Source organism: Prenolepis imparis, unplaced genomic scaffold (assembly GCF_030444845.1).
Source record: "Prenolepis imparis isolate NDT839.2.m4 unplaced genomic scaffold, iyPreImpa1.0 SCAF_6, whole genome shotgun sequence".
In the NCBI taxonomy this organism is placed as follows: domain Eukaryota; kingdom Metazoa; phylum Arthropoda; class Insecta; order Hymenoptera; family Formicidae; genus Prenolepis; species Prenolepis imparis.
The window spans coordinates 17671573-17743661 of NW_028141164.1; the positions used below are offsets into that span (position 1 = coordinate 17671573).

Here is a 72089-nt window from a genome sequence, read left to right on the forward strand (position 1 = left end):
TTATATAAATAATAAATAATAACATACAATCAATAATATACAAGAATCACATTGTTCACAAGTGTATATAATAATTATATAATAATTTCAAATTGCTTACCTGAATCCATTAAGCATTTTAGCTTTGTTAAATTGAAAGCTGATGCTTTCTCTTTATGAGTTTTTGTGGCACAATGTTTTTTAAGGTCATGTTTCTGTGCTCTTAAAGCAACCCGACATAATTTACAATACGCTTCTCCATGGCCAAATAAATCCTTTGATGTTCGACAAAGCCATCCTATCAATACATATTGTATTTAATATATGATGTAAATAAATCAAAGGTAATTATTTAGAATATGGGCCTCACCTCAATAATCAATAAAATTATGCTTATTCGACGTGTTTTTGCACAAAAAAGAAGAATCTGGCAGAAAAAAGTGGTAGTCTACCTCGCGAAGCGAAATATTAATTGTTAAAGTTGACAGGTTTCTATAGGTTAAGAAACCTGTCAACTTTAACAATTAATATTTCGCTTCGCGAGGTAGACTACCACTTTTTTCTGCCAGATTCTTCTTTTTTGTGCAAAAACACGTCGAATAAGCATAATTTTATTGATTGTGACGCCCGTATTCTAAATAATTACCGAATAATATAATTATTAAAAATAATTTTTTTTCATAACGAAATATTTGTAAATTTTATTTACCTTTAAAAATGTTTTCTTCTTCCCATTCTTGACGATAACGTTTCTCATATTTTGCATATTTACCCATTGCACTTGTTTATAATACTTATAATTAAAAATATTTCCTTTTTTCGCACTATGGCCGGTATTCATATATTTAAGAACGAGTCGGTTCTTATATTTAAGACTGTCTTAAGTACAATCTTAAGATGTGATTAACCAATCACAGAGCTGTATTTGCATCTTAAGACATTACTTAAGACGGTCTTAAAATAAGAACGGACTATGAATACCGGCCTATGACTCTGATGACTGAATATGGACGGATAAACGGATAAACTAAGATAAACGGGAAGTGTATGTTATAGGTTCTTGTTCTTTAGCGCATGTTTTCATTGCCCAATGGCCTTCTACAATTAGGCCCGTTCTACTGTTCGAAAATTGATTTTGTTGGGGAAAAAAGATAAAGTTGGTATAGTAATTTTCAATACTGCCAACTTTATCTTTTTTCCCAACACCAACAAAATCAATTTTCGAATACACCCAATATGTCGTTTGTCGAAACGCAGCTGATGGTCCAATGAGAGAATTTCTTTTTCGAAAACGAGATCTCATTGGACCATCACCTGCGTAGTAGAGTAGCCCAATGACTCTCGTAGATATAAGTAAAATAGCCCAATCGACTATCAGTCGCCACAAGTTAAAATTCAGTCGCCAAGTCCGTACGTAAATAGCCCATTTGGCGACATGTAGCCTAATCTGGCCACCCTGTCTTGATGCGCTAGAGTACGATGCTTCTTGTTGCACACATGATAAGAATGATTTAAATTACAATTTTGTGCTTGAGGCCCCTTATTCATACAATTGAAACAAAGTTTATTACTTACTAAAAAGCCTCGACGCTCCGAGATTGAAAGTGCGCGAAACTTTTTACATTGATAAATAAAATGTGCTTTTTTACAATAATTACATAGAATTTTAGTCGCGACTGCTTGACAAGATTTTACTCTCTGGAAGACTTCTCGCTTTTATTAGATTTATTCTTTTCTTTCGATTTATTGTGGGGCCACGATAATTCAACGGCCTCGAGAGCTCTAATGCGTGTTGAGAAAAATTCGTTCAATTGTTTGAAAGTCGTCATATCAGTTTGCCCGCCGAGTTTTAATTCCCATTCGCGAATCGTTACTTTGTCAAGTTTCGAGATTATTATAAAAACGTATAAATCCTCCCATTCCTCAATGCGTCTCTCAAGATTCATCAAAGCCACTCGAGCTTGTTTTGTCGCATAGTAACTTTAAATCTTTGGCGCAATTTGCAGTTACGCTCAGGATGTGCATAAAGTCATGTAAATATGAATTCACGATTGCGCGTTTATTATCTTAGCGATCTCTTAAAAATTTCCACGCTTTATCATAGTTTGCTTCCAATACAATTATGTTTTTTACAATAAGAGCTGCGTCGCCATCTAAATTCTCGCGTAAATATTGCAGTTTTAAGACTTATAGTACATTACTATTCTATTAACTAACGAAGAAAAGAGATCGCGAAAATGCTCCAAGTCACGAAAATAACCCGAGAATTTCGGAAGTTTAATTTCCTGTAATTTTATTGGTAAATGACAACTTGAGCTGAAGTGTATAATATCCGTGTACTGTTGTGTCAAGCCTTGCTTATTGGTTGTCAACTTTGCTAGATGTTTGTGTAGACGATCGCTGGCTGCTTCGAAGGCGTCAAGAGTCGCAGTGAATGGATCGGCAGTGAAGTATTCATCCTCTTTGTCTCCTTCAGTCGCCAGGAATATTATCTTCTGGTGTTGTTATTGATATTTCAGCCAATTGCCTTGAAGAGCCTCCAATCGAGATTTCGTCCATGGTATAAATACAAGGGTATGCTCTTGCGCACGCTACCAATCAGAATTGTCAAAGTGTGACGTCACAGATAAGCGGTAAATTTAAAACTGCTGTTTCCAAATAGCTTATGTTAGCAGCATTCTCGTCAGATATATTATTTTGATTTCAAGTTTGCAGGGAAAAATTTGTTGTGAAGTAATAGTTTATGAATTAATAAATATAAATAAATAACATTAAAAACTCAATAAATATAGAAAAGTATAAAAAACGAATATATAAAAATGTTAATATCAATCGTAAAATTTTTTGGAAACGAAAAATATTTTATACTGTTCCCATCAAGCAATTTTGTCTTTCGATAATAATTGCCACAACCTTTCACACACAGAACAGGACATTGTAATATTCACAATCTTTCACAATCACGTTTCTCCGGATATAAACAGCACCGGGGGGCCGCCATGTTTAATTATAGTGCAATCAGAGTTACCCGAGTGTGACGTCACACTTTGACTGCGCAGTGGGTGAACACGGAATGAGCATACCCTTGTACTTATACCATGATTTCGTCACGGCCGCAATCTGATTCATCTTTCCCAATTTATCAAAATTGATAATAGTTCGTTGAATCAAGCCTTGTTGCGTTTTTTAGCCGATTACCAACTCCTTGAAGGACACCATTTTTTTTGTTATCTCGAGCTCACTGAGAAGGTTTCTGGATTTCGATCTCAATTTAGCTGTCGTTTTTCATGCGATCGCTCGCTGTAAGCGCAACTCCTCGTCACAATTATTGACCGTTTCACTTGACACTTGCACGATTAAAGTCTTGCCCAAATCTTCTCTCAATCTCTGCTCTTATCATCCGGGTTGAAGGACCAGTTTTCTTGTGTTTAAGAATGGAATATATGTAGTTGTTCTTTATACGCTGGGTTGATCGCAGAAAAGAAATTATGTACAAGGATGAAAGAGTTCAATTTAATATATATTTGACTTAGTAATTCACAAAGCTTTTATATATGATTCGCTGATTGTTCTGATAAACGGCTGTTTTTCTTGATGGCGATTTCAAGACTGAACAGACGCGCCGTTAGGCGTTTGTTTGAGTGTTAAGTAGTTACGTCCTCCCTCTGACTCTTCCTTACCTCAGTCCGGACGTAACACCTTTTTTATTATTACGATTCTACATAGGTTTGCAACTTTCATCGTGAAGGGAAGTCTATAATTATATATGATTCTACATGGGTTTGCAACTTTAATTTTTTATTGGTACAAGTTTCTACTTTCACATGACGCAATTTTTTGATATCATTATTTTTGTAGTATGATTTTACATAGGTTTGCACTACGTACATGGATTTGCAATGGATTATAATAACACTATTTTATAAAATATGACAGTTTTTCAGAACTGGCGCATGCACTTGGCCCTTTTTTAAACTTTTTTTAAAAGTAATTTTTTGAGATTAATCTGACGTTCGAGCGCGAGCGTGCACCCATTGCTCGTCGGTGACGCGCTCGGTCTTAAAACGGACTATCTTAAAAACTAAAAGCCTGCCCATCTTGATCTTGGACTCGTTTTAAAGGGGAAAATTTCTACTTTTTTAAAAGATTTATTTGAAGAAAATCGAAGATGTCTAAATTTGAGAAAAAAGTAATTTTTATTTTGTTTTTTAAAAATCTTATAAATAAATTTTTACTTTTTTAAAGAACTGATTTGACAAGATTAAAGTACGTAAAAAGATCTTTCAATACCACATCTTATTTTTTTAAATCGGAGTAGTCTACTGAAATTTATCAGCGTTTGTGAAGTTGGATGCGACGGCCCAAATAATAAAAATTCAAGCCTCTGTTAATAAAGAGCCCGTTGGGCGTGGGCTAAAAGATTTGAGCGACAATTTTACTTTTGATAGAACTACAATTTCTACAAATTTTAGCGTGATTGGAAAACTTTGAAAATTTTGAGGTGATTACTTCACAAATAATGCCCCATATACTTTTATATGTCCTTTAACCGAGTTAGTAGCCAGTTTTTTTCTTTCTTCTTATGACCATTATTCATTTCTTCTAAGTCCACAGTCATATTCGTTTATAGCAGAATTAGAAATAATCCTACGAATAATGAATAAGAAATAAAGATGTTTTTTGAAAAAAAATTCTTTAATTGAACTGATAATAAGATATTTTTTGTTCGGATAAAAACTTATTCGATACGTAACAGTAGATACGATCTCTAAATCGATATATTTTTTTTATTATACAGTCAAACCTCACTAATTCGGAATTGAAGGGAAGAGAAAAATTCTTCGAATTTTAAAGGTTTTTACTTATAGAGTTTTTCGAATTATTGAGGTGTATAAGAATAAAGTTGGAATTATAGAGGTTTAGCTATTTCGTTTATTTAGCTACAACATAAAATTAATCTATGAAAATGATTGCAAATGTACATTAAATTTAAGGTCGATTGATTTCACAACTCCGCTATTAAATTTAAAGATACTTTTTACAGTGTATATAATGTCAGATAAGTTCAAACAAACATTTAACATGCAAAACATTAACAATTTGCTTCGAATTACCAGAAGCTGTGTTTCTGAGGATTCGAGAATTACAAAGGCTTTGTTTTCGAAAATTCGAATTACAGAGGTCAAACGGCGCTCCAAAAATTTCGAGTTAATCTTGTATTTTTTTCGAATTACAAAGGTTTTCTTAAAAGAAACGAACATTGTTTCGATTTGTAGAGGTTTTCGAATTAGCGAGGTTCGAATTAACGAGATTTGATTATATTTATTTATTTCATATAAACAAAAACTTATTCAAATGTCACGAGTACATATATGTACGACCGAATGTGTCTGTAAAATGAATGTTCTATTCGAGAAGTGTCTCTATTGAAAAGTGCAAAAATAAATAAATGATTTTAATTTAATCTTTGAAGTTAAAAATGTGCAACTTTATGTAACCAAAAAGAACAACAAAGACAAATGACAAAGAAGATATAATAGCAATATATTACATCGTATATACAAATTTGTAAGTAATGCAATTGCGTCGTAAAAAAAATGCGACTTATCTTTTTCTTTAATCAGATTTTTCAAGACTTATAGATTAATCTCAGTAATTAAGACTCTAATTTAATCATTACAAATAATTTACACTAATAATTACTAGTAATTAAGAGATGTATGTAGATAAACATAATTTTTTCAAATGTACACATCGTATATACAAATGCATGTAAGTACATTTGTGTTGAAAAATCTTTATTAAAATATTTGGATATATAAGATTTCAAAGATATCGGTGATATCTCGTCATCTTGTCCGCATGTTTTCCTTTTCTATATAATGCTATAAATGGAATTTTGTGCCATTGAACAAAAAGTATCTTAAATTAATTTAAACGATAAATTAAAATGAAAAATCTATGTTGTTTTCTAAATGTATATCTGTGATATAATTTCTAGGAACATATTAGATTTTTTTTCACAAATGTGCAAACATGCGCAAGATTTCATAAATAATGTATGACATTAATAAGACTACTGCATCCTGCATATGCGCAAAGCTTATCATTTTGCAATGATTAATTAAAACAACTTTTTTTTGCTTCTCATGCTCGCAATAATCGACTGATTACTTACACTATATACGCACATTACTCTATCAAATGAACATTTAGTTGTCGGTGCAAATATAAATTTGATCTTTTTTGACATAAAGAGAATGTAAGATTTCTTTGTTCCATTTTCACGTCGTAATGCTAAAAAATAAAATAAAGTAAAAATTCATATTAGTTAAGCTGTGAGAATTGATAATACGAGTAGATAAATCAATTGATATTATTGACTCATAGTGAGATAAAGAGCAAATTCTTAATGATAGCAATGTGTGGTCAGCTTCAATCGCGCTTATAATTCTGAAATTTAAAAATTCTGAAATTCGATGAACTTGACATTTTACCTAAGGTATACGACTCCAATTAAACTTCAGGATATGCTATTACATATATATATATATATATATATGTGTGTGTGTGTGTGTGTGTATATATATATGTATATATTACCATACTATATATGTATATATTACCATACTATGTATATATTACTATACTTTTGCTAGAAAAATTCGTATAAAGATATATTTGACATATAATGTCAAATTTTTTTATATACTTGGCGTGTTTTTTTCTTTTGCGAAGATTTTGTTGTGATATATATTGTTGCTTTTATCGTATTTTAAATGTAAAATTAAAAATATAAGTTGTAATAAAATTTAACTTTCTACATATGCAAGATAATTGTCGAAAAAAATGTAATAGACTGTACTTTCATGTAATATATTTTTTATTATATATATTGTTAATTTTTTAAATTTATTTATTAAATATAAATAATATGAAATAAATAGGCTATTAGAGCCGTACGCGGATGTTGGTGCGTTGATTCCAACGAAATTAATTTTTCGTTGAAAATCGATACTTGTGCGCGGGGCACGAATTTTTCTTGGTACACTGCCAAGACTTATTCGAAATAATCTCAATTTGAGATTTTTTTAATTCCGCTGATCCCCTCTGACCCCCCTAAAGAGATGTAGGCGAGAAAAATATCGGTCCGAAAGTTGCCGAATCGGGAAACGAATTTATTTATTTATTAATTTTAATTATAAGTTATTATAATTATAAATTTCTTTTTCTTTGTAATAATTCTTTTTTTCCTTTTTGGTTAATATTTTTCTTATTTATTTTCTTCTATATTAATCAGACAAAATAATACCAGAACGGCGTTTCATTAGCTCTTTCATTAGAGCTCATAATGCGGGCCAAAATGATTGATTTTAGATGTACATTTATCTGCGCCTATAGATGCGTCTCTAACTTTAGAGGTACAGCTAGAGATAGATGCGAATATTCATAATATGGGCCATTAAATTTAATTCAATTTCGCGAGTTTGTGACGTACGCATGAGAACAAGTAGCAAAATAGAGGACGAATAAGAGAGGAGGAGAAAATTCGAGCTGGCATCAGATAAGCAGCAACACTGAAAGTAAAAAGTAATTTACAATTTATTTAATTTATTTGATTTTCTTTTACTTACAAAAATATTTTTTAATATTTTTATGATACTTTGATGGAAAAGTTATTAGATTTTAAATTTTGCTTGATTTTTTTATATATTTATTATATTTGCTAAACAAAATAACGAAGCTGCGTTTTCAGTTTGCGATTAAATATAATGCATAAAATTGAAGTGCAAATCAAGCCAAAGAAAAATTTTATCTCTAGTCGACTTAGAATATACAGCGTATCTGGTAATTAACTGACCAACCGTAAGGTGATGGTAGATTGGGTCAAACTGAAAAGAAAAGTCCTGTATCATTTTGCTAAATTCGCAATAGTTATGCGTTATTAATTTAAAAATTTGAGCAAATGAGCACGTGGCAAGTAATAGGCCAGGATCGGTAAGTCTGTATAAGATGGCTTATCTCTTTAACATACATTACGTAACATTACTCGCCGCTCGCTGAATAACTCCACCTCTCGTTCAGATAATACTTCTGATAATAAGAGACGTAAACAAGTAAATCATCTTATATACCTACCAATCCCTATTACTTGCCACGTGCTCATTTGCTCAGATATTTTAATTAATAACACAATAATTATTGCAAATTTAGCAAAATGGTATAGGACATTTGTTTTCAATTTGGCCCAATTACCATCACCTTTCGGTCAGTTGAATACCACCCTGTATGTTGAACATTTAATAATTTGTTTATCTGATGATATGTTGATGTTAAAATTCGAATAGTATTAAATTGATAAACAAATATGTAAATCATATGCGCAAATGTATATTTGTATTTTTAATTCTTATGTGTTCACAATAATTGTAGGTAATTGTTTTGCAAAAATGTCGGCAAACAAAACCTCTCTTTTGCGAATTTAACATTTATATATCATTGTGTACATACCCAGTCAGAAATGTATAGTTGACTCGATGTCGAATCAACGTTGAAAATCTGATGTCGAAGTATAGTCAAAATTTTGATCGATTCGACGTCAATGTCGTACCAAATATCAACCAATTTTCAATTATTATTTCAACGTCGTTTCAACGTCGAAGCATAGTCGAAATTCGATTGTATATATATATATACAAAATAGTATACTTTATTATTTATTATTTTTAAGGTAAAAATACTAAAAAACAAAAAGTGCAAATCTTATTTTTCTTTCATTTATTATTATACAAAGTTGAATATAATTTAAACTACATTGCATTATAAAATATATACTTATTAACAATGCGTTATATTTTTAAACTATTTCAAATTTTAACATATTATAAGAATAAAACGTTTAGTATACCGTTTAACAAAAAATCACAAATAAGAACAGAACAGCTGCGTGTTTTACTAAATTTTACACGTATATAATTATAAGTACTGAAAACTTATAAATTTGACAACGAAGTAATATTGCACACACAAATTCCGATGCTTGTAAATAAAAAAAATGTATAAAATAAGTCTTATACTATATTAATATAGCGACAAAATAAAATTCCATATGTGTGTTTTTCAAATCGAAAGTATGAATAATTTTTCGCAATTGCATAAAATTAGAAAAAAAATAAAACTGAAATTGATTTAACGTTATGCATAAAAAATAGATATTTTTGTCGCAGACATTTTGTTGTTTTAAATAAAGAGTAGAGCATAGTTCAGCGATAAATATGCTATAAAAATCGTCAAATGACAATAGAAAAATCGTCAAATTTCAAAACAAAAGAAACAAAAATAATCTTATTTTTTTATTATTCTTTTCCCCATACTGCCGTCATCTTGGCGACGCCAAGGAGCTTGCTTTAGCCACAGTGAAGTAGCTGCATCAATCTCTGGGATTTCTGTTTCTGGCCTTTTGTCTAAAATGGCACCTAAAAATGCAATAATTTTTATATTTTATTAAATTTTTTTAATTATTTTATTATATTAAATTTTTATTTAATTTTTGATTAATTTATATTTATATTATTGCTCTTATTTGAAATGATTCTTAGTGTTGGAAATAAATATAAGTTTACTTACCTTGAACAACTTCATACAGCATCAGCTTTTCGAAACATTTTTTGGATAAATGTTTACCACCTTTTAAAGTAAAGTCTGCTGCCAATGTGTTTGAAATAAGTTTCTTTAGTACTTTATATGTAGCTTCCTTAATATTGTTTTTAGGACCAATAATTTGACTCATGTAACAAATCTGAAAAAAATCAAAATTTGAGCGAAGAAAATTAAATATTAAATAAATATTAAAAACAAATATATATATATATATATATATATAATAAAAGGGATAAATATTTGTTTACAGTTGCACCAGCATTATCATCTTTCGATAAATATTTTTCAAATTTTTCTAATTCTTCCTCTGTTGTCAATGGGAGTGCTGGAAGATCTGCTGGCCTTATTATTCTTTTCTCATGTGGTATAATAGAAGAAAGCGATTTAATCTGCATAAATTCATAATAATCATATCTAATTTGCTACTAATTTCTTGATTTAACGAATACATCTTTTTTTCAAAAGCTTTCATATCAAAGGTCGCTTCAGACACATTTAATACACTACCTGTAAGAAAATCAAAACGTAATATTATTTGATGCTTTAAAAAAAATTAAAAAGTACAAAGTCATATATGTTACTTGATCTACAAGATGAACTCGTTGTAGGAGCAGCTGTCACATGAGAAGTAACTGGACTCTTTTGACGTAATTCTGGTGGAGAATTGCACATTGAAGATGATGATGATTTTTCATCAGATGTATTTGCTTCATAAATACAGTAATCTTTTGATGTACCTGGTGTCTCTATATTTATCGATCTTGCACTTGTACTTGGAGATACATCTTTATTTGATGACATATCCTGAACTTTCATTGAAAAATCGTCCTCTCGTGGAATATTAGGATCAATATTTTCTTCTGTAGCATCATCAGAATCCATCTTTACATATGAAAACATTTCAAGATTTAAATTTATATTAATAAAATTATGACTTACATCACGTTGCATGTGCGACATATAGAAATACTTACATTATCTTCTATCAAACATTTCTGTTTTTGTCTTGCAGTCTCTATGATTTTCGATTTGTTATTCATAACTGAAGTTACCTTCCTTGCTTGACATATTTTTGTAAGTAGGAGATCCTTTTTAGATTTATGATTTTTAGAAAATGTCAACATTGCGTCATTTTTTTTCTAATTGTTTATTATTTTTCTGTAATCTTTCAAATTTTTTTGTTTTGCTATCTGTGGTAATATTGTTTTGGTATTGTTTTACTTTATTATTTTCTGATCGAAACATGATAAGTGGCGGAGAAGGAGCATGTTTAAATTTAAATGTTTTTGTAGCACTATCATCTCTATCACAATCTGAATCATCAGAAGTAGAAATATTTTTTAATTTCTTCTTTTTTGTCACTTCTGTCGAGAGAGATTCATCATATGAAAACTGCCGCTTAATTTTTTTACGTTTACCACAACCAAATTCACACTCTGTTTCATAATTAGACGACATAATATATCCATTTCGTGCAGCCAAAAGTGTATCTAGGAAATACAATTAAAAAGACAATTAACTTTACAAGCAAAAAATACGCAATGAGAAACAACATAGCATAACATTTTAAAACAGTAACATTATATATCGGCTATGAAGGAAGTGCATCTACTTCTTTTTTAATTGCAGTACTCTGCTCAGATTTAGGAGGCCAAGAAATTTTTGTATTTGTCTCTTCATCTAATTGTTTTAGCCATTTAGTAAGACCAACTTCAAATAAAGAATCGTCTTCCTCGTCGCAATCAACATCTTCATTTATAAATTTCAAAACGACAAACTGAAAAAATAATAATGATTTTGATATGTAATGATTTAAAATTTTTCTAACAATAAAATATATAAAAGAATTAACTTTACATACACTTTTACAATTAGATACACAATATAGATGACATAATATATCAAAATTCTATTTGTAAAAGGACATAGTATGAAGTAAGGTAAATGCAAACATATTCATCTCTTATAGGAATGAGCCAACATTTGGCAATAATATTATTTAAAAAAAATACTAATCTTTCTTCACTTAAATCAGATACTTTGACAATGCCAAGTTCAGACGAATGCAAAGGATATGTATAAAAATCTGTAATATTTTTAAAAATATTGCCAACAAAAATTATATTGTCCTGATTGCGAATGACATTTCTCAGGACTCCAATTTTACCTTCACTTGTTTTGAAGCATGAATCTCTATTATTTACTTCAAAAATAACATTATTTACTGAAATTTTTTTAAACTGTTCATCATAAATATTTTCATTGATATCTCTATGTTCTTTTGAAAAAATAATTTTATTTATATCAGAATCTAAAAGTACGACGTTTTTCTTACTTTGTTCTAGCTCACGTTTTGCTGCTTGTTGAATGGGTTTAAAACCAGATTTGAGGTTACTTTTAATCATTTTTAATTTGTTTTCATAACGAAAGGCACTAAATGTATCTAAACAACCATGATCAATACATTCCTGTGCCAAATGGCAAAGAGAGTGAACATTATATACAACAAATAATTTTCCAAATAATGTGATAGAATGTTGGATAAAAGTTCTGAGTAGAGTATTTGCACAATCGTTAAAACTTCTATAAAGAATAGGACTTGTAAGAATATAAATTCCACAATGCAATAATAGAAAGTGCTTATAAATATTTATATCAGGATGTGAAGCAAAAACTACTATGCCATCATATAAACATAAACGACGGAATTCCGTTGCTTTGTAAAATGATAATTCATGTAAAGATCTGGGTTTTCGAGCAAAGTCCTGAGGACAAGAAGGAGCTAATAGAATCAGCCTATCAGGTATTCTGTTTACAACAGTCCAGTGTAGTTTCCATGGACTTATCCAATTCTTCCATGCTTCTAATAATCTCTTAAACACACCTTCATATACCAAATGCATAGGCTCTAATCGAAACTGAGAGACCATTTTGGTATTAAGTTGAAGAAGAGATGATACTCCTTTATGATGGCGAGGTTGCATTTGATTTTTAAAACTTTCGTCAGTTCTTAAAGGAGTATGTAAATCAATATACGTTTGCCTATAATCTAATCGTTCTCCCCATACTGTACATTTTTCACATGAAGCATATCCATTATGTCCTATACAACATTTTATTAATTCTCTAGCTGGAGCATCAAGAATATAATGTCTAATTAAAAAAATAAAAGTTTTTCCATATCGTACATAACCATTAGAAATTAGATTATCAACTTCAGTTACAAAATCTTGTAAAAACTCTTTCACATTATTTGGATCAGAATTCCCAAAATAAATAGCAATAATGAATGGATAATTTTTAGTTCCTACGAGATGTCCTAATATTGGCCAAAATTTTTTCTTTGAACTTCGAAAAAGAGGGAGTCCGTCAGTATTAATATCTATTTCGATTTTTTGTTTTACTTGCAAGTACTTTTTTAAATTAAGCCCATCCAAATAATTTTTGATTCCTCGATACCAAAATTGTCCTCCATTTTCAAAGTGAGTAATATGTATATCGTCATCAATTTTCAATAAAGTTTTATAACTTTTAGGCAGATTATTAAATACAGGTTGAAGTTTTGCAAGTAATTCATCTATTTTGGACATGGAAATAACACCACCTGATAAAGCCCATTGACGTAAAGCTAATATTGCATAATTTTCCTTTTGCTGATCATTTTCAAAAACTATATTAACATTTTCATCTCTATTTTCACTTTCATCCGTATTTTCACTTTCATATATACTTTCATCCGTATTTTCACTTTCATATATACTTTCATCTGTATTTTCACTCTCATCTATACCTTCGCTCTCATTTATATTTTCATTTTCATCTCTATTTTCACTCTCATCTATACATTCACTTTCATCTATATTTTCATCAAAACTCATGACACTAGAAAGTCTTTCGAAAGCTATAACTTCTTGAATCTCAAGTTCACTTTGAAAATGATGATTTAAATCTATTAATTCATTAAGTTGCAAATTTTCTTCTTTTTCAGAGTCTATTGAAATTGACAAATTGGTGTTGCTCGAACTATTGCACTTGAGTCTACATTTTGGTTCTAATAATTTATGAACTCTTTTTAAAATATAATCTTGTCGTTCTTTAACTTTCAACCTTTTTATAACTCTGCTTTCAGCTCTTTTCTTCCAACTACGTTTATAACGCTATATATAGACAAAAAATGAAATAATTGACATGTGATAAAAAAATGTAAAAAACTATTTTCTTTGTTTATAGAAACAATATAATAGAACTGATTATATATATCCAACTGCTACCTTTTATTATTCAAAGCAAAAATACTTTTTTACACACTTTACCTGACAAATACGTGGAAAGCAACGTACAGAATTAAAAAATTTAAATATAAAAAACTCTAAATCAAAATACACAGAAAATGTTTGTTATAGGTTACGTTGTCACAGACGCTTAATAACCGCCTATATTTTGTAACCTATTATTATTTTATATAAAAATAATAACAATCAAGTGTAAGAAAAATAGTACTTACCCGCTTAGTAACGTCAATATCCATTGTGATAATTAAAAACGCGATAATACACTTGTAACATAAAAGCAATATCCGCAACGTGCGCATTCACTCTAACGGATGATCATATATATATATATCATACATTCCCCCCGATCTACGATCGTAGCGACGCAACTTAAGGATATAACACACACATCGAAAGATTTGACCAATTGCCGAATCAAGCAATGTGAAAGGTGTGTTATAGCTTTTCTGACGCGCTGTTCAATCACGGGCCCGCAAGAATTTTTTAAGCGATTATAAATTGAATCATTTAATGTTGCAGTATATATATATATATATATATATATATATATATATATGCAAAAAGCGCTTATTAATGCTTTGACGTTGAATCAACGTTGAATCAACGCTGCACTTCATCTGATTGGATGATTGATATTGCAGTAATATTAACTTTCTTATCGACTCAACTAGCTGTCAACCATATCGACATTGAATCAACTTTGAATCAAGGTTACATTTCTGACTAGGTATGTATTTAAATAATGTTTACAAAATTTATAAAATTGTTAATTGCACAGTGGGGTAATATAATAAATAAAATTAAGTGTTTCTCTCTCAAATATATGTAACCATGCGATGTCTTTAACTTTATTTTAATTTTGCTATAATATTACTGCCAAAGATAAATAATAGCATTAAAATTTATTTTTGCGATAATTATTTCTAAATCCTCTATTTTCATTTGGTACTCTCCATATGTCACACATTAATAGAATCGATTATAGAATTTTTACTCTTTTTTTTTATATGCCGCACGCTACACACACACACGGAAAATTTTAAGAGATGATTCTTTGTCAAAAATTAAAAGAAATTTTTTATATATAAACTCTTATATCCTTCTCTGAGAAGTTACACTTCAAAAAGGGAAGTAAAAATTAGGTTTTTATTTTTTTTTTTTTGAAAACTATTGATTTTACAAAAAAATAAAAAAGTTTCTAAAGAAATCAAGCTTTCTAACGCATATTTTTAGATGATCATATTTCGGTCGGTTAAAAAGTTCTAATAAAAAATAGTGGTTGTTAGTTTCACGCCCTTATAATGAGTTGGGAAGATCAATAAAATATTAATAAATATCCTTTTTACTAGTGGAAAATACCCACCAAATTTCATTTTTCTATCTCGTCAAAAAAATTTGAGAAAAAAATTAAAAACCTTATTTTTACCTCCCCTTTTAGAGGAGTATACTCTTCAGGGAAGAGTATATGTTTATATTAAAAAACCCCCCTTATATATATATATATATATATATAAATTTAAAAAAAAATAATTTCTTAAAGTTTTTCGCACACTGAAAAAAAAGATTATTTAATTCAACTAATATTTAGTTGAATACGTTCAAATAAATCATTTATTTGAAAGTAAATAATATTGATTTGATATGACAAATATTTATTTGATATAAGAAAATCCTTTTCAAAGCAAATAAATATTTATTTGTTTCAAATAAATGATTTATTTGAACGTATTCAACTAAATATTAGTTGAATTAAATAATCTTTTTTTTCAGTGCACTTATTTAGAAACAACTTGTATATGAATGTGTATCTATTTTCTTATATTTTCATAATTGTATCATGATGTATAAGAGAACGTATAGTTATATAATTATAAATAAATTCTGAATTTTTAGATTAAAATCAAATGATATGTTTTGATGTTTTTCATGTGTATCTGTGTGTGTTATCGCGTGTGTTTATTTGCGCATGTTATGATCTTGACAGTAATGCTTTCCTTCGTCAAGGATGAAATATAAAGCGAGAGAACGGCTTCAGATCTGAAAATTGTTGAATAAAATCTCAGACAAAGGTATATCAAGAGAATAAAATTATTTTACACTTAATTCAACTAGCAGCAAAGACATAACATTCAAAAGTAACAATAATTAATAATACGTGAGAGAGAATACATTTGCTAAATAATATTACGATCAAAATTATTAAATAATAGAATTGTGCGTGTTTTTATAATAGAATTTCACGTGTTTATCTCTGTTTTTGCTATTTTATAAAAAGAATGGAATGGAATCAGAAATGGATTCAGGAAAGGCTCTTTCTCATAAGTAAGTCCAAAGATTCTTGTATAAAATTATATAATTTATATAACTGATTTATAAAATACATAATAATTTAAAATATACGTTGAGATGTTAATGTTTTTTTGTGTTATTATCTTATATATTGTCGTCAAGTAAAAGACCCCGCCATTTCCTTATGGAAATTGGGTTTCGGTGAAATTAGCTGAAACTTTGCAGAAATATTGTTCATGTGATGCTGATCAAAAGTCAACATTGGCACGACCCCCAAAAATCAATCGTTTGACCTCTACGAGCCGTTCTTCTTAATAACTGATACAGCGGTAACAGCACCATCAGGCCTATTGTGCAACTGAATATACTTGAATAAGTGCGTGTATGTGTATGTGTATGTATGTTGTATGTGTATCTGTGTCAATAATGAACATATGCACGAGTGCATTACACCATCGTTCGAAAAGACAAAAAATTCAAAATATTTTTATAAGAACAGATTAAAAGTTCTGTTGTTTAAGTTTTAGAAGTACTAGTATATGATACAGGGAATCTTTAGAAATTCAAAAGCATTTTAACAACCTAAACAAAGATAACGGCCAAAAATTCAGTCCAATTTGGCAATCCATACTCCCAGTTCCTTAAAAAACGCCATGATTGGCTAACTAAGTTCCCCACCTCTCCCCTTTCCCCCCTATCAACACACCCCACTCCCCCCGATCGTTCATTATAAAAGGAAAGACTCGACAAGGAACAGCTCAGTATCAGGTTGTTCCTCCCTGATGAAATAAGCTGAAATGTTCACGAAACATCAAAATCAAACAAAATGTCTACGCGTTCAAACACGAGATCAATGCTAAAATTTAATTTATTTATGTATCCAGATAATTGTCGAATAGATTTCAATACATTATATTTTGCATTTAACGTATTTTTCATTACATGCATTGTTAATTGCATATAATTTATTTATTTATTTATTTTAATTGTAAGTTATTATAATTATATTACTTTCTTTATGTAATACTTTTTCTTCTCGTTTTTTATTAAGTTTTCTTATTTATCTTTTATTCGTTAGGAAGTTTTCTATAAACGAAGAGCGTTTCGCATTCGCAATCAAATGTCTGCATGAAGTTATGTAGATCAAAACGAAGAAAAATATTGTCTTTTGTCCTTGTCTTTAACATGTATAATGGACTTTTAATAATTTATTTAATAGTTACTGGTACCACACACACACAGGAGCACCTAGAAGATATCCTTAATTTAGCAGATTCCAAATCAACAAAGTTGAGTTGACAGAATATGTTCGCCATGAGACATCTAAGAAGATAAATAATTCTTTTATAACACATTTTTGCATCAAATGATAATGGAAAAAGATTCATAATATGCTAGATAGTATAAAATTAAATGAAAAACAATTTTATCAAACGCAAATTTTGTATCTATAAAAGAGTGGTTTATTAAGTCGTAAAAGCGGTAACAAAAAATACAGATACATTTTTCAGCAAAATAAAAATTGTCGAAGTCTGTGACACATGTTAAATTTGTCGTTGAGCAAACTTTTAATGCGTCGATCTGTTAATAAAATACAGAATATTTGCTTATCAAAATATCTTTAAATTTAAATTTTTGTTAATATGTATATACAGGGTAAGGCACCTAAAACAGGCCACCCTAATAACTCCCACAGTTTTGGAGATAGGAAAAAATGTTTGAAGTAAAAGTTGGTATGGTTGTATTGAGGGGGAAATCTTGTGAAGGTGAACATTTTTTTCTAGGTGGAGATGTTTAGGAGATGTAAAGGTCATTTTCTAAATGGGACCACCATACTTTTTTATATAAATTGATTCCTTACAATATTCTATCAATAAAAAAAAATTATAAGGGTAGTATAGTCAAAAAATTAATACTTTACAAGATATTTTATACCTTAGTTTAACATAATTTTACATAAACTATGAAATATTTTGTCAAATATTTATTTTTCAATAATCTTACCTCAATATTTTTATGCACAAAATTACGAGAGGAATCAGTTGGTGTAAAGAAAACACATAATTATTTTTAAAAAGAAGTATGTAATTTACAACTAGCAGTTACATATATTTTATTTATAATAGTATTTGATATAGCCAAAAATGACTCCATATGTGCATTGTGTACATGGATTTCTAATACATGTTTGACCTGAGATGATTGATAGTGTGGAATTCAAAATGTCAGTAATTACTCTTCGATAGTCAGTCGGTATAATTACCGATATTTTTAATTCCAAAATGAGGGCCTTATTATTTCGTTGGAGTTCGCTATTCGCTGAAGGATTTTGAAAAAGGGATTATTTTTTTATAATGTAATCACATGTAGTTACATATTTCTCGCTATGTATGCTGGGTATCTTTTTTATAATCTATAATTATTTGTAATTATCTGTTATTATCTGTAATCATTGAAATTAAAAAAAATTTTAATGCGGAAATAAAGTTGCAGCGTAAATGTGCAAACACAAATCTATTTATATATGTAATTTAAAAAAAGTAAACTTAGTATTTTATTAACTTAATTTTTTAAATTAAACATTCAAATCTCATTAATTCAATACAGATATAACATTTATTTGCGTTGATATATTGGAGTAAATAAGATACTTATTTGTGCTTTATACGTATCGAATAATTTTTGTTTAATGGAAAGTTTATATTTTATTACGTAAAAAATCTCTATACTTCAATTCATTTATTAATTCTAAAACCTGTTGAACTCTGTTAATGAGCGTGAATATGCAAGCGGATTTAGAAAAAAAATTTATGATTACAAGAAAATAGATCAAATGTATACGCAAGAAAATATGTAAATCTTTTTTCTGAATTCTTCTGCATCCTCTTCTATTATAGACCAGTTGTTCTTCTCAAATCTAGAATTCTTTTCTTATAATATCTTCCCACAGTACATTTGCTATGTAATTATATAATCAGACACAGAGTGAGAACACATAGATAAAAAACAAAGTGCATACAAAACTTGTTCTGCACAGGATGTGTGCGATTTTAATAAAAAGTTAAAGATCTCAGGCAGAAGTGATTCACTTTTAATGATTTCAGAATAGAGAGGGAGTTTATATAAGCTTATATATAAGGTTGATTGTATTGACTTGATCAGTCTTGATTCGTACTTGTCATTACATCTGCTAAAAATCTTTCTCCTTACGATTTTAAAAAGTGTCACTTTGTATAAGAAACTTTGGTTTTGAAAATGTTTGCTGCAATCTTTGCATTTGCACTTGTAACTGCATATGCAGCCGAAATTCGTAAGTAAACAAGAATATTTAACATATACAGATGTGATCAAAATTTAAAAAAATGTAGAACAATAATATTTGAAATAGAAAATTAAAATACATAAAAATTAAATCAATGTAGGATTGACAATGGCAATCTTATTTGCTCCAATAAATTAAAACATCGAAATCAATAGGTGATTTGGCTATGAGAGCGTGAGCGTGGATGTTATGGCGCAAAAAAAAATTCTTTATTATATTAAAAATACATAAAATAAATAATTAGCGGACGTTTCGGCTCCTTTTTTTGGGCCTTCTTCAGCGCAAGATCGAATAAACAATTAATGATTGCGGATCTTATAAATCATTTAAACCAAAAAAAAAACCGGATAAACAATTAAAATGAATCACGGGTAAAACAGTGTGAGATCGTAAATACGCAATCGTACCATGAAGATGGATATGATTCTTATCCTCTTCATAATTTAAGTATGATTTCCTTCAACGGATGTTCAATACATAACGAAAGCAATTAATTTGCTATGTGGTCGCATAGAAATATGTGCATCGTTAACGACGAGGAGGCAACACTATTATACATTAATATAATATGACAAGAACACAGAGAAGAAGAGAAATTCAGTCATGTGATAATCGTGACAGCGACAAGACGAATTTCTCTCCTTCTCTGTGTTCTTGTCATATTATATCAATGTATAATAGTGTTGCCTCCTCGTCGTTAACGATGCACATATTTCTATGCGACCACATAGCAAATTAATTGCTTTCGTTATGTATTGAACATCCGTTGAAGGAAATCATACTTAAATTATGAAGAGGATAAGAATCATATCCATCTTCATGGTACGATTGCGTATTTACGATCTCACACTGTTTTACCCGTGATTCATTTTAATTGTTTATCCGGTTTTTTTTGGTTTAAATGATTTATAAGATCCGCAATCATTAATTGTTTATTCGATCTTGCGCTGAAGAAGGCCCAAAATAAGGAGCCGAAACGTCCGCTAATTATTTATTTTATGTATTTTTAATATAATAAAGAATTTTTTTTTGCGCCATAACATCCACGCTCACGCTCTCATAGCCAAATCACCTATTGATTTCGATGTTTTAAAATACATAAGCTGTTTTGCTTATATTGAAGTGTTAATTAAAAAATATTATTTAAAATATTTAATTAATTTTATATGAATAAACATTTTCAATATGTATTTCTTATTAGAAATTTCAAGTAAACAATTAAAATAATTATTATAATTATTATTTGGTTATAAAATATTGGAGTACTATATATATTTTCGAACGAATTTATATTTATTCAATTTTTCTTTCATCTTCGTCTTTAAGATTTGTTCTCATTTATGTTTTTTATTAACTTACAATAATTATTTTTAAAAATTAATATTAAATAAACAAGAAAATATAAGTATATTTGGCTTTGCATAATTAAAAAAATTTTTTTAGTAAATAAGAAAATCTAAATATTATTTCAAATAAAAAAAATTATTTGTAAAAATAAATTTTCCGCTACAACTAGATAATTGTGCACGGGGCACAAATTTTTGCTTGGTACACTGCCAAAATTTCTTTAGGAATTGTATCTCAATTCGAGCTTACTTAATTCCTGTGTTTTCTTTTGACCTTCCTATAGAGATGTAGGCGAGAAAAATATCGCTCCCAAAAGTCGCTGAAATTCCCGATATAGTAAATAAATACTTTGATCATAATTGAAAAGTTTATCAGTTAAAAATTAATAATTAAATTAATCAATTAAATATTATAATTAAAATACTTTTGAGTCGCTAGTCGAAGAAAAAATATAAGGTAAGAAAATTAGTCGACCAAACTAGCCAAAAATGTATTTATTTAAAAATCACGACGTTTCGACCATGTGGTTGTGGTCCTTTTCAAGTGACAATAAATTTCGTGTAGAATATAAAGCTCACAAATCAATAATCATAAATACTGAAAGTATTGACGAATATGTTGAAACAATATGACAGATTTTCTCTTTCAATTTTGACAAATTAAGTCTTTTAATAATGGACATTTATGATTATTGATTTGTGAGCTTTATATTCTACACGAAATTTATTGTCACTTGAAAAGGACCACAACCACATGGTCGAAACGTCGTGATTTTTAAATAAATACATTTTTTGCTAGTTTGGTCGACTAATTTTCTTACCTTACAATTAAATATTATTATATATACATATATATTAACATATTCTAATATAATATAATATAATATATTTATTATATTGTTATGCCCTTGTGAGGCACAGGATAGTTAAGGGATCGTTACCGAATTAGAACTAGGAAGCTCGGGAACGTCAGGGGGAATTTCACTCCCGTTTGTGGTTTCACAATATATTTAATATAAATAGTCAGTTGTACAAAGTATATGAGCGTCTTGGGATGACGCAAATTACAATATGCTTACACAGTTGTTGCGTAGATCACTTGTTCACAATCGTGTCGTGGTTTATTATTAACGTACTTGCGCTTTACTACAGCTGGACTGGGACCTCGAGAGTTGTCTTAAGGTCCTTTTTATATCTAATAATTGGGTTACCAGTCGCAAGCGAAGGAGGTTAATGGAACGCTTGCGATTTTGGTAATTTCTTAATTAGCGCAGTGCTTACTCAGCGTTAGTCTCGTTTTTCTGATTTCGTATGCTTGTCGAAATTCTTATTGCCTCAGCGCTTTTGCAAGCATGCGTCTTACTTATTTTTGTGTAATATATACAAAATAATAATAATTATATTAAGTGATTTTAATAATTATAGTTATAGCTTTTAGGGCTATAACAATATAATATATGTATTTTATTAATATAATATAATATATATTATATTTTATATATATATTATTATTATGTGTTATTAAATAAGGTTTCAGCGGGAATTATAACAATTATTTCATTTGTTTATTAAGCAATTATAGCAACTTTAATTTATTTTATTATATAAATTGCAATATTGAATTATATAATAATATTGAATTATAACACAATGGCAATCAATGACAATGCATATGCATTGCGCAGATAGCGATGTTAATGTTTTGAAAAAATTTCTTTAATTATAATCTTGGCGCGCTTAAGGAAGACGGTAGGCAGGTAATGTTCCGGCTTTAAAAAAAGTGCTCATAAATTTATTACTCGCGTGTTTTATACATATTTTGATACTTTCATCTAAAAAAGGTCTTATAAAGAATTATTGAAATAACAATTATATATATTTCGTAAAAACTTTATAATAAACTTGATTTGCTGCATTAGCATTCGTGTATTTTAAAAACATATAGTTTTATATTCTAATATGCAAATTTTATACACATAGATAAAACAATAGAACTGTTGAAATAAATTTTATTATCAATTTAAATTATGTTTTACATGTATACTTAGAGAGTGTCTTAAATCTTTCAAATGATTTGATATTAATATCCCGCGTTTAATATAATTTGTAATAAACTAATGTTTGTAAGTATTCTTTCTTTTGCAGAAGACAAAATCGAATCTCTCAAGTTTCATCGTTTTTTATTTTCCGCGATGTTAATTGATTCTCACATTGTGTCTACTTTGTACTTGTAAACTGCTGTCATCGCAGAATAGTATGTGTTTTGACAGTTCAAAAAATTAAAAAATTATGAATGAATAATTTTATTCGTTATCTGATTCTGATATGATTCTGATATGATTCTGATTGAATCAATGGCACAATAATACGCAGCGTTTTATTCGTTTTGTGTACACATATTCTACTGTGGCGTACTTTACATTTCTCATCAAGAATAATATTTGCAAATAGGATCAGATTTCAAAGTTTTAAATTTTTCACATATAATATTCAAGTTGTATATGAGTACAAAGAAAAAATCTCATTTTAATTTATGTATAATGATTTATAAATCCATACATATATATAAACAAGTTGCAGATATTAGTTGAGCAATAGAAATCGATAAACTGCTGTGAACTGTGAGAGTTAATGGAGTGATTGGCATGCAATATATGGCACATATAATTAGCATAAATTCTACTAGTTAATGTTTATAAGTTTGTATCGCTTAAGGGGATCACTCAGCGAACGGCAAACTCTGACAAAATAGTAGCGCTCTCATTTTGGACTCAAAAATATCGGTAATTACCGACTAATTATCGAAGAGTGATTACTGATATTTTGAATTTCACATCATCAATCATCCCAGGTCAAACATGTATTAGAAATTCATGTATACATTGCACACATGAAATCACTTTTTAATACGTCCATACTATTATAGGTTTGAACATAAATATGTACTGCTGTTTTTTGCTTTACTATACCTACAACGCACACACATGCATAAATCGTAATACAAACTACACTTTTATATTAAACTTCTAATCTAGATTTAGAGGATAACAGTGTTTTTTTCGTGTACTTTAACTTCAGAAAACTTGTTCACTGTAAAAGTTACAATGTAAACTTTTTATATGAAGCACATATTATGATGCGTTGATATCTCGTCTGCAATTCAAGACGCCATATTGAGATAAAAAGAGATAAAGAAAACTGTATAATTTCGTAATTTTTTCTTGTTTTTCATGTAAAATTGGAGTTTCCTGAGATCATTGATGTATGTATTGCAATCATGGAGAAGCATTTTTAATTTTGTCAAATTAATGTGATGAAAGACTAGAAATATGAAAATAATAATTTTGTTAGTAATATAAACAGTTGAGAAATCCCCTTAAACTGTGAATTGAGACTATGTTATACAGGGTGAGTCACATAACAATTTGACAAACTTGAATAACTCGAAAATAAATAATTTTAGAAAAAAATGTTTCAAACAAAAGTTGTATGGCTTTAAAGAGGACATAAGATAGTGGTAAAAATTTGACCTTGCATAGTCGTTTGAAGGTCACGTAAAGGTTACCTTCAATTTCTTAAATGGAACCCCCTATTATTCATTGCATATTCTTGTAGCTTACCTCGAGAGCTTTCCAAAACCCTATAATAAAATGTTCTTCCGTTAAGTATTTTTCGAATTATGAGGCTTGAAAGATACAGTATTTTGACATAAAATACAAAATATTTTATGAAACATTCAGTTTTCGGTAATCTTACTTTAATACTTTTATGCACAGAATAATGAGACCAATCAATTGGTGTAAAGAAAACACCAGAGCCCTATAATTTTTTTGTATAAAACATTTCACAAAAATGCGTAGTTTTCTCAAAAAACTGCTGATACGGTCTCTCTGATACATCCTGTATATATACATATGCATATATATATATATATATATATATATATACCTATATACACTCGTCAAAAAAATTATCGCAACACGTAATTAATATCAAAATTTAGCATAAATTCAAATAAGCGTATCTCCGCGAAAAATTGTCGTATTTCAAAAAATTTTTTTTTGTTTTAAAGGGTAAAGTCTCTACTTTAAGGAACTTTCGTTCGATTTTGATTTTATTCTCTCCCCCTTTCTCCATCCCTTTAAAAGGAGGGACGTGTTTTTTTTTTCAAAAAATTGCATAGTTTGACGAACTCTACGGAGTGTACTAAATTTTTTTCGCAAATATCATCATAACTATCGTAAAATATGGACTTTTCTCTACAAATTAAAAAAAAAATTGAATACCGTACGATTTTTGTTCGCGAAGTTACAACATATCAAAGTTACCTATGCATTTTTGCCTATATATTTAATTACCGCCAATATTAGCATTACTCGATGGGCACTACGGGAAGGTTGCTGGTCGGATTTTGCCCATCGTGTGTGTGTGTGTGTGTGTGTGTGTGTGTGTGTGTGTGTGTGTGGGGGGGGGGGGGGGGGGTGGGTGGTTGGGTGGGTGTTGGGGCAGGGGTATATGTGTTCGTATTTAAAATTGTATATTTCTGCCTCGTCTTCGGATGATCTCTTGCAGGCGCTCACGCATATTAATGCAGGCTCTAATTGTGGCTTGCAGAATTTCGAACCATATTCGATGTAGGGCTGCTTCCAATTGCTGGAAATTGGTTGGTAGTCTTTCAAAATCATACAGCCATCTTCCCATAAAAGGTCATCCAAAGACGAGGCAAAAATACACAATTTTAAATACGAACATTATCCCTGCCCCAACACACACACACACACACACACACACACACACGATGGGCAAAATCCGACCAGCAACTTCCCCGTAGTGCCCATCGGATAATGCTAATGTTGGCGGTAATTGAATACATAGTCAAAAATGCATAGGTAACTTTGATATGCTGTAACTTCGCGAAAAAAAATCGTACGGTATTCATTTTTTTTTAAATTTGTAGAGAAAAATCCATATTTTACGATAGTTATGATGATATTTGCGAAAAAAATTTAGTACACTCCGTAGAATTCGTCAAACTATGCAGTTTTTGGAAAAAGAAACACGTCCCTCCTTTTAAAGGGATGGTGAAAGGGGAAGAGAATAAAATCAAAATCGAATGAAAGTTCCTTAAAGTAGAGACTTTACTCTTTAAAACAAAAAAAAATTTTTGAAATACGACATTTTTTCGCGGAGATACGCTTATTTGAATTTATGCTAAATTTTGATATTAATTACGTGTTGCGATAATTTTTTTGACGAGTATATACAGGGTGTCCGGTAACAGTCACGCCAACCGTCATGTGTAGATTCCTGGGATCATTTGGAGACGATTTTTCCTCAGCGAAAATGTCGAGGGAGGTCATTATTTTTTGCATGTTTTCAATTTTTGCCATCATGTATCTTTGTAACTAAGCCTTAAATTAAAATTCTATTAAAGTAAACTCTACCTAAAATTAACTGAAGAATGTGAATTTATTATTATTTTATTTCCACAAGGCTTAGTTTGCGAAAAACCCTTTATTTTCAATCGCTTATAACTCGAAAATTATTGGTGTCTCGACATTTTTGCTGAGGAAAAATCGTTTCCAAATGATCCCAGGAATCTGCACACGACGGTTGGCATGACTATTACCGGACACCCTGTATATACACGGTGGACCATTTTAATCAATACACGCAAATATCTCGTAAAATAAGCAAGATAGAAAAAAATGTTTTATACAAAAGTTGTAGAGTTCAGAGGGGGACACCTGATGGTGACCTTGACCCTGACCTAGAAGTCAAATTTAGAGGTCATTTTAAGGTCAACTTGATTTTCTTAAATGAAAACCCCCATTTTTGACCCCGGATTCGGAAAGAGCGGGAAATTTTGCGTTCAGAATGGTACTTAAGTTTTAAATTAAGATGACCTTTAGGGGTCATTGAGGGGTAAAATCGTATAGGACAGAAGAATCTATCAATAACTAACTTTAATCATGTTCTAGGAGGAAAACACCCCAAACAAAAGTTGTAGGGATAAAAAAAGGGACTTGATGGTGACCTAGAGCTTAACCTTGAGGTCAAGTTTAGAAGTCATTTGAAGGTCAACTCGATTTTTTAAAATGGAAACCCCCATTTTTGACCCCGGATTCGGAAAGAGCGGGAAATTTTACGTTCAGAATAGTACTTAAGTCTTGAATTAAGATGACCTTTAGGGTCATACTAGCTGATACTTTAAAATCAGAATAACCAGCATATCCTTGTTTTCTTCTGTCTTCTGTCCTATACGATTTGACCCCTAAATGAACCCTAAAGGTCATCTTAATTCAGCGCAAATCCAATCGTACAACCTCTACATGGTGAACTTTTGGTGAAGCTGATATCGGTAGTAATTTTGGAAATGATATGCAATTTTAAATTTTCTAAATTTTATGTTGAGACAAATTAAAAAATTATGTTAGAAAGTGGAGAAAAGATTTTTCTGCCATAGATTTTACTTTTTTACATTTTTTATCAAAGCAAATCAAGTTTTTTAAATATATTGTACGCATCGATCATTTTGAACATACGGATCACTATAAAAAAATTATCACAACAAGTCTATGATTTTTCGTCTTTGGGGTACCAAGAGACACAAAAATTTAAGTCCATAAAATTTTTTGGTTACCTTGCGTAATTTTTTTCAAAATTTAAACAAAAAAGAGGAAACTCGTAAATTTTTTCGTTATTTTCACCTATTTGTAAAAAAATTCACGAATTAAAAAGAAATTCGGCCACTATATCATACTATAAAGCAAAGATTTAGCTTTAAGAATCCAGTTTTAAAATTGCTGAATGATGATTTTTAACGGAGTTATGAATGATCAAAGTGAAAATGACTACTTTCTCTTCAATTCTCGATAACTTGATAAGGAAAAATCGAAATTAAAATTTTAAAAAACAATTTTGCAGGGAAAACTTCAAGCTTTAACGTGAAAAAGTCAAAAAATGTTTTCAAATTATTTTATGCATACGACACGTCTACAAAGTGAGAAGAAAATTTTCCATTTCGTTAAGTTCGTTGTATTCTGTATATAAAAAAATACCAGAATTTAAGAAAATGAAAAACAGCTGTGACCTTTTGGAAGTAAAGATTTGAAGCTTTGAAACCCTTTTTTAGAATTTAAATTGTCATGTTTTGAAACAAAGTTATAGCTATTTAAAATTTGCCTATTTTTTAGACAATTTTCTTTGATTCCTTAATTATTTTGCGGAGTGTATATTATAGGTAATATTATTAATAATAGATAAAAATATATTAATATTTTAAATAATCGATTTATATTGACTACAATTATTAAAGATTTGTTTTATTTATAAGATATATAAATAAAAAGAAATGTATAAATTTTAAAGAATGTTTCGTCTCCCCATAAATACTATATCTGTACTATTATTGTAACTATAGTTAATCAATTGTGTTGTTGAATATATTTAATAATCTTATTATAATCTTATTATTATCATATATGTATATATATATTGTTACGTCCTCGGGACGGCTTTTGCGGTTCTCGCAAAAATGTCACACTCACTCACGCACTCACTCGCGCGCGAAATGAATCCACTCTCGTAAGGAAGCAATGACCTTTAATATAACGACCCAATACGCGAAAGCGACGAGATACAATATTATTTGCATGTACAATGTAAGAAAGCTTGTTTGATCCACATGCGTCCGCTCGATGCGTCAGCCAGACCAAATCTGTCATGGAGCCGAAAAACAATGACAGGGCAGTTGTCAATAAACAACCCCCTTTACGATGAAGCTCCACGATGACACTCAAGGGATGATATTCAGGGGAAGAAAGACCAGGGACGTAAAGGGCAGTCTACAATGGCAGTAAGCAGTATAGAGTAAGCAGTAAGCAGTAAGCAGTATGAAATGGGAATTGCCCATTTCGTTACTCCCGGTCTTTACATCCACTAAAAACAGTATACAATGGCAATAACAAGACTGTAGGAATAGAGAGTATACTGTTTTTAGTGGATGTAAAGACTGGGAGTAACGAAATGGGCAATTCCCATTTCATACTGCTTACTGCTTACTGCTTACTCTATACTGCTTACTGCCATTGTAGACTAGGCTTAACACTGCCCCCCTCCGTCAAGATTGTCGCCCCGACAATCGATAACAAGGGGGATCCATTGTTAATCCAAAATTCTGTGCTCCGATGTCGACTTCATGACTCCAGCGAATATCCCTGTTCTACCCTGGGCTCTTGCCACAGGTTACCGAACAATCCGCGATTCTGGATCCCGTCGCACATCCGCACAAGTTATCTCCGTGCTCCGACGTCCAACTTAGGATTCCGACGAATTCTCGTTCTACTGTAGGCTCCCGCCGCAGGTCGTTGAACTATCCGCCAATCTAAATCCACAGTACATCTGCACCAATTGTTGATTCCAGGGCGCCGACGAGTCTTCTTGCCCTACCCTGGGCTGCTGCCGCAGGTTACCGAGCGACTCCGTCAATTTGGTCCCAATCGACTTTCAGAGTTCCTTGAAGACAAGTCCCGGTCTCCCTACGTCCTCCGGTTCAGACAAGGGGGGGGGGTATCTTCCGTGGACCCATCGTCCCTCATGGACTCCCCAAGTCCCTGTCTCGGCATTTGCCCGAAGTCCCGCGGGAAAACCACGGATCAAAAACCGCGGGCGAGACAGTCTTCTTAGAGTAGAACAAAGACAAATGAAGATTTTCTTCCTGGAAGACTAAGCTGGAAGATCAACTTTTCCGCCATTCAGGAAACTCTTTCCAAATTGAAGACTCGATTGAAAAAGCCGTTTTCTCTTTGTCCTCGGGACGGATCTTAATTTGCCAATATCCACTTTTAAGATCAAGTGTGGAAAACCAAGAATTACCTGCTAGCTCGTTTAATTTTCGATAATCAACACAGAATCTTATAGAACCGTCCTTCTTTTTAACCATGACAGCAGGGGAAACCCATGGACTCTGTGATTCCTCAATTACTCTACGTGAACTCATATCTTCCAAAATTTTATCGACTTCTTCCCTCATTTGAATCGGAATCCTACGAGGAACCTGTTTTATGGGAGGAGAATCTCGCACATTTACAATATGTTCTACAACATTACAATTCCCTGCAATAATGTTTTCAGAAAATAAATCATAAAATTCATCAAGAAAATCGACAAAACTTTCTTTTTCTACTTCAGTTAAATGTTGAGAATTCGTTTCATAGAGTTCTTTCAAGAGGATCGGAACTTTTTTAAAAGAATCTTCAATTCTAGCTATTTCTTTTTCAAATATCGGAATTCCAAAAGCCGATTCAAAGACTTTATCCAAATTAACCATTTTTAGAAAATCTATTCCCAAAAGACATTCATCATTTATGTCTGCAATAAACATTGGAATTTCTAGAGAATATTTTCCTAATTCAACTTTAATTTCTGCCCAAAACTTTACACGAATTTTTCTCCGGTGGGATATCTCAAATTAACGAACTTCTTATAAATCTTTCTTTTCTCTTTATCAACAAATTTGCTATTTATTATGGAAACATCGGAGCCCGTGTCGACCTTGAAAGAACATACTTTATTATCTACTTTTCCCCTGTAAATGAAATAATTATTATTCTTAATCCTATTAACATTTAATACAATTTCCGAGGAATTTTTCACGGAAGCCAAACTCTCCCCGGAAAGCTCGGCTAAATCGAGTTTCCCTTCTCAATAGGACATTCGTACCAGAAATGTCCGATTTTCCCACACGTCCAACATTCCCTTCGGCCGGCGCTAAATTTGCTGCCTGGCCAATTTCCTTTTCCATTGTTTTCCTTCTTATCTTTTTCATCCCGTTCGCCTTCTAATTTATTACCCTGCGCGCTCTTTTTTTCAACACCCGAAAAATTTTTATTAAAATTTAAATTTCCTCTCTTTTTCTCATAACCCTCCCCTTGAATTATTTTTATTGCTTTTGCCCTTTCAATTGCCAAACTCAAAGAGGTTATATTTTCCAATTGTAAAGTTCGTTTGACAAAACTATCATATATCGCCGAAATGAATTGCGCGCAGGCGATCTTATCTCGGATTTCGTGTGGGCACTCGGGATACGCAAGGCGAACCAATCTATCGAGTTCTGAACCTAATGTTGCCAAATCTTCCCCAAACTTTTGTTTCCGATTTGTAAATTGTACGTAATAATTTTGTGATAAGTGTCCTTCTCCAAAACGTAATTCAAGCTTTGATTTTAATTCATTAAATTCTAAATTGGACACGTCTTCTACCGTCTCTAATACCGAACGCGCTTTTCCTCTCAAACTCGAAGCAAGTGCAACAGTCTTTGTCGCATCATCCCAACTATTTGCTCGTGCAATTAAATTAAACTGCGAGAAAAATTCACGAAGTGATACTGTCCCGTCATAAGTATCAGGTTTTAATTTGAATCCTAATATCGCGCGAAAATCATTCTCTCTCTCATTTGAAAAGTGCGCACCCGAATTTTCACACGTTCTATTAATAGAAGGACTTAGCTGTAGATTTTGTGGTCGGGAATGAATCTCTTTTAAGGCTTGAAGTTCCTCGTCGTGACGACGCAGCATCGCCGCAATTTCGTCCTCTCGACGTGTTTGCTCCTGTCGCATCTCTCGCATTTCAAGAAGGAGAGCCCGAAGAGCTGTAGATTCTGTCGCTGCTGGTTCTCCTGCGTCTTCCGGTAACGAGCCCGTTTGCTCTCTCGATTCCTCGCTGTCAGTCGCTCGAGACAGAGCTTGTGAACGGGTAATCCTCGGGGAATGTAACATTTTCGATGTTCTGTTCCGCTGTGGTGAGATGTTCCTTCTATCCCGGACGAGCCCCCAAAATGTTACGTCCTCGGGACGGCTTTTGCGGTTCTCGCAAAAATGTCACACTCACTCACGCACTCACTCGCGCGCGAAATGAATCCACTCTCGTAAGGAAGCAATGACCTTTAATATAACGACCCAATAAGCGAAAGCGACGAGATACAATATTATTTGCATGTACAATGTAAGAAAGCTTGTTTGATCCACATGCGTCCGCTCGATGCGTCAGCCAGACCAAATCTGTCATGGAGCCGAAAAACAATTACAGGGCGGTTGTCAATAAACAACCCCCTTTACGATGAAGCTCCACGATGACACTCAAGGGATGATATTCAGGGGAAGAAAGACCAGGGACGTAACAATATATATATATAGTATCCTCAATAAGAATGCATGTACATTGCCGATGTATATTTACGTTCAAATCTATATGGACGTAGCATAAAGTGACTCCATGTATGCAATGTATACATGAATTTCTAATACATGTTTGACCTGAGATAATTGATAATGTGGAATTCAAAATGTCAGTAATTACCATTCGATAATCAGTCGGTAATTACCAATATTTTTAATTCCAAAATAGTGGCGCTGCTATTTTGTCGGAGTTCGCAGTTCGCTCGGGGATCCCCTTAAAAATCATCAAATTTTGGAAGTTTTAAAGCGCTCCCTTAATTGTTTTGCGTAGTGTATATACAGGGTGTTGATAAAGTATGGAAACCCTGCAAAATTTCGAAAAATATAAGTTTTACAGAAAAATGTTTCCTATAAAAATTGTAGGGTATAAGAAAATCTATTTACTGATTTTACAAGTCTGACGTTGGATGGCATTACCAAGGTCAGGGCAAGATCATCTTGAATTTTTTAAATGGAAACCCCCATTTTTTATTACATACTCTTGTAGTTTATCTCGAGAGCTTTCCAAAACACTATATATGAGTTATTTTTGGTTAAGAATTTCCTGAGATATTTTAAAATTTGTCATGATACTTTTTAATTATAAAATATAAAATATCTTAAAATAAAAGAAGATCCTCCAATCTTGACTGAGTTTCGTATTTGGATATTTTGGATATTTAAACCGTGAAACCGTGAAAACAATTGATTTAGAATAACCGTGAAAACAACTGATTTAGAGTAACTTTCTAATTATTAAAGTATTTGTTCGTTTTATTTTGAACTCAAAGTTTACGTCATGCTCGCTAGATTTTCAGTACTGGCAGTGAATACGAAACTCAGCCAAGATTGGAGAAGGATCTTCTTTTTACTTTACGAGATATTTTATATTTTATAATTAAAAAGTATCATGTGTGTGTGATAAATTTTAAAATATCTCAGGAAATTCTTAACCAAAAATAACTCATATATAGTGTTTTGGAAAGCTCTTGAGATAAGCTAAGAGTATGTAATAAAAAATGGGGGGGGGTTCTATTTAAAAAATTTAAGATGACCTTGTCCTGACCTTGGCAACGCCATCCTAGGTCAGACTTGTAAGATCAATAAATAAATTTTCCTAAGCCCTACAATTTTTAAAGGAAACATTTTTCTGTAAAACTTATATTTTTCGAAATTTTGCAGGGTTTCCATACTTTTTCGACACCCTGTATATATATGTGTGTGTGTATATATATATATATATGTGTGTGCGTGCGTGCGTGCGTGCGTGCACATATATACATACATTAGTATAGATATAAAAATAATGTACAGAATGTTTCTAAAACTATGTCAGAGATTTTAAGGGTTTATTGTAGAGGTCAAAATAAGAAAAGAAGTTCCTATAAACATCGGTCCAAAAATGCTTTCCCTCCGAGTTATAGCCCTCGGGTTTGGAGAAATTTGGGGAAAAGAATCGAAAAATGTATTATAGCTCTCGGAGACTTTCACAGATTGTTAAAATTTTGCACAGTGTAATAATTAATAGTGACATTCATTTTTATGTGGTTTTGACAATTTGATCCGATTTTGAAAAGGAAATAAAAGGGGGTGCTAATTTTTATTTTTAGATCCTTGTTTATTGGAACTTTTTTCTTATTTTAACCCTTAGAATACGCCCTTAAAATTTTTGACATAGTTTTAGAAACACCCACATATGTGTGTGTGTGTGTGTGTGTGTGTGTGTATTTAATGGCAAATTTTAACCTGTTATTCCATTAAAAATATATAATGTAATATTCGATGTTTTTCTCTCATATACATTCTCTCTTTTTCTCTTTTTCTTTTTTTCTTTTTTTTCTCTTTCTAATAGTAAATTTTTTTTCAAATATTAGAAAAATTTAACATATAAATTAATGATAAATTGCATGCGTATCATTATGTCAGAGCATGCATTATTATATTATAATAACATTCTAACAATTACATATTATTTTAAAATATTATTTGTAGTATTAAAGTTATCTGCTAACAGTTTTTTATTCAATATTATAAGTTAAGGCTCCTGGATGTTTGCCGCAACCATGTTGGATTGTGACGTCAGAGGCGAGAAAATACACGCTGAAAATTCTTGCGTGCCATTTTTAAATAAAAAGATATTTTGATGAAACAACACTACAAATCTCTTTGGCACACTTATAAAATTGTCCGAAAACTATGTTTTTCCCTTGACAGTTAATAAGCAACCGTAAAATGAGTGTGATATCGGACTTTGTCATGTGGAATGACTGCACATGCGCAAAGACCAGACGGCTTGGACTTCATATTACAGTCATTTTTACAGTTGTTGATTGATTATAAAAGGAAAAGTTTTCGGACAATTTTACAAATGTGCCAAAGAATTTTGTAGTGTTGTTTTATTGAAATATCTTTTTATTTAAAAATGGCACGCAAGAATTTTTAGCATATGCTTTCTCACCTCTGACGTTTTAAACTCTTTACAGCCTCCTACGTCAACGTGTGTGGCCGCAAGAATCCAAATCTCAATCAATGCATGATAGACAATATAGACAATTTGAAAGATAGAATTTGTAATGGACTTGAGGATTTGGGCATTCCACAGCTTGAGCCCCTCAATATTGAAAGATTAGTCATTTCGGACACTTCCAACAGCAAAATATACATAAATGATGTACAGATAACGGGACTTTGTGATTTTACCATCAAATCTTTCGAAGCAGATCTCGACAAGCTTCATTTTGCTATTAATATTTCAATGAACCGAATTTATGTGAATGGCACATATGATATCAACATACATTTACTCGTGCCCCTTGTTCATAAGGCACCTATTCATATTACTTCAGGTATCTAAAATATCGGTTTTGTATTAAATAAGATAGAAGCTCAGAGGCACTTGTTTGCGTGCGAGTGTGTGCGTGTGTAAAATATTTAATGTGTATAAAAAATTAAAAATTCAACAATATTTTAATGATAATCAAATTGTATGTCTCTTTACAGATTCCATAAGCGTTAGGCAATTTATACACGCGGAAATGGCAAATAAAGGGAGCAAAAAACATATATATGTATCGAAAGTAAAAGCAAACATCCATTTCAACGGATATGAAGCTAAATACGGTTTCAATGAAAATGATCTTGGCCAATTAGGCCAAGTTCTTGACGGTTTCATAGGCAGCAATCAAGAAGAATTTATTCAAAAATTGGAACCGTCGTTAGAGGAGGAGATCGCCAAATGGAGTATTAATATTTTTAACAATTTATTTAAAATGTTCTCTTACGATGAGCTTTTCCCGGATCGAGAATAAATCATTTAGTGCTGTAACTTGCAAAATTGCTGTGTGCACTGCGTCCAATTAAAGAGTAATCGAAACAAAATCTATTATAATATTTTGAAAAAAATCAGCAAATTTTATTTTCGCTAGATTAATGAAAAAGCATATATGGTCATATAAACATTAGTTAATAAATAATAGCGCAACAATGACTCTAAGAAATAATTAGCGAATCGAAAATTGTTCGTCTCTATATAATATTTCTTTGCATATAAAAATTTTGCACCAATATTTAATACAATAAATTTAATTCAATAAATTATTGAAAAGTAAAATGTGCAAGAAAATTGCAACGTTATATTTTATTATATGTACATACACATGCATTTGTATAGGTTATTCTTTACACAAAATAAATGCATTATTATAATAATATACTAAATAATTTATAATATTATAATATTTAAATTCAATATTAAATATTGTGTATTAAGCGACGCGGTAGCGACGTGCCGCCAAGTATATAAAATGAGACTAACGTCAGAGGTATCGCGCTGCTACCAAGTAGTTTATCCAGAATTTTTCTGTTAAATATTTTTCTGTCAAGATATTTCTAGAACTAAAACCTTAATCGAAAATCTGGATATTGTTTCAAAAGGAATACTTCTAGTTGACGGCAGCCCTTTTGCGTACTGAAAACGGTCACAACGGTGTCTTGTTATTCCATTTAACGTTTGCCGACTTTACTTTTAGGTAAAAACTTTGGAAAAAATTATTTGCCGCGGCTGAAATTTTGTATATTACATTATTTTGGTATCTATTTTCAGTGCGCAAAAGGGCTGCCATAAACTCGAAGGCCCGTATTTATAGTCATGATTCTGCTGAGAAATTCAACTAAAACCAGTCTTGAGACATGATATATAGATGAATCTTGAAAATCAATTTGATATTCGTTTGTAATTTCGACTCAGTAAAGATACTCAGAAAACATTTGTCTTGAGATGCAGCTTGAGTTATATTTATCGCATTTCAATAATCGATACTTGACAGAAGATCGTACGTGTACATATTAATAGTCTTTGAATTTCGTATCAGCTAAAATTTGAGTCAGGAAAAATTATGTATCATTCAAGTGTGGTTTGAAGATGACTTGAGGAAAGATTAATCATCAATTATTTATACATATAAAAGTACGTTTTAATTGCAAATTAATACTAAAAATGTTCATAATAAAAAAAAAATAAATCATGTAATTACAATTTTTAACAATTTATAGGTTAATTAAAATGAATTGGATTGATAATTATGATTAATATGATATTTATGATCAATATGATATATATAATAAATTGCTCGTACGTTTACCAAAACGTTATATTAGAGATGCACGAAATCTCTTTGAATGGTCTGAGAATGAATTTTTCAATCGATACAGATTTCGAAAAGAATCTATAATGCATTACATTCTTCTTCGAATTATAGAGTCTCTTTGCAAAGCATCAAGAAGAGGTCTTCCAATATCACCAGTTAAACAGCTCCTTTTATGTTTTCGATTTTGTGCTACAGCATCCTTCCAAGTTAGCTTAATTAATTTTTGAAAGAAAAATATTTCTATATCCAGATCTAAATGCTGTTTATATATTCTTACATATATATAAATTTGTATTTTTATAGATAGTATGTGGTGATTTTTAGAAGAAATTTTTAAAGCTGGCGCTTTGAATATTGTTCATAATGTATCAAGTCTTCTTGCCGATATGCGTCGGACTTTCATTACATTTCCAAATACACGTGAAGAAATCGAAAGAAATTGACATATGTACCAAGAATTGGGCAGACAAGAAGGTTGAAATAGAATACCAAGAATCTCGATGGGTCCATTGATTGTACATACATCAAATTAGTTAATATACTAGGCCAACAATTTCATGAAGCTTTCCGAAATAGAAAATTGTTTTTTTCAATAAATGTACAAGCTGTAGCTGGACCTCGAGGAGAATTTTTAGATATCGTAGCCCGATGGGCTGGTAGCACACATAATAGTCGCATATTTAATATGTCTCGTGTAAATATGAAATACATGCAAAAGGAATTAAAAGGTGCATTACTTGATGGTAATGGTTATTCCAGCCTACCATATCTTTATGCTCCCATACTGAATTCTCAGACAATTCCAGAAATACGATTTAATTGCGCTCATGTTAAAGCTCGCAATGTTTGGAAGCGTATGTTTGGAATTTGGAAAAGCAGATTTTCATACTTGAGCTGAGGAATAAGTAATAAATTGGAAACAATTTGCAACATAATAGTTGCTTGTGCAGTTTTACACAATTGCTTTCATACTTAAAGACGTTTTAATAATTAATAATAATTTGCCTCCTGAATTGCCTATACCAATAGATCCGATATCACCGCGTCTAGGAGAAGGTATGGTTGTCCGCCAAGCATTAATTAAAACACATTTTACTTACGATATTATTATTAAATATTATATATTATAATCATATATATATACATACATATATATATATATATATATATATATTGTTACGTCCCCCAGACGCCTCTTGAAATATCTCGTAAGATATCTCCTCACAAACACTCACAGTCACTCGCGCGCGAAATAAATAAGACAAGGATTACACAGAATTGAGTTTAATGGAATGAACGTCCCTTGAGAGAAAACAAAGAAGAATACAATTTAGGAATATTTTGGGATATAATCTGTAGTCGCGTAGCACGTCAATATCGTTTGACAGCCAGACTAAGACTGACATGGCGTCAGCAACAAAAGTAACGCGGGAGTTGTTGATAAACAACTCTCTTGACGACGATCTCCCGGAAACGAACACGGGATAATCCCGAGGATGAGGATGCAGATCCGAAGGGGCGCAACACTACCCCCCTCCTTTAAGATTGTCGTCCCGACAATCCAACATGGAGACTACTGAAGACCCAGGACTGACGCTGATTCCAGGGCACCGACGATTCTCCTGCTCTTCCCAAGCTGCTGCTGTGGGTGGTCGAGCGAAACGTCTGGTCCCAATCTTGCGTCTTCTTCGTCCGGACGAATCCTGCCCCCCCTGAGCTGCTGCTACAGGTTACCGGACTTCGCCCTCTTGCTCTCCATACTCGAACGGTGTCTTCGAAGAGAAGAGTTGGCCAGACTCTTCTTCACACCCGCCGAGGTGAAAATTTCTGCTCTCTTCGCTGTTGTTCTGTTGTTCTCGCTTAAGCGTCTTCCGGAGAAAATCGAAGAACGTTGAATCTTCAGACAAGGGGGGGGGTAACATCCGTGGACCCATCGTCCCTCGAGGACTCCCCAAGTTCCTGCCTCGGCATTTGCCCTTCGTCCCATGGGAAAAACCACGGATCAAAAAAAACCGTGGGCGAGACAGTCTTCTTAATTGAAGAATCAAACGACCTTTAGAATACAACGAATTGGAAATCTCCTTTTGAAAGATGTCAGCTGTTTCCGATGAGTCTCAGCCACAGGAACTTCCTTGGAGAATCCTCCCGTACTGAAGACTCAGACAAATCTGGAAGATCTTGAAGATCTTCAACTAGAAAAGAAAAACATTTTTCGCAGTAAGAATTCTAAAATGAAAATATACATACACACACACAAACTCATACACACACACACACACACACAAACTCATACACACACATCTCCCTACTCCCTAACAATTTTATTCAGGCTCTGACCTAACTAACAATTAACAACATTTCTATCTATAAATGGAGCTATTCTATCCGCGTGAACCACTTTTTTCCGATGTCTGAGTGTCTTCTGAATACAATACACCACATCGTTGAATTTCTTCACTATAAAGAAAGGTCCCTCTCAATTGCTTTGCAATTTGGGAGCTTTTCCTTTAATTCTTCGGGGGTTGTAAAACCAGACTCTCTCTCCCTCCTGAAATAGAATCTTCCTAACTCTCCTATCATACCAACTCTTTACTCGAGAAGATTTTGTATCCATCTTTCCTTTAACTTCGGAATGAATTTCATCTAATTTTTCTCTAAGAATACTGGCGAAATTCTCAATTGAAGAAGAAGATTCTCCCTCTTCTGTCTTAGGAAGGTTCCCTCGTAACAAATCCACTGGAAGTCTTAAATCTCGAGCGAAATATAATTCCGCAGGAGTCATTCCAGTAGTTTCGTGCTTCGAAGATCTGTAGGCCAGAAGAAACATGGGGATCCATCGATCCCAATCCTTTTGATTCTGTGAAATATACTTCGCTAAATAGTTTATTATAGTTTGATGTTGTCGTTCGACTTGACCATCAGACTGAGGATGTAACGGGGTAGTCCGTGTTTTCCTAATTCCAAGAAGTTCCATTAATTCGGCAAAAAGTTTGGATTCAAAATTCTTCCCTTGGTCGGTATGTACCTCTAAAGGTACTCCATGTCTTGAAATAAATTCATTGACGAAGATTTCTGCAACCGTTTTTGCTCTAATATTCTTCAGGAGAAAAGCTTCTACCCATTTGGTGAAGCAATCAATGATGACAATCACATATTTATTTTTTGAAGAAGTGATAGGAAGTGGGCCTAAAATATCCATCTGAATCCTCTCGAATGGATTTCCGACATTATATATCTGCATGGGAGATTTTCCTTTTCCTGTGGGGCCTTTTTTTGAAACGCAAACTTTGCAAGACTTGCACCAATTTTCTATGTCTTGCTTATAAGTTGCCCAATAAAAACGTTTTCGAACTTTTTCTAAGGTTTTGTTTATTCCGAAATGACCTCCGGATGGAGAGTCATGTACTTCTTCGGGAATCTCTTTCACTCGTTTCCGAGGAACAATTAACTGAAGAAAACTAGACTTCAAATTCGGGGCTTCCCACTTCTTGTAAAGGATTCCATTTTGAAGAACTAACGCATCCCAATATGCCCAATAAATTTGAGCGGAAATATCGTGAGTCACCAATTCAGAACGAGGCGGACGATGGACGTCTTCCTTCTCTTTTTCCTTGAATGATAATGGCAATATTAGGATCTTCCTCTTGATCCTTTTGCCATACTTCCAGATCCTCTCCTTGGAGTATGAGTCGGGCAACTATTTTCTCGCTTTCTGAATTGTTCCTTCCTTCGACTTTAGCACAATATTCGCAGCCAAAAGTCTCACAAAGTCGACTGGATAATCCATCGGCATTCTTGTGAGACTCCCCCTTACGGTGTTGCACTTCAAAGTCGAATTCTTGGAGTTTTTCCAACCAACGAGCCAGTTGCTCCTCAAGATCCTTAAAAGACATAAGCCATTTTGATGAAATGTGATCGGTTCGAATTAAGAATCTTCGACCTAAAAGATAATGTCGAAAAAATTTGATAGCGTCAATAATCGCTAATAACTCGCGACGAGTCACACAATAATTCCTTTCGGTTTTACTAAGGACTCGACTGAAATACGCGATGACCATCTCTTTTTCGCCTTGAATTTGAGATAACACTGCACCAATTCCGATATTGGAAGCGTCAGTATCTAAAATGAATTGACCTTTTCCTTTTGGAAAAGATAACACTGGGGAAGAAGATGACATTAATTTCAATTTCTCGAAAGCACTATTACAATCGTCGTTCCAAATAAATTTTATTTGGTTTTCTGTTAAGGCGAAAAGAGGTTTAGCTATTGAAGAAAAACCTCTAACAAACTTCCTATAGTAAGAGCAAAATCCTAAGAAACTACGCAATTGCTTTTTAGTATGTGGTATTGGCCAATCTTTTACAGCTGTTATTTTTTCTGGATCTGTGGTAACACCCTGTTTGGAAACTACGTGTCCAAGATATTTAACATTTTTTTGTAAAAGTAAACATTTCTTTGGATTGATTTTAAGATTCGCTTTTTGCAATCGTAAAAATACTTCTTCAAGGTTTTTGAACATTTGAGTAAAATCTTTCCCGAAAATAATAATGTCATCTAAATATACCAAACATTTTTTCGAAATAATTCCATGTAAAACTTTTTCCATAAGTCTTTGAAAAGTCGCGGGGGCGTTACACAATCCAAAAGGCATTATTGTAAATTGCCAAAGTCCCTTTCCGATAGAAAAGGCTGTTTTTTCTTTGTCAGAAGGACGTATTTTCAACTGCCAATAACCACTCTTCAAGTCAAGCGTAGAAAACCAAGAATTACCTGATAGTTGGTCTAATACGTCGTCGATTCGAGGGAGGGGATAGGAATCTTTTACCGTGATAGCATTTAGTCTCCGGTAGTCAATGCAAAATCTCAGGGTTCCATCTTTTTTTTTTACCATGACAGCTGGCGAAATCCAAGGACTCTGAGATTCCTCAATGATTCCTTCAGTTTTCATTTCCTCCATTATTTTATCCACTTCCTCCCTCATCTGAAAAGGAATCCTACGGGGTGCCTGTTTTATGGGGAGAGAATCTTTCACATTTATAAAATGTTCGATAACATCGCAATTCCCGGCAACAATATCGCAGGAGAATAGATCTTGAAACTTATTTAGAAAATTAATAAAAATTTCTTTTTGGGATTCTTGTAACTCAATTGAACTCTTTTCAAAAAGATCATTTAAGATAGATGGAATTTTTTTAGAAAAATCTTTAATTTTTGAACATTGATAATTCTTTAGTTCTTCATTATTCGTGAATTCATCAAAAACTTTATTAAATACATTATCCAAATTAATTATTTTAAGGAAGTCAACTCCAAGAATGCATTGATCATTGATGTCAGCAATAAATAAGGGAATTTCCAATTTCAATTTTTACTTTCACTAAAAAATCAATTAAAACTTTTCCTCCATTTGGACACTTTAAATTAATATTTTTTACTGGAATCTTTTCAAGATCTTCTCCCACAAGTTTACTATTTAATAAAGAGACGTCAGAGCCTGTATCTATTTTAAAGAGACAACTTTTTTTGTTTAATTTTCCAAAATATGAAAAATATTCTTTCTTTTGGATCCTTCTAACCCTACATTCAACAAAATCTGAAGTCGGGGAATCATCCGAAAAAGTCGAATCTTCCCCGAAAAGTTCAACCAATTTCAGTTTCCCTTCGCGTCAGGGCACTGGAATCGTAAATGTCCGGTCTTTCCGCAAGACCAACATTCTTTTGAAGAAGAATTGTTTGCTTGCGCTTTCCTTTTCGAGTCAAATTCCTTCTTTTCATCGGGGTTCATTCGCGCGTGGTTCCTCTCTCCTTTTTGATAATTTTGTCTTTCATAATTTTTGTGAAATCCCGCATTATTTTCACTATTCCCATTATTATTCCCGTAATCTTTCTTATTCCCGTTATTCGCGAATTCTTTCTTATTTCCGTAAAAATCTCTTTTATTCCCGTTATTCCCGTTATTTCCGTAATCTCTCTTTTTGTCAAAATTCTCGTCCCGAATTATTTTAATAGCTTTTCCTCTCTCAATAGCTAAATTTAGTGAAGTCACTCCTTCTAATTGGAGGGTTCTTTTTACAAAATTGTCGGATAACGCGGAAATGAATTGCGCGCATGCAATCTTATCACGGACTTCGTAAGGACATGGTAAGCAAGCCACGAAAGTCTTTCCAATTCGGTCCCGAATGAAGCGAAATCTTCCCCGTATTTTTGTTTCCTATTGATAAAGAGTGAGTAATAGTTTTGAGTCAAATTTCCGTCTCCAAAAAGTAATTCTAGTTTTGATTTTAATTCTGCGAAAGTTAATTCCTCAAAATTCTCGACGTTTTCTAGAACGGTACGCGCTTTTCCCCTAAGGTTCGCGGCGAGAGAGATTGTCTTTGTTTTGTCGTCCCATTTATTCGCGACCGCGATTAGGAGGAATTGGGAGAGGAACTCCCGCAGCGGAACTTTCCCGTCGTACGTGTCGGGCTTTAATTTCAAACCCGTTTTCGTGCGAAAGTCGGCGGTCACTTCACTCGCGTTTATCGCGTTTATCGCGGCACTCGCGTTTGTCGCGGATCTCGCAGTACTCGCGCAAGCCCCAAAATCGTTTTGCGTATCGCCGCAAGCCCTATCTCTATTATTGGAAGGACTTAGCTGATTGGGTGTTTGATGTGAAGAAACTCTTTGAATCCTTTGCTCTAGTCGACGTAGCTGGTCGTCCTTCTCTCTCAGGAGAGTCTCGAAACGAGCCTGCTGTCGATCTCGCTCTTCGCGTATCTCTCTGAGCTCCTGAAGCGCGGCTTGTAGAGGATCCGTCTCGGCGTCTTTCGCAGCCGTTCGAGATCGCGGCGCTTTCGGAGAATTCTGTGCCATCGTTGGAATTTCTTTCGGGCGATCCTTTCGGTTGATCCCGGACGAGCCCCCAAAATGTTACGTCCCCCAGACGCCTCTTGAAATATCTTGTAAGATATCTCCTCACAAACACTCACAGTCACTCGCGCGCGAAATAAATAAGACAAGGATTACACAGAATTGAGTTTAATGGAATGAACGTCCCTTGAGAGAAAACAAAGAAGAATACAATTTAGGAATATTTTGGGATATAATCTGTAATCGCGTAGCACGTCAATATCGTTTGACAGCCAGACTAAGACTGACATGGCGTCGGCAACAAAAGTAACGCGGGAGTTGTTGATAAACAACTCTCTTGACGACGATCTCCCGGAAATGAACACGGGATAATCCCGAGGATGAGGATGCAGATCCGAGGGGGCGCAACACTATATATATATATATATATATTGTGACGTTGCCGTCACGACGCGCGTCCCTCCTGCCGTAATCGCGGGGCAAGGGCAGAGCGGCCGCGCCACGCGAGAGAGAGAGCACGAGAGCCACCGATTTTCCCCGAAGAGACGGCTTGCGATATCATAAGTATAATTATTAATTCGCGTTTATTTTATTTTTTTTATCGATTGTGAGTTTTGCCGAGAGAAAGTAAAAGGTTGACATAGGAGAGGTATCGAAGCCGAAAACATTGCCGACAACCTTGGCGGAATATAAAAACAGTCCGGAGCAAAGTTGTTTATCAGATATGGGAATTCGGCAGATCCAAGGACGCGGCCGTTACAGCGCGAAACGCGCAAACCCTCGAGATCGGGCAGTAACGCACCCTGCAGGAGCGAAAAAAGGACCCCGCATCAACGAGGGCAGAAGTTACCCCGCTGCAGTTCGGCGGAGCCGAAAACCGATCTCAGCCACATCTCTGGATATTACGAAGCCCAAGAACCGGCGAAACTACTGAAAACATGGCGTAATTAGCGCCTAAAATAATTGTCATAAAGTCCCGATAAGGGCGCCGTCGCCCTAAGTACGGCCGTGCGTAAGCCGCGCGACAGCGATAAGCTACGCGACGCTGTAATTGGGTGGGCGTCCGCGCACACCCTTTCGCGCAGGATTGAGTCCCGATATCGACCCGGGGCAATAGATCCTACACTCTTGTGCTGCCTGTCTTGCGTGTCGCGTGCCCGCTCCAGAACATCAGCTGTTAACGATTACAGAGAGGATGAATACGGGCCTCCGAGAACTTTAGAGTCCTGCTTGGGAAATTAGCGAGGGACGCCGAGGGAGAGAAGTTTTATCGGTGAAGCTATCCGTGCCGTAAGAGGCGAATTACGTTTTCTGTACGTCCGAGCCTTGGCCGCTCTAACGCCGTCGCGAGTAGTTTTGGTGATTTCGGTAGTTGAGAGGTCCTTGCCCGACCTTTACAATTTAGCGTTTGCGAACGATCGGCGTTAAGCGGCGGGAGCCTTTGAGACCGTTAAGGTGAAAACCCATGGACTGATATTTTCCGCGTAACGCGTATCGCGTAACCAATCAGAACATTCAATTCCGCGTAAAGGAAACGTGGAACGGCTCTGATTGGTTACGCGGTACGGCTCTGATTGGTTACGCGGAAAATATCAGTCCATGGGTTTTCACCCTTAGGGTGCAAACCCATGCAGCAGAACGGCGTACGCAGAAAATCGCGGAAGCCTTGACTAATCACGGGCGTTCCGCGCTTTTCATTACGCGAATTTCAAGTCCCTACATCTCCATGGAGCAGAATTAGCGTAAGCGGAACGAACAACACGTCCCTTAAATGACTATTTAATATTGTTTTTATCACTCGTTTTTATTATTATTTATTTTATTATTACGTAAATGTGGAATTGAATGAGTTTCTAATTCTAAATATTTGCTAAAAATGTTAAATAAATTTTAAACGGTTTTAATCCTTTTAAAATAATGACTCGTGATTGGTTGCGCAAAGTCCGCGATGCGCTCATTAAGCTCCATGGGTACTAAGAACCCGCGTTTTCGCGTAACAAGAATGACGGAATTGTTTTGTATGTGCACACATACTGTGTTAAATTTGACAGGGTGATATAACGGCGTGGAATAAACGGCGTGGAGTCAACAGAGTTACAAAGAGATAAGTTATTAATATAAATTATTGCTAATTTTTATTGCTAACTGTTGAAAAATAAAGGAAAATTGAATCTTAATAATTGACACATGTATGTACAGAATTGCGCATTGCGCAGTTCCGCCGCGGAAGAAAGTTAAGTGTCCGCTGAAAACCACGGAAAGTCGCTGAAAATCACGGAACGCCCGTGATTGGTCGAGGCTCTTGTTCCGCGATTTTCTGCGTACGCCGTTCCGCTGTATGGGTTTGCACCCTGTCTGTTAATTTGATTACGCGGTATTATCGTCTCTCCGGGATTCGGTCGGATTTGCGTATCGCGACTGTGCATTGTCGCGTCTTTGTATAATTGCGTAGTGTGTTTGAGAGAATGTCGTCGTAGTGTGAGAATCTTGTCGCGGGACGCTCTATATCCGATCGCGGGACGCTCTATATCCGATCGCAGGGCGTTCGAAAATAGAGTTCGCGTGAAGTATCTATTGTAGCGAAAACATGTGATACTCGCGACCATCGGCGAGAGAGCGGGAACGTGAGAGAGATCGCGAGAGCGAGAGAAAGAGCGAAGTCTCAGGCACGTGCCGTCGGGAATCGATCGCGCCGTATTAGATTGCGCCGAGAAAGAATATCTTGTAACTCCTCGTTTTCGAAAACTTCCAATCTACTCTCATAGCGCGCGCTAACTCTATTAATAGTCTCGTGACTATTGTGTCTTGTATTCTGTGATCGCGAAATCGTGCGATACGGGATATTGCGTCCGTCTTGTCTCATAGCCGATTGTCGTTTTTGGCAATTAATGTAATTATCACTCTCGGATTTTTTTTTGCATTTTGTATTGTTTATTATTATTATTTTTTTTATAAGATTATTCCTGTTATTCGCTTTATATTCCGTTTTTTTAAATATTTTTTTTGTGTAATAAATTTATGTTAATTTTTTGTTAATAATCCGAGTCTTTTATTTGGAGTTTTGTCTCGTCCCGGCAACTTGTAGATCTTGAGTTCGATTCCCTTCGCGATTTTGATATCCTGCAGTCTATTAGTTTCGCGGCAACAGCACCCTGCCTCTCTACCGTTAGGAGAGCTGATCGGCCAAGATTTAGCGTCGGATTATCTCGCGAAGTGACGCGTGAAAGACCGTGTCTGGCGCCCAATATTAATTAACGTTTCGCGAATATTGCGACCTTTTCCTCCGCTGCGGTACGCGCGGAGCGCCCTACATCCGAGTTCCATACGCGCGGGTTAAAATCATTCCTTTTTGTTGACGGTCCCGCTCCGTTCTTCCGACTTTTCGCGAGTCGGAAGAAAAAGTCGTCGCAATATATATATATATATATATATATATATATATATATATATATATACATATATACAGAGTGTTTCATTTTAATTTCCCTAAGCAAATATTTGGAAAAATAACATACGAAAATTTATACTATGTAACACTGTGTAACACAGTGTCTCACTGTGTTCTGTAGTTGGAAAGCACCATATATATATATATATATATATATATGTACAGGGTGTCCCATTTTAATCTATCACTCCTTGTAACTTTGCAGGAAACGATCGTAGAAAAAAATGTTTCATATAAAAGTTTTTTTACTTCGAGGGGGACATTAGATGATGTCATTGGTTTGACCTTGAATAGTCATTTGAAGGTCACGTGAAGATCATCGATGTTTTCTTAAATGGAACCCCCTATTTTTTATTGTATATTCTTGTAACCCTTGTCGAGACGTTTTCAAAACACTACCTATGTTGGTCTTTTGCGCAAGCCGTTCCCAAAATACGAAGTTTCAAAGTTGACATATCATCGGCATTCGCATTATCCGATGTACACCGCGGGGAGGTTGTTCTGTCGAATTTGTACATCAAGCGATACGTATCATATCAACGATTTCCTGTGGCGGATAGTCTGCCATATTTCAGAATTGATGAAAAGAACTTTCTAAGCACCGAAAACAATGCTATGGCATCAAAATGAATCAATGTGATCTGCTTGGTCACACAAAAGGAATAAAATTACTCGACTAGCGAAGTTTAGAAAAGTATTCCAGAATTATTGTATTTCAAAATTGATGAAAATGAGTTACAAAGAGTAACAGTCGTAAAATTGCTTTTGCGACGTATACAAAATATTTTCGAAAAAAGTTAAAGTATTTAAAAGTTTTTAAAAGTTTTTAAAAAGTTTTCGAACACCTTTAATAAAATATTTTATCATTCTTAGGTATCCACACTGACCCGCAAGCACAATCACACACACACACACACACACACACACACACACACACACACACACACACACACACACACACACACACACACACACACACACACACACACAGTCTGCTTTTTTTTAGAGCCACTTGATGTACAAATTCGACTGAACAACCTCCCCGCTGTGTACATCGGATAATGTAAATGCCGATGATATGTCAACTTTGAAGCTTCGTATATTGGGAACGGCTTGCGCAAAAGACCCACATAGGTAGTGTTTTGAAAACGTCCGACAAGGGTTACAAGAATATACAATAAAAAATAGGGGGTTCCATTTAAGAAAACATCGATGATCGTCACGTGACCTTCAAATGACTATTCAAGGTCAAACCAATGACATCATCTTATGTCCCCCTCGAAGTCAAAAAACTTTTGTATAAAACATTTTTCTCTACGATCGTACCTGCAAAGTTACGAGGGGTGATAGATTAAAATGGGATACCCAGTATATATGTATATATGTTTTGCGTAGTATATATACAGGGTGTCCCGTAAAGACCGGATCAACTCTTCAGGGTAGACTCCTGAGATCATTTTAAGACGAAAATCCTAATACCAAAATGTCGAGGTTATAATAGTTTTTGAATTATAAGCATTTATAGTTAACGAATCAGACCGCCTAAAGTTGGCGCGCTCAGGGGTGACACAACGCAAAGCGCTAAAGGCGAAAACTGACTATCGCCCCTCTTAATTAATTTATTATTTATTGTTTTTGTTAAATTAATGTATTAAAATAATTATTTAATGTATTAATTTAATGTATGAAATGTTTTTAGTTTCTCCGAATTGTTTTAATAAAACGATTAAAATATATTTGAATGAGTTTTATTTGGATATTAGCAATAATAGCTGCTTATTTTATTAAATAATTGTAAATACATTTGCTAACTACATATCTACTTATTTGATAACTACAGTTTTGTCTGTAAGATATGAAATTAATACCAAATTTCTGAAAGAAATATCATGTGATAGCTTGCGTTTTATATCACGTAAAAGTAAAAAATGTCCACTTCCAATATAAAAAAAAAGAAAATATTATATTGAACAATGCGCGTTTATAGAAATATCAATATAAGCAATCTTATTTTTGGATAAATAACCTTTATATCAATATTAACAAGAGAGGCGATAGTCAGTTTTCGCCTTTAGCACTTAACTTGTGTCACTCCTGAGCTGGCCAACTTTAAGCGATCTGATTCGTTAACTATAAATGCTTATAATTCAAAAACTATTATAGCCTTGACATTTTGGTACTGGGATTTTCGTCTTAAAATGATCTCAGGAATCTACCCTGAAGAGTTGATCCGGTCTTTACGGGACACCCTGTATATATATATATATATATATACAGACTGGCCCACCGAAAACGTAACAGACATATTTTTTGGCATTTAACTATTTGGTCAAAAAATGCTCGGACAGGTCAACTTTGTTGTCAAAGGGGACATATTAATTGGCTATTTTCGTTCACCTAACTTCAACCCCAAAAAAGGGGTTAATTTCGCCTTAAAAATTTCACCCTAAAAATATGTCTGTTCGTTTTCGGTGGGCCACTTTATATATATATATTCACTTTGGCTGCATTTACTTTGACGCTTTCAACGCTATAAGCATCTTCTGTCTTCGTTGCACATCGAATATCAAACGAAGACAGAAGATGCTTATAGCGCTGAAAACATCCAAAGCGAACGCAGCCATTATGCGCATATCTGTGAAACGAAATCACGGATTTTTCCCTCCATTTGCCGGATGTGTGATGAGTTAATAAACGCAGGTTAGTTACCCGCCACAGACCCTAAAAAGTATTAAATAATAGTAATAGTACTTTTTATGATAATATTCAATAATTATCTAATATTCTTTGTCAGAGTCAACCGTCATAAAAAGGAAGAATTTGGGCGAGAAGGTGAAGAGGTTAGGTTAGATTAACCGGCGTACTTGTTAAAAAGATACATAAAACTTTTTTCGGATTAAAACTTTTAATATCCACGCGATGCCAAAATCAAAGAAAAAGAAGAATAAGTCAACAATGTCTTCGTTATCAGGTATTCTCTCTTTAATATTTTCAACATAATAGTTTTTCATTTATCTCCTATTTCTATATCATTTTCGTTGTTTGCCATTCTACATCAATATTATAACTATTTTTCTTGCATAAAAATTTCGCTTAATTTCTTATCTCATTATTATTCAGAATTAACAATAATAGTAGTACATTTGACAAATTGATAACTAGAGATTATATAGGAACAATTTTTGTTTGTTCCTTGTACGCAACAATGAGCTCGCGAATTTTATTTAAAGTGATGAATCATTTAAATACACAAATTTTATTAAAAATTATAAAATTTGCCCTCTATTGCAATAGAATACAACGATAATGTTTATAACGTGACAAAAACTATCATAGTTTTATTATTCGATTAATTGCATTCATAAGCATACATCAATGCAAATCAATTCTTTATTAATTAGTACTACTGTTTATACATATAAAAATAATTTTTTACATATGAAGTTCAAAACTTTCTATCTCTTGCTTAATATTAAGGAAGGAATAATTTTTTATCTTGTAATGAAAGTAAAATGTAATTGTATTGATTTACTTAGATAAATGGGGTAATGTGATGCGGAGCATGCCTTATATCTTACTTACGGATATTATGAAGGAATGCAAAAATAAGGATAAGACAGGCAATATTGAAAGTTCAGTAAATGGACAGACAGTTGAAGGTTAGTATGTAAGAAAAGCAATTTATACTAGTTAATTTGACTGATAACTTATAATGTTTAAAATTAAAATACAATGGGTGTATAATGAGTTTCTTATCTTAAAAATGAGTAACGTTTTTTTTATCTTAAAAGTGTGTATATACTCAAAACTAATCAAGTAAAGAAAATTAGTTTTAAATACACTGTAACGCCATATTATTCAAAATAATTAACAATTAGTTATGTTTATAAATGATTGATAATTATATATAAAGAATTTCTTGATATATTGTAATTGTGTTATATTACTTGTAATATTGTATGCGCTGTAATGATGCTACATTATTGATTCTTTTTAGTGTACGTATATATTATAAATGATTGCTTTGATTATTAGTTTTATACTATTATACATTAAATTACATAAAATTAGTATTATACAATATGCATTATTTTAAATAATTTAATATAATTTACATTTTTATGAAATTAATATTAAACGAGATGGAACAACAATCGTCCACAAATTTTGGGAAATCTTTATCTACATATTTGCGAGAATTGACCCAAGGATCAATACATTGATGTACATCTCTCATGTGAGATAATTATTATGTGAATAATGGTAAAATATGGATCTCGTTGCAACAATTGAGTTAATACCTGAAAATCATCTTTCATTGGAAGATTGTTTATATCTACCTGTTTTTTTCTATTGTTTTCAATTTTGCTTGGTTGATTGAATTTGGAATTGTAGAAAAATGTTATTTTTATAAATTTTTACTTATTTCTTTTACTATCTATCCTTATATTATAAATATTGTAATAAGTATTAAAAATTACAATATGTAATTATACAATAGTTGAACAAATTATTTTTATATTTAGTAAAATATAAGATAATATTTGAAGGCACTTATATCTAAAATATTTTTTTTGACAATCAACATAATATAGCTAATAAAAAGAAAAAAATATTTACAATTCATGTACATTACTTTTTTAATTTAGATTACAGCAAACATTTTGTTGGCATAAAAGTTAAAAAAATTATTATTAATTATAAATGTAAAAATAATATCTCAACATGTAGTAAAAATCTGTCTTTGCATGTGTTTGAAAATCTAAATTAACGTCCTATTGTTAGTGAAAATAAGAAGTTTTTTCATTGTAATTGTTTTTTTATATCATTTTTTTAATAAACATAAATTTTTTTTCTAAACTTTATCACAATCTTACTGTAATAAAAGGCCTCTAATATGTTACATTAATTTCACTTATCATACACATTTATAAACTTCTGGAAATATTCTATAATGCGTATAACATATCTGAATATGGATAATGTTAAGATAACTCCTTTTATTCGATATCCGTACTTCTATTGATTTGATTTAATAAGAGTGTGTTTATATATTTATTGCTTTTTCTAACATGCATGTATTACATTCGCATCTTGCAGTTTTATGTATATAAACGATGTATATGATATTAATAATAGAAATTGTTTTAGCTGATTCACTTTCATCGTCAACACAATTAGTGAAAGAACCACTTCAAAATGTGGCGAACAAACAATCTGTTAATGTAAATAATGAAGGAATACGATCACTGAGATCACGGCAAATTCGTGATAATAAATTAATATGTGATAGGTAATATTCATTGATATTTATTAATTATTTCATTATTTTGTTTTCCTATGAAGTATTTATGTAGATAATAAACTTATCCTATTTAACTTTTACTATCTTTTGCTCGCTCGCTCATATGCCATGCTCACCTCGCTCATCGTCGCGCTTGCTTTTTTATTCTTAATTTATTTATCTTTTTAAACCTAACCTAACTTTATTCTATTTCTATCATAACTCATATTTATCATATTCCATTGTAGTAAATTATAAGGATTCTTAAATTATAGAAGATTAATACTTCTATCATTTTAATTTTTTTAGTAAAAGATTGTGTTTTTACATTTTCAATAATTGTTTATTGATTAATCATTTACATACATATTTGTGATTAAATTTCTACTTTTAACAATTAATTCCTTTACCAATTTTTATCAATTGTGTTGCTAGTAAATTATTTCCTTTAATATCTGTAATATTCACTTATTGAATGTGAGTAATTGTAAAATATTGGTCAGCAACTGTTATAGAATTTAAAAGTATTTGTATATCTGTATCGACTCAAGTTCATAATGCCTAAAAAATGACAGAATAGTGAAATATATGAAATATATGAATTTTTTTTCGTTCGTTCAAACTTTCAGTATTATGTTTTCAATATAATTTCAATATTTTATTTTTTATATATTATTTATATATTATTTTATTATTTTTAATCGTATAAGCGCAATTAATTTTTGTTAATTTCACTAAAAAAAGAATTTTATATTTTTTTATCCATAGTGATAAACTACTTCACCTTTCTTCAGTTCAATCATCCAATAGTAAAACTGATATTTTTCAAAACTGTAATGAATATGATGAAAATACATCAAAAAATAAGGAAGATACACTGATTTCTTCCGCTGAGTTGTATACGTGACAGCAATGAATATTTTATGCATTCTGTGGAAGAGAATGTTAACACTATTTCTACTGATGGTATGTACTTAAAAATATAGTTTTTCTCAAGTAAAAGTTATTAATTTTGTATTATTCATAAATGTACATCTTATTAAAAACTTAATATTAAGTGTCGTTGGATACGTAAAAATTTCTCTAAAATTATTTCATAAACCAGTAACAAATTTTATCTAAATTTATCTTGAAAAAAGTAGAATTTATGTTTAAATCATCAAATATTTTCGTATAATTTTACAGATAGTATTGAAAGAACAGATCATGATGATACTGACTACATTTTTGATAACCCGATTGAAAGTCAATATAATGAGCTGTTAGAAAAGGACTACAATAATTGTCAGAATAATAACAGTAAGTCTTTTGTTATCATTTTCACTTTTTCGTTACAATTTTGGAAGCATTAACCTATAATTTATTTATTGTCTGTAAGAAGTTTTGCAATCAACATTGACGAAAATTTATATTTATGTACTTTCTGAAACATATATAATGCACAACATATTAAAAAAGTAACAATTTACTTTAAATTACTAGAAACGTATAATAAAATATATAAAGTTAAATTAATATTAATCTATCCCATACACACTTTTTGTACAAATTTAATGTGTATTCTAATAACTGTTTTGTTAGGTCTAGAATGTTTTGATGTCACGACACATAAAGAAAATTCGGATTCAGAATATTGTCCTTCTGAACACAGTTCTATCTTGGCAGAAGCAGATTCCAATAATAACAAATTTCCTGATACAACTAATAATAGGAAGCAATCAAGTGGATCAACTAAAGATTCAAACAATACTTCGGGCTTTGAAGTATCTATACAGATTAATAATAGCAACGTAATTTGCCCTGATGACACTAATCTTAATATTGATCCATCTGAAGGATCTAAAGGTGGCAATAAGAAAAATTGCTGCTTCTATTGCCAAAAAATGCAATCGAAGATTGCTCGACATCTTGCTACAGTTCACCGTAATGAACCTGAAGTTAAAAAGTTCATTGATCTTCGGACGTCCCGGGCGCTCAGCATCATTCGTGCTTGTACGACCACAACGAAATTCAGTGAACCACTTGTAAACCATTCCATGCGACGGAGCAGAGTCCCCATAATACTTTTTTAGCTTTTCTTCAGTTTCCTTAATGGTTTTTCCACGCAAAAAGTAATGTTTTATTAGCACACAAAATTCACTTTTTTCCATTTTAGCAAAAAACACAAACTTATCCGCTTTAGAACGCTGTCAAAAAATTTCTATTGGACAGATCTACTTGAAACTTGGTGTGTATACTTAAATAAGATGGTAAATATCAGAAATAAAATTAGATTGCGATTTGAGTGCCATATCTTGTAAAAGTCACTGACTTATCGAACTGCCCTCGTACATACAAAGTGACAACAACACCACAACTAATGGGAACTTTACTTAAGAAAGTAGGAAATCTTTTAATTACTCAAAGTATAAAGAAGAAAGATTATGAAACAAAGAAAGATACTGAAGAATTCCTTGCTCTTCTTGTTGATGATTTTCCAACTAGTGTTAATAGAGCTGCTTTGGAAGCGCAGGAAGAAAATAGAAGGTGTAAAAAAACAGAACTACCTTTAATGGACGATATTGTAAAACTTCGTAATTATCTTGATGAAAAACGTAAGGCACTGTGCAAGATCCTAAAGAAAACATTTTGTTATACTAGTTGGTTGGAACTAGCAAAAGTAACTCTAACGTCAGTACAATTATTTAATCGTCGTAGAGCGGGCGAAATAGAACACCTTCTTATCAAAGATTTTGAGAATTACGTACAAATCTCAGAGAGCACAGATAAAGACTTATTTAGATCTCTGTCAGGTGCAGCACGAGAAATTGCAAAAAAATATGTAAGATTTACAATACGTGGAAAATTAATGCGTACTGTTCCTGTATTACTGTCAGCTCAATTATTTAGATGTATTGAATTTATTTTAAAATATCGAGAAAATGCTCGTGTTCCTGCTGCAAATCCGTATTTATTTGGAATTCCGGGATATAATAAAAGTTGTTTTAAGTATTTAAATGCTTGCGAATTGATGCGACAATTTTCCGCGCTATGTGGTGCTAAACGACCATGGACCTTACGTGGAATGGGTCTCAGAAAACACGTTGCTACGATAAGTGTAGCGTTAGATTTATCAGAAAATGATGTTTCTGATTTAGCGAAACATATGGGTCATGCCATGGCAATACATAAAGAAATCTATAGGCAATCCGTTGTAAGTAGAGATATTGTACGGATGTCGCAAGTATTAGAAAAAGCACAAGGCGTCGATAACGATAAAAATAATGAAACAGATAGTAGTCATGAGAACGATGAAATTTCAATGGAGACTGATATGAATTTATTCTCTGAAATGGATACGAAACATAGTACCCCCAATAATAGCAAATCAGAACAACACACTCATGGAAGTACGAAAAACGGATAAGTACGTAAATTTATATAGGGTTAGCAGTATCTAGGGATATTCTTCCGAATGGGACACTTCGAGTTCGGAACAGCCCTTTAGCGTACTGAAAATAGATACCAAAACAACATAATACATAAAATTTCAACCGCGGCAAATCATTTTTTCAACAGTTTTTACCTAAAAGTAAAATCTCAATTAAACTCAATAACAGTATTAATACTTTATAATTATCAGTTTGTGTTTTTGGTTAAAGCAGAGAATTCTCTGCTGTGCACATTATAGTGTTTTATAAGTGAAACAAAATGTTTTTTGTTGAATCTCGGTCAAATGGTAAGCTCTTAATAAGAGATACCGAAGGTCTCGTAATATGAGATTATTTTTCTTTTCTAAGGATAGTTTTTTGTTTGATTTAAGGTATAAGTATCTACCTTCATATTTTTTGACATTTTTATACAAGAGTTTATAAATATAAGTCTAACAAATAATATAATTAAAGCTATATTTTTAAATTGTATTGTTGGTTCTGAAGATATAACATTGTAAAAGGTTTAAAATTAAGACTGGTAATAATAAAAACATTTATTTTTATCTATATGTCTTTTATTTTTAATGTTAATAAAAATGAAACTAAGTTTACCTAATATGAGACAGTATCTCATATTAGGATCAGCTAGTATCTCTTATTAGGAGACATTTTGGTTTTGATACAAAAACTGACTTACTTTAAACAAACCTATGTATATTAAAATTCGAACGAGATATAACTTATTGAAGTAGGATTCCTAAAACTACATGAAATGACGATTAAAAACAGTATATAAATACTTTCCTAATTGCATATATTTTGGAAATAATTAAGAAAATGTAAATGGTATCTCATAATAGGTACCTTTACCCTATACACACACACACACACACGGGGGGGGGTGCAAGGGGGCCTTCGGCCCCCCTCCCGCACCCTCCCCGTCGGTAGGCAGCGCGTGGATCTTCGCACGTGCGGTGTCCAATTTTTTTAAATAAAATTTTTAAAGAAAATTTTTTTAAATAAAAACATTTGAAAAAATAATTTGCCGCGACTGAAATTTTATATAATACGTTATTTTGGTATCTACTTTCGGTACGCAAAAGGGCTGCCCTCAACTCGAAGTGTCCCATTCGGAAGAACAGCCGTATCTAGATAATATTACTGTTCATATATATAGTAATAATATTATGTTAATGTAACTAATTGTTTTATAGCTCCACCATATGGTCGTACGAAACGCATTCGATGGACGAATGAAGAAAAACAAAAAGTCATTGAAAATTTTGGTGATTATATAAAAACCGGAAAGTTGCCGTCTATAAAAGCGATTCAAGAAGTTATTGCAAAAAATCCTTGTTTACAAAATCGTTCTGCATCAGTTGTAAAAACATGGATAAATAATCAGCAAAGAAGCAATGGACTACTACATCAATAGATGGAACAATGCAATAGATTTAATTATATATTGCCGTGCTTTCATAAATGTACGATTTCATTTAGTATTTTTATGTTTATGTCGTATTATTAAAAGTTTTCTCATGAATGTAGAAATATGTCATATTATTTTAATAATCTTCAAGGATTTGCATTTCATGATTGACTTGATGAAACTATTTTTTTTATGTTGAAATGTATGTGTCCTGACGATTTGCTTAAAATTGTATCAAATCTAAGAGGTTCATAATTATTTTTATGTATAATACTCAATAATACCACCTAATAATTCATTCATAGGGCTTCTGCACACAAGACGCGTTGACGCGTTACGCGTTACGCGTGACGCGATAGCCAATCAACGTACCGCTTTACGGTAAGAGCTGTAAGTTTATTGGCTATCGCGTAACGAGTCCTGTGTGCAGAAGCTCATAGTATAACAATGTGTGACAACTTATCATTGCTATGTAATAATTCATACTTTTAAATGCATCAATTTTAAGAGTGAATTATAATAAATTATAAACATATATTAGATATAATTCCAGCAAAACCAGCAGCACACATAATTTATTTTATTATTATATTGTAAACATTTTTGTTTGAAAGTTATTATATACGCTTCAAGTTTTTTTATGATTATGTCGTATCTGTATTAGTAGTGCTTCCATGAATTTACGATTTCATTATGTTATTCTAGTATTCTTCAAAGATTCGCATTTAATGGTTGATTTAATGAAGCTTTTTCTTTTGTGTGTGTGTGTGTGTGTGTGTGTGTGTGTATGCGCGCGCTGATGGTTAACCTAAAATTATATCAAATATATTAGGTTCATATTACTGTTTAAAATTCATGAATATTATGTAACAATTCATATACATATAATGTATTCATACATATGCAACAATGATTGCTATGTAACACTTCATACATACTATACTTCTTTTAAATATATCAATCTGAAGAGTAAATTCTGTGGAATTATGAACCTGATATATTAGATATAATTTGTGCAAATCCAATACATATAATTAATCCAGCACATATATTTAATTTTATCATTTTTATGTTTAAAAATTACTGTGCTTTAAGTTTTCTTATGTTGAAGTCGTATTATTAAAAGTGCCCTCATGAATGTAGAAATTCTTTATATTCCGTTAGTAATCTTCAAGAGTTTGCATTTCATGATTAACTTGATAAAACTATTTCTTTTATGTTAAAATAAAATATATGTGTTCTCCTAAAATGGTTTCCCTAAAATTGTATCAAACATAATATAGGTTTATAGTTACTGAATCTAATGTATAATACTCATCAGTATCACGTAACAATTCATATATGGTGTAACGATGTGTGACAACTCATGTGACGATGTGTGACTCTCATGATTTCTATGTAACAATTCATACTTTTATTTAATGCATCAATCTGAAAAATAAATTCTGAAAAATTGATAGGAATTGTTAAACTTGATTTATTACATATAATTTTAGCAAAACCAGCAACGCACGTACAATTTGTTTTTATAAGGTAAATATTTTTGTCTAAAAGTTATTGCGCTTCCAGTTTCTGTTTATGTATATTAATATCAAAAGTGTTATAAATATATAAGTTTATTTGATTTAGTAAACTTCTAGTTAACTTCTAGTAAACGGCTTAATAGTTTAATCCCATTAAATGATTGGTAAATGATCCCAGTATACATAAATTAACAATAACGTAACCTCAATATTATACTTTCTTATAATGTAATTATTATATACAAAGGCCCAATTTCACCAACGCGAGTTAATCTAATCGGTCGATTAAACTATATCTTTGTCTCTTTTTAAGAACGTAGCTGAAAAGAGACAAAGATATAGTTTAATCGACCGATTAGATTAACTCGCGTTGGTGAAATCGGGCCATAGTATGTTGTACTGCAATTATATAGCTGTATGGGAAATTATAACATTGATGCGATGTTACTGTTAGTTTACATTTGCTTGAATTCGTTAATGCATTTTGATGTCTCTTTAAGAATGAATGTAAAACCAGTATATAAAACATTTTAATAACCTTCTTTTGTAATAAATATTATTCTAAAAAAAGATATTTTTCTCTATTAATCATTAATAAATCAAATTGTTAATGTATTATATTTTGTTTTATCTTGTAGATAATGTCATGTTATTCTAATCTGAATATATTAAATACTTAGAGCCGGTTGTTCCAACCTCTTGATAAATTTTACCTGACAGCATATGTTCGTTTTTTTTTAAACTTATCTGAAATAAATAATAACATTTACCAAGAGGTTGGAACAACCGGCCCTTAGCAGTCTTGAAACATGCATTGATAGAAAGAAAAAAGTTAATTTTTAAAAACTCTAAAGCAATAATTATTATTTTCATAACATTTAAATAAATAAAATAATAAATGACTTATTCTTTTATTGAATTAAATTAAATTGAAAAAATTACCTGAAGCAATTGAATCAATGATGTCTTCATCAGTCATTAATCCAGAAACAGCAACCTCGTCATCAAATAGAACAAAAGTGTCAAAAGTAACGTTATCATTGTTAAAATTTTCTGAAATGATACGCTACTCTGTCTCAATGTCCTCTTCAATTGATAATTTTTCGACATTTTCCACAACCTCCTCTAGACTTTCTTTTATAAATCCACAAGATTTAAAACAGTTAGCTGTGGTGGTTGAGCTAACATTTATCCATGCCTTGTCAGCCATCCTCACTGCTTCTAAGATGTTTATTGAACTTTTCTTGCCCTTTTCAATATCCGTAATGATTTTTCTTACAACTTCATGTCTATATGCGGTTTTGAAATTTTTTATTATTCCCTGGTCCAAAGATTGCAGCTTTGACGTGTTAGGAGGTAGAAATTTTATCGTCACAGATTTCAGCGGAGGAATATTGTTATGGGCAGAACAATTGTCAATAAATAAAATGATTTGACGTTTCTGCTTTGTCATGTCCTTGTCAAGCTCAATCAACTGGTTTGCAAACAATTTAGCAGACATCCAAGCCTTTTTGTTCGCAGCGTAATCTACGGGAAGTGACTTAACACCTGAAAAGCACAGAGGTTTGATGGATGTGTTTGTCACCGTGACATTTTTCGTTTTTAAATGTCAATGTGTGATCAGGTAGACATTTAAAAAATAATCCCGTTTCGTCAGGATTAAATATATTATGCGGTTCATAATATCTCAACAAACTTTCAAGTTCATTTTTCCACTCGTCGTAGACTTTTCCGTTGACACTTGCGCTCTCACCACACAATTTTCGGAATGCAATATTATGTCGCTTTTTAAACTTCTCAAGCCATCCATTACTTGCTCTAAAATCTTGATGTCCTAAAGACTTGGCGAAAAACATAGCTTTTTCCTTTAGTATTAACCCCCCCTAAGCTCACATTATTTGCTCTGCATTGTTTGAACCACTTGATCAAACATTCTTCAACATCAGGAAATTCGGCAATTCTCCTTCTCTTGTGACCTAAGTTTTCTGAAGATTTTTACTGGAGTATTGAATCCTGATTCTTCAAAATCGTTGACAGTATTTGCTTGCGCCGTACTTTGCGGAATACCATATTCTTCTGCAAAATCTCTTTTCCTTTTGCCTCCACAATTTACGGCTTTTATAATATTTATTTTTTCGGCGACTGTTAACGTTTTGTTTTCACGTTTTTCACTCATTGTAATGTATATGTGCAATCAAACTAGATTACAAGCGATACAGATGTTAAATTTGAAAGAAAAAAAGTTGTTGACATTTGATCAATGTTTCAAAAATATAAATATTAACATTTAATTTAAGGATATTTTTTACATTATATATAATGTCAGATAAGATGAAAGAAACATTTAACATGTCAAACATAAAAATGTTGTTTCGAATTACAGAGGCTTTGTTCCTGAAGATTCGAATTATAGAGGCTTCATTTTAGAGAATTCGAATTACAGAGGTCAAACACCTCTCCAAAAATTTCGAGTTAATCTCATATTTTTTCTCGACTTATAGAGGTTTTCTCAAGGGAAACAGATATTATTTCGATTTGTAGAGATTTTCAAATTAGCAAGATTCCAATTAGCGAGGTTCGACTGTATTCATGTTCATATTGTTCTCGATGGTTCTCGATGGATATATATAATACCGAAATTTAATTTTAAAAATCTAAAATCACTAAAATATCAAGATATAAATATTTCTTCGTATTTTATTATAAATTAAAATTAATATTGTGTTATTTTATGAAAATTATCTTTTCGAAGTATGTACTGGTGTGTAAACAGATTGATGTCTCTAAATGAAAAATTCGGGATTTTGTCTAACTTCTTAAATTTTGGTATTACAACTTTTCAGGACATTATTTCATGTCTTAAATTTCGGTATTACGATTTTTCGGGACAATGTCATATGTCTTTTTATTTATTTTGACTTTTCGGGACATTATCCCATTTTCAGAATTTCGCTTTATTTTTTCGGGATTTTGCATGTCTTCCTTATTTTTTGTTAATGTCCTTCCTTATTATTTATAATTAAGACTAGCTTTTGATAAATTTACTAATATAAAGTTTATTCAAAATGTATTTAATCTTTTTATGAAATATGTCCTGGAAATGTTATTTCCATATCTTACATAATGTCCTGGAAAAGTACTTTTGCTTATATAAAACTTATAACATTATACATTCACAAATAACTGTACTATGGTGACAACCGTGTAAATGTAGACCTATGTATGCCGAAAAATCAGCCAATTAAAACGAGTCCTGGAAAGACTCAATCCACGCATATATATATATATATACAGGGTGATTCAAAACAATCTGATGTCCTTGAAATATCATATTCTTGAACGAAATCTGAGACGATTTTTCCTTTTGCAAAATTTTGTCCAAAGCTTAGTTTTTGAGTTATAATTGAAAAAAGTTAGCAAATTACGAGTCCGATACAACGGGCAGGCAGAGACGGCGTAACGCGTCGCGAGACTAATATAGCCCCACACTTTCCTAGACAGTCAATATTATTGACACAATATTTGATATTAATTTTTTGAAGTTTATTGAATTATTATTGCAGTTTCAAACACTATTTTACAATATTTTACAATATTATTCATTATCTAGGATAGCTATAACGTAACGCTTGAGACTAAAATATTCAAACGCGAGTTTTACATTAAGTGGAAAATAAATTTGAAATAGACGAATGAAAAACGAAGTAGTAATCGTAATTTGATTAAATATTCTTATCTTTAAAATAATGGACGCATTTGTATTACGTGATGAACGATCTCCATAAAGGAATAAAAATGCGTCGATTTTCTTAAAGATAAGAATATTTAATCAAATTACGATTACTACTTCGTTTTTCATTCGTCTATTTCTAGTTTATTTGCTACTTAATGTAAAACTCGCGTTTGAATATTTTAGTCTAAAGCGTTACGTTATAACTCTCTTAGATGATAAATAATATTGTAAAATATCGTAAAATATTGTTTAAAAACTGCAATAATAATTCAATAAACTTAAATCAATATCAAATATTTTGTGTCAATAATATTGACTGTCTAGGGAAGTGTGAGGCCATATTAGTCTCGCGACGCGTTGCGCCGTCCTTGTCTGTCCGTTGTATCGGACTCGTAATTCGTTTTTTTCAATTATAACTCAAAAACTAAGCTTCGACCAAAATTTTGCAAAAGGAAAAATCGTCTCAGAATACGTTCAAGAATATGACATTTCAAGGACATCAGGTTGTTTTGAATCACCCTGTATATATAAAGAAATTTATATATATATACATATATACATTCTTTAGTAAATTTATTATTATATATTCGTAAATACTTTCTTGCTATGTTATTATACTAATAGTTTTTTTCATAAATATATTATTATTAATATAAAACAAGGAACCAAATAAGCTAAAAATGAAAATTTAAAAATGTACATATTTGATATCTTAATAGCTCTCATAACAGTGCTATGTGAATACTATAAGCTATCAATATATATATAGATACATATTCTTTATAAGTATCTATTTATATCATTTATTAATTTTGTTCACTTTTTTATTTATTTCAACAATTATATCTTTATGAAAGGAATAGTAGGATGATAACGTAATAAGAAAAAAATTAAGTTATTCTTATGAAAAAAATAATAAAATGGTAGCGTAACACACAAAAGAATCATTACTAATATCATTGTATTAATATATATATTATGAAAAAATAGCAAGATCTACGTTTTGCATTATTACTATATACGATAGATGTGATATTAAATATTACCTATATATAATATATAAATAGGTTATAATAAATTCTTTCTCTATAATTACTATACTTTCTTGTTACCATCCTACTATTTCCTTCATAAGTACATAATTGTTGATATAATTTTTTATTTTATATCAGCAATTATATACTTATGAAACAATTAGTTGGATGATTGTATAACAAGAAAGTATAGTTATTTGTACAATATATATTTTATTAATAATATAAAAATAAACATACCTGGATCTTCCTCCAATGTTTTTTTATAATAATTGCTCTACTAGCAAAACAACTCTGTGAAATGCACAGAAAGTTGTTCTGTGATGAAAGTTGTCTCTTTATACTCACAATCACAGTGTACAATAATGTTGTCAGTTTCATGTGTACCACACCTTATAGGGTTTCTGCGCATAGGACGCGGAAACGCTTGTCGCGCCGCAAGAAGCGAAACGGTAGCCAATCAACGTACTGCTTTTTGCCGCGCGGCAAACGTTTCCGCATTCCATGCATAGAATCAATTTGGCGCGTCTCCTGTACGTCTCTTTCGTATTCTTGCTGAATCCTGAGTCGCACTGCGTGTACATCGATCAAAGATGCCTAAAAAGAGCGATACAACTGCATGCAGCAGCTCGAAACAACAAACCGTAAGTAAATTTAAATTTTTGAGCGAGAGAATGAGAACGAGAGTGATATTTAACCTTAAAATTATTCTAAAGCGTGATCTACAATAGCAGTAAGTAAGCAGTAAGAATAAGCAGTACGAAATGAAATTTATTCATTACTCCCGACAAAATGGACAAATCCCATTTCGTACTGCTTACTCTTACTGCTTACTGCTATTGTAGACCACGCTTTATATTCACTCGTAGTTCTACGAATAAAAATTGTATTACAATAACATTTTCTTTGATTTTATTTCAGAGGGACAGTAATGAAGGACACAGGGACATTAATAAAACGAAGAATAACGAAGAATTAAGTGCAATCCAAGAAAATGACATCTTAAGAGCGGAATTAAGAAATCTGCAACGCCAATTATTAACATTACAAGCGCAGCCACCACAGCAGGTTGTGGTGGCTGCTGATCCGCAGCAGAAAGAAGCGTAGCCACCACTGCAGGTTGTGGTGGCTGCTGATCCGCAGCAGAAAGAAGCGCAGCCACCACTGCAGATTGTAGTGGCTGCTGATCCGCAGCAGAAAAAAACGCAGCCACCACTGCAGGTTGTGGTGGCTGCTGATCCGCAGCAGAATCAATCACAGCCTGTACAAGAAGATTACGTGCAATGTAAATCACTCACTCATTCGCTCACTCACTCACACACATACACACACACACACACACACACAAATATTTAAATAAAATATGAATAAATATATAATATAAATATTTTTCTTACAGTAAAAAAAAAACTGCCCGATGGGCAAGAGCCGGTAGCAGGGCACGGGGACGAGGACGTGGCCGCGGACGTGGACGCGGAAATATTATATACATAAACATGTAATAGTAAGTATAAAATATTGTAATAGTAAGTTATGAAATATTTAAAAGTAAATTACAACTTACAAAGAAATTACTTTTTATTTTACAGATTCATTGAATGATACCAGTGGATAAGCCAGCGGAGTTGATAGTGATCAGAGTACTCCTCTATCGGTAGCATCCAAAAATAATGAAGAGTTCATCAAATAGAGTTAGTGGAAGAATATGAAATCACAGCCTGAAGCACAGCACTGTGTGTGTGTGTGTGTGTGTGTGTGTGTGTGTGTGTGTGTGTGTGTGAGTGTGTGTGAGTGAGCGAATGAGTGAGTGATTTACTTACATTGCACGTTATATATATAATTTTAAAAAATGTAATATAACAAGAAGACTGCAAGCTAGTATTAAGTATTATACTTCAAAATGTATGTCAAGATAAGTAAATAGTTTATTAGTTTATAGTTACACATCGTTTATTTCATCGTATATTCTTCTTGTACAGGCTGCGGTGGTTCAGGCTATGAATGACATGTGTGTAAAAATTTGGCATTTGATAAAACGAGTGATATAATAGAGTGCGAAGATACTGCCTTACGGACTTATATTAAGACAGAAACCATTGATGTATTTATGAATTCTGCCATACAAAGTTTTATTCTAATATAATAAATTACTGATAAATTCTTCTAATATAATAATTTTAAAAAATGTGATATAGCGAGAAGACTGCAAGCTAGTATTAAGTACTACAAGATAAGCAAATAGTTTATTAGTTTATAGTTACACATCGTTTATTTCATCGTATATAGTTCTATATACGACTGCATAGAAAAATGTGCGAAAAGACTGTTTAAAGACAAGATACTTCAGCAGAAACTGCGGTTTATAACCCGCACTTTAATATATCTAAAGAGATTGTTATAAACTCTGTTGTGAGAAATAGAGATCCTAATGTCAAATACACTGTAATGTCAAGTACACTTGTGGTTTGTAATTTCTCGATGTTTCCATGACGAACAATTCCATTCTAATATTTACAAGGAAAGCATTTTCCGTTTCCTTTGATCTTTTCAATACTTCTGCCAAGCTCCATCCAAAATCTAATGCCGGCCATTCGAAATCTAAAATATATTTTTCAAATCCAATTATAAATATTATTTCTATATTTTAATATTATCATATAATAGTTATTCCCGCGCTGCATAATTGTCATTAATATATGTCTTCTCGAAATATATGTAGATTTTTTTTTATTTATGACATGCATACCTGAATTCAAAACTTGTTGCCCCAAATTTATCATTTGCGCAACTTGACATCGTATTTGATTAGCAAGCAGCAAAGCGTTAATTCTATACAATATGCAAGGTAAACAGACCGCTTGTCTCCACAAGGATGCTGGAAAAGGGTGAATAGCACACAATTCAGCAACGAGAATCTGCTTCTGCTCTAAATTTTCTCTCTTGGCGCGCTTTGTTTCTTCGCTACTTGTAGGCAAAGCAACACCTTTGCGATTTACGTATCTAAAAAATAAATTTATTTATCAGATGTTGTCTATATAAATAAATAGCTGCTTCACAGATCCTCTCACCTAGGAGTTAAAAAATTTAATCTAGCTGATGTACGATCCACATCTAACAACGATTGCTCTAAATTCTGTATTTGTATACCATATTTCTTCAAGTAATATATTATACAATAAAACATTGTTTAGTAAAGTTTATTCAATTGCGTAACAAGAAAATATATATATATATTATTAGATATACTTACCTGCATTCACATGGTTGATATATTCAATCGCAGCATAAATTGCTTCCATCCAAGAACAATGCTGATTTGTGGTTTGTAATTTCTCGATGTTTTCTATCAATTTCCAGTTTCCAACTTGCATAGAACACAAATCTTGTATATTGTCGAATTCTATAACACTGTTGCTTCTATCTAATCCCATTAATATCACTCCTACTTCATCCTTTGGACGTAAAAATATCAAGACAAAATTAGCGTAACAAGAAAATATTATATATATTATAAATCAAAAGACACGTACATGTTATGTGTGTATGTAATCAAGAGATGTGTACATAACCCCGCACGCTGCCAATATAACCTTAATATCGCGGAGCGTCACTATCGTCATCTGTTGTAAAACGTGAGAGGTGGACAAAACCAATACATGCATCTATTGCATGTGTGTGTACGTGTGATATATGTGTGCGCATGTGTTGTATACGTGTGAATATGTGTAGCACGATATTACTATGTATGCGTGGTCGACGACGACGTTTCTTAAAAGAAATTTTTCATATTTAGACTTTGCATTATCATATCTCTGCTTACAAATCACGTAAAGCAGAAACAAAAACACTTTCATTATATAATTCGAACTCAATCTATCGATTGAGACTAGTATAAACTCGATTGCTTCAGCCGTTATTGAGGATTCGAAATTTATTATAGACTCAACTGTCCGATTCGCGTAAAGATACACGGTGCCTCGCTAAAGCGGGATCGGCTACGCCCTTAACTAGGCGCGAGACACTACCGTGTCTCTTGATCCCGACGATCCGAAATTTCTGGAAGAAGCATACTACGATGCTACCTTGCGACCCCACGGTATTTATTGCTCGATCTGAAACAATCGACTCCAGACGAATATCGATTTCGCACGTGCATCTTTCCCGATGATAAGTTGCATTACACCTACATCCCGCGTAGAACGAGAAGTAGAGGTGGGGGGATATAAAGGCGGTAATTGCACACTCAACTTGTCAGTCGCGCAATTTTGTCATAATTGTAACACAAAGAAGGAATATCAATGAGACGTCGATGACTTCTTCCGACAGCGCAATAAAGATCGCAAGACGTTCTATCGGCGAGAGAAACGCTTGTCTTTTAAAAACTTTGTGTTATTTGAATAAAAATCAAAGAGCATTATTTTTACATACCGCCGACAATAATCTCATTAAATGTATTCAAGAGTGCGTTTTTAACACGCTCAAGGGTAACGTACCGCTCGGGAGTAAAGAAAAGAAACGTTTGGCAAAACATAAAGCAATCATACGTCGTGTCGCCGTAAAACACGGTAATTTAAAGACTAAAAGAAAGCTATTGATACAACGGGGTGGATTCTTACCGTATCTAATCGGTCCTATACTCGGTGCTATATTATCGCGGATTATCGGTGAGTGATAAAAAAGAAAAATACACCTTCATATATTTTTTTCTCCGGAAGAAAGTAATAATTATAAAAGAAAATAAAAGAGAGAGAGGAATAACTTGTACGTTAATCATACCGAATAATGGAAAAGGCTAAAAAAATGGTTTTGATTTCTACGGAAAATCTCGAAAGAATGCAACAAATGCATCATCGTCAACAACCGGAAATATCATCTATTGCTTCGAAAGATAAAAATATAGAGATATCAGATGGGAATAATGTTAATGATAACTCCGTACGGACACCTGGAACTCCTTTATCGCGTCTCGACACGAAGATGTGGCGTATTCTCAATCACGCGACTCCTACCGACGAAAACGAAAGATGGAAATTGTATAAGGAAGTACTTCAGCCTTATCTTCACTTTGTTCGGGTAGCGAAAAGACGCTTACGCAATGACTCGCGCGAGGATACACGTGGTAACGTTAACGACACAAGTAATGTTTACAGCGACGGAGGCGAAGGTGATCAGAATAAAGATATCGATTTGTCCGTTGATGATGACCTTATGGAAATACAAACTAATAGAAATACTTCAATCAGCAGTGATGGTACCGTTAGCGAGAGTAGTTTCGGGAAGAAACGCGCTCAATCTCCGGAAAAGATCAAAGAAATACTCGGCAGTGTGCCGCAAACTTATCGTTTTAAAGCAAACGCGTTATTAAAATTTTTACTAAATATTCAGTCATCGAAGATTAGCTGGGATAGAAGCGGACTCGTGACTATAGACGGTGTTGTTGTAGCGGGATCGAATATTAGCGACCTTATAAACGACGCGATACGTGAGAGAAAAACGGTGAAAGCTATCGGGAGAATTCAGTTTGCTCAATTACTGCAAGATATAGGTACTCCCTCCAGTCTTATAGGGAATCGCGATTTATTGACTACGATCACTCGTAGATCACTGCGTATTAAAAAAAACCCTGCCACGTGGAAGCTCCACTCCGAAAACTTCACTGTCGCGTTTAAAGTCATATGGTCGGGAGTTAAACGAAACCGAAAGAGACACGGTGTTTTTATCCGCCAATGACGGCAGCGACGATAATAAAACATTAGTGCCGGATTCTTCGCCTAAGAAAAAGAAGGGTTTATTTCAGTGGAGCAAACTCGAATAATGGAACTCGAAAAATTTATCGACGGAGAATTTATCTCGAGCTGCTAAACCAAATTTTACGCGTAACGATGTCATTGAATGGCTTAAATCGCAAGATGCGTATACACTGCATCGGCCAGTACGTCGAAAATTTTCACATTTACATTATAACGTGACAAATATCGACGATTTATGGGAAGCAGATTTGATCGATCTTCGTAATCTCAAGAGCTATAATGACGGATATTCTTATTTATTGATAATTATCGAAGTCCTTAGTAAATTCGTTTGGGTAGAACCATTACGCGACAAAACAGCTACCTGTGTGACAAAAGCCTTTCAACGTGTACTTTTGAGAAACAAAAAACGTTAACCTGTTTACCTGCAGACGGATAAAGGTAAAGAATTTATAGCCCAGCCTGTACAGAAATTTTTAAAAGAAAAAGACAGTCGAAAAAGAGTCGTTTTCGCGTAGCCCGATGTTAAAGCAGCTGTAGTGGAGCGATTTAATAGAACGCTCAAGGAACGGATGTGGCGTTATTTTACACATAAAAATACGCGACGCTACATCGATGTTTTACAGGATATCGTTCGCGCTTACAACCATACTCGTCATACCTCTATTAAAATGCAACCCGCAGCCGTTACGCGGGAAAATGCTCGTATCGTGTGTGGAAATATAAATCGTCGATGGAAGGACAACAACCAGAAGAAGAAAAAGAATTGCGACGCTAAACAGAAGGCTAAATATAACGTGAGCGAACTCGTGCGTGTCAGTAGGGCAAAAGTAGTGTTTGAAAAAGGATACGAGGCAAAGTGGAGCGAAGAAATATTTCGAATTCACCGCGTTCTCGAATGGAGAAAACCCCGCTTATACGAACTAAGCGATTTAACAGGCGAGGATATAGACGGAATTTTTTACGAACAAGAATTAACTCCGGTCAATAAAGATTTACAAGAGAAAGAATTTATCGTCGATCGGGTAATAAAGAGCAGAGGACGCGGTAACAATAAACAAATATTAGTTAGTTGGGAAGGTTATCCCTCTAAATTCGACTCTTGGATTCCCGCATCGAGTTTAAGATCTTTGAGTCAAAATGAGGGGAGAAGAATTTTACATGATTCTTCCGAGCAATAGTAGCATGCGTTACTTTCCGGAAAATACAACCACGTGTTTCACTATCGAATTACCTCAGCGTATAGAATTACACGGACGTTGGGAAGTGGCGCTCACGGAGATTCAGTTTCCGTGTAGTTTCTTACATATACAGGATAATGAAGGATTAATCAGATTCATCGATATTAACGAACGCGATAAGACGGGTAAGGCTATGAAATCTCAGGTCATCAACCTGCGGGCATTTACTCGAGTATGCGCGATATTATCGCGTGTGTGAATCACGCTGCTAAATCTGTCGATTCGCATATCGTTTGGGATTTCGTCATCTTCATGGGAGGTAAAGTTTTCATGAAACTTGACTGCGAAGAAAAAAATTGTAGTATGACGCATTATGTAAATTTTTCCGACAAACTTCGCCGCATACTCGGCTTTGATATACACATCAAGCGTAGAGATCTTGTTCAACTCGATAGTGAGCTCGCTGTACCTTCTCTGCTGCCCACGTGGTTTTATAATGAAATCGGTATCAAAATGCACAATAACAGCGAAAAGTTCGTTAAAATTGAAAGTAGTTCCGTTAAACTCGACGTTTTACCATCATGGGTTTATGATGAAGAGTTGCATTCTCTGCTATTTTACGAGCTCACGCACTCGCGTATGTTAATAGGTGACGAACCAGGTAGTTTGTCGCGAGGTATTCCCGACAAGCTCTTTGTCTATTGCGACATTTGCGAACCTTATATTACCGGCGATGTACAATCTCCCCTTCTTCGAATAGTCGCGCTCGACTCGCGAAATGATTACGCGTTCGCATCAACTCAGATAAGACATTTCTCGCCCGCTCAATACATCACGTTGCGTCAAACGTGTTTCCGTACGATCGAAATAGATATAAGAGATCAGCTGGGTCAAAGTATACCATTCGAATTCGGGACTCTGACGGTGACATTGCACTTTAGACGTATCGATTAGATATCGTAAGAATACTCGGTGTGACGGAGAAAACGGCAAAGGGAAAAGAAAAGAAAAGAAAATGTGTTCGTTCTTTCTCTGCTGATGGATTATTATTCGACGTATTACGACGAATTACAGAACGGAGGAGCTCGCGGAGATGGAATTCCACGAGTTTTCGCCGGATCACCCTATCAACGCGGGCACGGTATCGGGAGTTTTCTCGGAGGCTTATTCAGACACGTGCTGCCTTATCTAGGTACTGCTGCGCGGGCAGTGGGTAAAGAGGCTTTACGCGCGAGCGTTAATATAATCGATGATGTAGAAAACAATACACCGTTCAAGGTAGCGGCCAAACATCGTTTTAAAGAATCGCATAACAATCTCAAAAGACAGGCTAAAGAAAAAATAACTCGCCTCATGAAAGGTTCGGAATATAAATCGGAATATAAGCGAAAATATACGTAGCTCATTTCCCTTTTGCCGGGCTTGATATGCGCATCGTTAAATGCCGTCGCTCGAATAAGAAAAGTTTATCGAAAATCAAGGCAAAAAAGAAGACGAAATCATCAAAGAATAAGAGGAAGAAAACCCGTACGAGGGTAAAAAGACAGCACAACTGCGAAACGACGTAAAATTGGCAAAAAACGTACCGTATCTGATATATTTTCTTTAACAACGCTATTTTAATTCACACACCTTGAACCACGACGAAGACAACAACGACGAAATAATTGTCAGTGAAGTATGTCTTTTCTTCA

General features: G+C 32.7%; 3 protein-coding genes across 10 annotated transcripts in view; all 3 read left to right on the top strand.

Annotated features, from left to right (window-relative positions):
* The first annotated feature begins 19387 nt into the window (after positions 1-19387).
* LOC145937051 (uncharacterized) lies at positions 19388-36379 on the top strand. The gene is made up of 3 exons (XM_083039839.1): positions 19388-19530; positions 34588-34950; positions 35105-36379. Exons 1-3 carry the CDS (start codon positions 19476-19478, stop codon positions 35410-35412), a joined length of 726 nt encoding a protein of 241 aa, XP_082895965.1. The 5' UTR covers positions 19388-19475; the 3' UTR covers positions 35413-36379.
* A 138-nt stretch (positions 36380-36517) lies between these two features.
* Positions 36518-58605, top strand: LOC145937050 (uncharacterized). 8 transcript variants are annotated; one of them, XM_083039830.1, is made up of 9 exons: positions 40438-42892; positions 49843-50019; positions 50585-50707; positions 51191-51311; positions 52200-52341; positions 53101-53298; positions 53518-53631; positions 53914-55738; positions 56960-58605. In XM_083039830.1, exon 8 carries the CDS (start codon positions 54692-54694, stop codon positions 55736-55738), a length of 1047 nt encoding a protein of 348 aa, XP_082895956.1. In that variant the 5' UTR covers positions 40438-42892; positions 49843-50019; positions 50585-50707; positions 51191-51311; positions 52200-52341; positions 53101-53298; positions 53518-53631; positions 53914-54691; the 3' UTR covers positions 56960-58605. The 8 variants fall into 5 exon arrangements, with proteins under 8 accessions (XP_082895958.1, XP_082895956.1, XP_082895962.1 ...); XM_083039831.1 differs by having other exon boundaries at positions 51191-51285; XM_083039832.1 differs by lacking the exon at positions 40438-42892 and adding an exon at positions 36518-37806.
* Positions 58606-72075: 13470 nt separating this feature from the next.
* The window catches only part of LOC145937861 (uncharacterized), an 849-nt gene continuing 835 nt past the window's right edge, over positions 72076-72089 (top strand). Inside the window, exon 1 of the mRNA XM_083041223.1 lies at positions 72076-72089. This exon is cut by the window's right edge and continues 835 nt beyond it. Coding sequence (XP_082897349.1) covers positions 72076-72089 — 14 coding nt within the window.

Bases quoted from the DNA above. Each gene is read 5' to 3' on its own strand.
- LOC145937050 (XM_083039832.1), top strand. From the start codon at position 54,692: ATGGGAACTTTACTTAAGAAAGTAGGAAATCTTTTAATTACTCAAAGT.
- LOC145937051 (XM_083039839.1), top strand. From the start codon at position 19,476: ATGTTTGCTGCAATCTTTGCATTTGCACTTGTAACTGCATATGCAGCC. The intron at 19,531-34,587 runs GTAAGTAAACAA...AACTCTTTACAG, and splicing joins TGCATATGCAGCCGAAATTC to CCTCCTACGTCAACGTGTGT. The intron at 34,951-35,104 runs GTATCTAAAATA...GTCTCTTTACAG, and splicing joins ACCTATTCATATTACTTCAG to ATTCCATAAGCGTTAGGCAA.